Here is a 70,322-nt window from a genome sequence, read left to right on the forward strand (position 1 = left end):
GATTTGCCTTGGGAAGGCCAGGGGTCACCAAGTGCTCTGCTCTGGCCACGAGCTCACCTGCAGGAGTAATACCTTGGGAAAGCTCTGGGTCAGCAAGGAACGAGTGGCTGTGCGAGGGCTCCTCACAGCACCGCTCTCTCGCGTCCTCTCTCGTCGTGTGCACCGAGCACTGTGGAGTGTAACTGTAACTTGTAACTGCCAACACCTCTGCCAGAGCGTGTCACCAAGGGCCCTTGGAATCCCTGTCCCGTTCCATTCCATGGTGACCATGCTGCACGGTGTCACCGAGGGCCCTTGGAATCCCTGTCCCGTTCCATTCCACGGTGACCATGCTGCACCCTGTCACCAAGGGCCCTTGCACGCACTGCCACCTGCCCTGGGGCCACCCCGTGCCCACCCAAAGTGGCCCAGGTTGGAAGGAATCCCTGGCCCCAAGTGTCTGAGACAGCCCGACGGGATCTTTAGGAATGACTCAGACCATCAGCCAACGCTGCCCTGCTCTGCAGGCTCAGGGCAGCAGAAGGAGCCCCCACGGGCTCTGCAGGAGCTGGCAGAGGCTGCCCAGCAGGGAGGCCATGGGGCACAGAGCCCCAAGGCTGCCCAGGGCCCCACGGCACAGGGGCCGTTCCCAGCCCCAATGCTCCTGGCCTGGCCTGGGCTGCACAGGGGCTGTGGCACCATGGCTGGGCCAGCACAGGGCCACAAAGGGGCCCCGCAGCCGCTGCCGGGGCTGGCAGCAAGTCCGGGCACAGACAAGGAATTGCTGAGCATGGCCTGCGCTGGCCAGGGCTGACTGTGCCAAAGGCAGAGCTCAGCTGCTCTTGATGCCTGCAGGAAAAGTCAAGAGGCCAAAGAGCCTCCATGGCTGTGCTGGGGACAGAGGCTGGAGGAGGGAAATGCAGGGAAGCTGTGGCATGGGGAGGACATGCAATTCCAGCAGACACCTCAGCCTGCAAGGTGCTCTGCTCTACCTCAGCTCCTCTCTTAGATATGCCAATCCCAGCTCAGCACCTCAGGGTACTGGGGCCCAACAAGTAGAACATGCCTGTTCATGGAAAGGGGAGCAGGTTTCAATATCTCTCTGTTCCATAACATACAAGCAAATCTTTATTATCTGCCTCACTGGAGAACTTTGAAGAAATGGTAATGTTTTCCCACCCAGAACAGCAATTTCCTGGCTCTACTGCTTTCTTCTACTGATGGCAGGAGAAGAAATACTCATCTTCCCCTCTACCTCTGCCACCAACATTCAGTATAATATTTCATGACGCGCTTCCTTTGGGTGTTTCCAGGACTCCTGGTTAAATGGCCCTATCTAAGGACATCTCTTCATTTAGAGCAGCTGCATGTATGTCCTTCCCATTGCTCCCAGATTTCCTCCTGCAGCTGTTCTCTGGTCATTCCAATGCATCTCCTTTAAATGGCTTCATGCTTTGAGCTTTTGGGAGTTTCCCAATTTTTCAGAAGTTTAAATAACTCCTTACTCAGCATCTTATTGTAAGTTTTACCTATCACCTCTTCTTATGCCTTTGTCTAAAATCCTGCCTTTATGGCAATGCCTTGTAGATGGTGGACATGTCAGATGCTGCTGGGATGTCACAAGGAGCAGAGGGAAGGGTTTTGCTTGATTCAATTTATCATATTCACATTTTTTGATGTTGGCCATGAAGAGAAAGTTTTCAGTACCCTCCTACCCCTGCCTCTGTGCGAACTGGCCAAGGAGAGACCGGGCGGGGGCGGCAAAAGTCTGCAGGCGGTGCCAGGGAGTCTGATGAGGCAGGGCGGGGCGCTCCCAACCATGGCTGGGCGGGGGCCGCGACAGACAGGGGCAGGGGCAGGGGCAGGGGCAGGGGCAGGGGCAGGGGCAGGGGCAGGGGCGGGGAGAGAGGGGATGCGAGAGTGTGCGGCCGTGCGAGCGGGAGCGGCGGGGGCGGCGGGGGCGGTGGTGTCTGAGGAGCCGGGCGTGTGTCCCTGTGTCTGTCTCTCTCTCGGTGTCAACGAGGCCCGAGGGCGGGCGGCTTCGTGCCGGCCCCGGGCGCCTCGGCACCGAGCCCCCGCGGCCCCCCAGGCTCCTTCCGAGCACCGAAGACCTCTGCGGGCCCTGAAGGAACCGGCCCCAAAGCGGCCGCCCGCTTGCCGGCGGTGCTGCCGGCGGCGGGGCGGGCCGGGCCGAGTCGCACCGGGGCCGGCGGCTGCGAGCTGATTTCCGCCGCACGGACGGGCTTCTCTTCCCCGCTGGCCCCGCTGACATTCTCTTCTGCGGGGCAGGGCTGTGTCGGCTCCCGGACGGGGGGCGGGGGGCACTGGGGACGCCGTTTCCACAGTTCTGCACCTCAGGAGACCCGAGCACAGGGCACGGGCTGCCCGTCGGCTCGCCTGCGGGTGCTCTGCATAATAAAGGAAACTGAACAAAATCTGCCAAGAAAATTTCTTTTTCGGCTAAGTTTCTCATACCAGGCAAATAGAAGAGCCATTCTTTCAAGAAAGGAGAAAATGGGGGGGAATAAAACCCTAAAGACAAACTGAATAAAACCCCAAACCAAAAAAATCTCAAAACAAAACACAAAACCCAAAGGAAAAAAACCCAAAAAATCCAAAACAAAACCAGAAAACCCAAAACAAAAGCCCTGCACCTCACCTGCCCTCCAAAAAACCACCCCAAAAAACGAAATACAACCCAGAAAAATAGAAAAATATGTGTTGGTCTTGAAAGTGGGCGGTTTATGGGCTGGGATGGGGCTGCTAGAGCTGTCCGGCTCTGGGCTGTAAGGAGGCTGTGAGCTTCCCATGGCTCCAGAGCCGCCGGTGCTGGGTCGGCACCCTTGCGGCAAGCGTTGTCAGGGGGCAGCAGGTCTACTCTTGCTCCAGGCAAGCCTGGGGCAATCAGGTCTACCCGTCTCCGGAGCCATCAGGTCTACCAGGATCTGGGGACTCCCGGCTCTTGGCGGTGCCCGTGCCACGGGCAGTGACGGGTGACATCAGGTCATCCCCAACTCCGCGCCGGCCCAGGGTTATCAGGTCTACCCAGCTCCAGGGTCACCTGCTTCGTGGCAGGACCTTCATGGCCAGGGTCAACAGGTCTACCCCGATGCTGAGTGACCGTAAGGTGTTGTGGCCAGGACAACAGGTCTACCCTGGCTCCGGGGCTGCTGGGTTCATTGCAGTGCCCTGGATGTGAGCGGTGGCGGGGGACAAAAGGTCTACCCTGGCTCCGGGCCGGCCCGGGGCCATCAGGACTACCCCTCTCCACGGCCGCCGTGCTCGTGGTTGCGCTCAAGCTGCGGGTGGGATTGACAGCTAGCAGAACAGAATGGTTGGAAAAAGATCTGCCACCACCAGACACCAGACCACACCCAACAGGGTCACCCACCTCCTCTTGTCTATGGACGGTAATTAGGGGACCTGAAGACTTAAAACTAAATTTAAAAAACTTGCTAGAAGCTGATATACAGTAAGGTAGTAATAACCATTTCTGAGTTAAAGTACCACGGTAAAAGTTTAAACACTTTGTAATTCTTTAATAAGTGTCCTTTAGCCAAGCAGGTCAACTGAAGAAAGTTTTAGTTAGAATATTATTAAGTCTCACTTAGTTGCTAGGAATTAAGAGAATTACCCAAAGAAGCTAACCCTCAAAAGCCAGAGACTGTAAGTTGATGCGGGCTTAAGCCCGATCAAAGAAATAGTGGAGGGATTTCTTATGAACAAAACAGCCTTGCTGAGACATTTCGGTTTGGGCTAAGTACTGACATTGAAATATTAATTAGCGAATTGCTCCTGGGAATCACCTACACCCCCACCCACACTACCATTCTAGGACTGGGATGCAAAATAGAGAGACCTGTGGAATCACGGGAGGGGGTTTTGGGGATGAAAACACCCCTAAGTGGAAGGCTGGGCACAGTGGAGGGGGCTGGATGGGTGCGCTGCTTGAGGAAAAGGGAACCACATCCCTGGTCTGTGTCTGACCTGTCACCATAGCCTGCAGGGGACCAGACTGGACTGGGCTGTGGGAAGCAGGAACAAAGGAACAACTCTTCCTGGTGTTCCCAGGAGGGAAGGACAGGGGACAGCTGCTGCTGCACTTTGGCAGCATGCTCTGCACATGCCCTCACCCTTCGGCTACCAGGACTTCAGACACAGACTGCACACCTCTTCACCTCCGGCTACCAGTGTGCCACGGAGACTCCAGGGACAGACTCTGCATCCTTCTCACCCTTTGGCTACTGGGAAAAAGCTACAACAGCGGGGGTGAGCTCTGTATTGAGCTCCCTTGCTCTGCTGATCTTTTGAATAAAGAGCTGAACATTAATAAAGGCACGAGCCCTGTTTACTACATGAAGGCCCCCAAAATTCCACTAAAAAGCCCCAAAATCCCCTAAAAATCACTGCTGTTGTGCCCCCGTCCCCCGAATCCCCCATACCCCATTCAGGGTGAGCCTGGGACTGCCTGGGACCCCCAGATCTCCATAGGACCCCCTCCAGGAACCCCAAATCTTCCCCAGAGCCCCCCGCCAAAGTTGGCCCAGGACCCCCTGAGAGCCCCCAGACCCCAATTGCACCCAGCCCAGGATGCCCCCTGAGACCCCCCCAGACCCTTCCCAAGACCCCACCCAGGACCCTTCCAGGACCCTCCAGACCCCGCCCCAAACCCAACTCTGGACCCCCCAGCCTCTCCCCAGATCCCTCCAGGACCTCTCCCAAAAACCCCCAACCCCCCCCAGACCCTCTCTGGGACCCTTCCAGATCCCCCAAAGCCCCTCCCCAAAACCTCCAAAACCTCCTAGGACGCCACCAGGACCCCCCAAACCGCTCCCCAAACTCCGCCCAGACCCTCCCAAGACCCCCCCTCCAGGCCCCTCTCAGGACCCATCCCCACCCCCCAGGTCCCCCCACAATGCTCCAAGACCCCTCCCCAGACTCTCCCTGACACCTCCAGGACCCCTCAGGATCCCCCACCCAAGAGCCCTCCAGGACGCCCAGACTGCCCCGAGGACTCCTCCATGAGCCATCCAGGACCCCCCAGAGCCCTCCCTAAACTCCCCCCGGCTCCCTCCCCAAAGGCCCCCGATCCCCCCAGGACCCCTCCCCAGCCCCCCCAGCCCCTCCCAGCCCCCGGCCCCTGTGCGGAGCCCCCTCCCCAGCGTTGCGGCCCCCGCGGCTCCCGCGGCTCCCGCCTCTCCCAGCGCCTCCCCCGCTCTGGCAGCGCCGCCCGCAGGGCCCGCCCGAGCCCGGGGGGCGGGGCCGCCGGGGGAGGGGCGCCGCTCCCGGCTCCCTCTGATTGGCTGCAGCCGCGCGCTGATTGGTTGGTTCGGCACGGGGCGCGCCGCTATTGGCTGGAGGAGCCCGCGCGCGCGGTGCAGGCGGGAAATTGTCAGGGGAGCGCGGCTGAGGAGGGGCTGAGGTGGGGCCGGGGAAACTGAACGGGGGGTTTGGGGCGGCTCGGGGAGAAATTGGGGATTTCTGGGGAACTGACAGGAAATAGGCGTGTGTCTGCTGGGTTTGGGGGAATGAGGGGGCTTTAGGGAGCTTTGGGGGGAGCTTGAGAGCTTCTGGAGCGTTCTCCGTTGGGTTTAGGGGGATCTGAGGGTAATTGCGGGGGTCCGAGGGGACTTTGGCGGAGTTGTGAGAGGAACTGGGGGGATCTGGGGGTTCTGAGGTGGCTCTGGGGTCAATTTTGGGGTAAAGTGGGGGGATCTGAGGGTAATTTGGGGGCTTTAGGTGGGTCTGGGGTGGATTTGGGGCTCTGGGGACACCTAAAGGGGTGCCAGGGGGTGAAGGGGTCGCAGCCCCCCAGACGCCCCCTGAAGCCCCCCTGTCCCCACAGAGGGGTCCCGGCCCTGGCGGTGCAGGACCCCCGGCCCCAGCCCAGCATCTCCATCAACCACCTGAACCGGGACACCAAGGAGGACGGGGATGGCTGGGGGGTCCTGGGGGCTCTGAGAGTGTCCGTGCCTGTCCCCAGGGGCTCAGGCTGTCCCCTGGGTGTCCCCGAGCTGGAGAAGTCCCTCTGCGCCGTTTCCTCGCCGTTTGGGCAGATTTTGGACATTTTGGTGCGGCGCAGTCTCGGCCTGCGGGGCCAGGCCTTCCTCACCTTCAGGGAGATGAGCAGCGCCACCAACGCCCTGCGCTCCCTGCAGGGCTTCCCCTCCTGCGGCCAACCCGTGGGGAGACAGCGGCTGGGGGAGTTCTGGCACTGGGGAAAGAACTGCAATGCTGGGGAAAAACCGCCAAACTCTGGCCTCAGATACCCCCAAAGTCCAACTTGGAATCCCACCAAACTCATTCACCCTGAACACTCCAAAGCTTCCCTTTCTATGACAAGCCCATGGTAAGACAGAAATGCTGGGTGAAATCCTGGAATTCTCATGGAAAAAACCCAAAATCCTGAGGAAAAAAAACAAACCCAACCAGGATTCCCCCCAAAATCCCATCAAGAATCCCTGAAATTGAGTTGGAAACACCCCTAAATCCAACCAGGACCCCCCCAAAGCTTCCCCTTCTATGACAAGTCCATGGTGAGACCCAAATCCTTGGGAAAATCCTGACATTTTGGGAAAAAATCCTGAAATTCTGGGAGAAATCCTGAATTCCTGGGGGAAAAACTCAAAATGCAGCCTCAAATATCCCCAAAATCCAACCAGGAACGGCCCCAAAGCTTCCCCTTCTACCAAATGTCCATGGTAAGAGACAAATCAGAGTAGAAGTCCTGGGATTTTGGGAACAATCCTGAAATTCTGGGAAAAACTCCAAAATCCTTGGGAAAAAACCCAAATCCAGCCTCAGTTATCCCTAAAATTCACCCTAACGCCCCTCCCCCCCCCCCCCCTCACCCGCCAAAGCTTCCCCTTCCGGGACAAACCAGTGGTAATAGCAGAATCTTCAGGCAAATACCCAAATTTTGGGAAAAATCCTGAAATTCTGGGACAAAAGCACAAAATTCAATTGGGAACCCACCCAAAATCCATCCAGGAGCCCCCAAGAATTCACCCTGAATCTCCTAAACCTTCCCCTTCTACCCCACAGTGAGACCCAAATTCAGGGAAAAATCCACAGATTCTTGAAAAAACAGGAAATCTTGGGAAAAAGCCTGAAATCTGGGGAAGAAACGGAAATCTCACCAGAAATCCACCCCCCAATCCCCTGGGAATGACCCCAAATCCCTGCTGGAACCTCCCCAATTCCTCTGAATTACCCCAAAATCCTGCTGAAATTCCCTGAATTCCTTCTAGGACTTGCCAAAATCCCTCAAAAACGTCCCTGATTGCTTCTGGAACTGCCCCAGATCCATTCTGGAGCATCCCCAAATCCCTCCGAACTTCTGAAAATCCCTTGGAAGACCCCAAAATCCCTCTTGAAACTCTCCCAGATCCCCTCTGAATTCCCCCAGATCCCTCAGAAAGCCCCAGATCCCCTCTGGAGCCTCTTCCAGATCCCCCCAAAATCCTCGGGAACAACCCCAAACCCCCCGAGCCGTCCCCAGCTCCCCCCGGAGTGATCCCAAATCCCCCCGGAGCCAGCCCAGGTCCCCTCTGGAAGCTCCCCGAGTCCCTCGGGAAGCCGCAGATCCCCGGGAGCCGCCGGGCAGCGCCGGGAAAGCCCAAAGCCCCGCGGCAGTGCCGCATCCCGGCCGGAGCTGCCCCGGGAGCCCCGCGGGGCCGGGGCCGGGGCCGGGATGCGCCGTCCCAGCGGATCCAGCGCGCCCGGCCGGGCTCGGCCAGCGCGGCCCAGGGCAGGGAGCGCTGGTGGGGCGGGAGCGGGAGCGGAGCGCGAACGGGACCAGCGCAGAGCCAAGGGGGGAGAGGCCCCGGCCCCACAGAGAGCGGGGCCGGAGCGCGGGGCCGGGCGGGGATGGCTCGGCGATTGTTCCGGGCGATTCGGGCACTCGCAGCGATCTCTGCGGGATTCTTGGGCTGCTCCTGGGAGGTTTGGCTGGGATTTTGAGGGAAGTTTTCGTGGGGATTTTTGGGGTGGATTTCCTCGCACTTCGGGTGGGATGTGATAGGACTTGGGGGCATTTTTTGGGGAATTTGAGAGGGGTTTGGTGGGATTTCGGCGCGGATTTTTTGAGTGTATTTGGTGTGGATTTTGCGGGGGTTTAGGGAAATTTTGGTCGGATATTTTGGGTGATTTGGTGGGATTTTTGGTGTGGATTTTGTGTGATTGGGGGATTTTTGGCTGCATTTTTGTACAAATTTTTCTCTGTGGATTCTGTGGGATTTTCATGGGGATTTAGTGGGACTTTTTGTGGGATTTTTGTGTGGCATTTAAGAGGATTTTGGGGGCGATTTTTATGGGGATTTTGAGGGATTTCTGTGAGCCTTGGGGTGATTTTTTGTGGATTTTTTTGGGTGAGTTTTGTGGGCTTTTGGGTGGAATTTTTGTGGAGATTTACCTGGGATTTTGTGTGGTTTTTCTGGCATTTTCAAGGAATCTACAGTGGAATTTTTGTGGGAATTTTATGGTATTTTTGGTGGGATTTTTTGTGAGGATTTTGAGTCGATTTCTATTGGATTTTGGGGAGTTTTGGGGGATTTTTTAGGAAGATTTTAGTTGGGTTTTGGGTGTTTTGGGGGGGATTTTTATGGGATTTTGATGATATTTTTGTGAGGACTTTTGGTGATATTTTTGTGAGGGTGAGTGGTGCCTTTGGTTCCAACCAACTTTCCTCCCCGAGCCAACGTTACCCACTCCCTCACACGTCCCCCCCGTGCCTTCCCACTGCCTTGTCCTGTCTGGGCTTCCACAGCCCCTCATCCCTTCGTGGCCCCGTCCCCTCAGGGTCTCCCCCAGCCTGGCCAACCTGCCCCATCAAGAGGCACCTGGGAGCCCTCAGCATTCCAGGCAGCAACACACGGGCAGGAGGACACGGATGGCGCTTCCTGCCTGGGACAGGGCTTGTGGCCATCTCCAGGCACCGCTCTCACAGAGATCCCCACAGCTCCAGCCCCTGCCCATCTGCTCTGTGGGCAGCACAAAGGCTTCAGCAGAACCACCAAAGGCCAAGGGGCTTCTGGCCATTTTCCCTGCAACCCTGCATGCCTGGGCAGCTTGCTGAGCCCAGGAACCCTTTTCTCCCTCTTCCCCTAGGCCCTGCAGAGCCTGGGCAGCAAAAGAAAGATCCTGGGAGTCTGTCTATTACAACACATCCTATATTTCTATGCTAAAGAAAAACAAAAAGAAGAAAAGAACAATCCTAAAGAAACGAAACATTCCTGCTGGCTCGAGTGGCCCCAGCAGACAGAGCCTCTGGGATCAGCTCTCTGCAGAGCTGCAGCAGCGCAGCCAGCCGAGCCCCGACAGACGAGGCCGTCTCCTCCATGCCCTGCAGAGCCGATCATGCAGGCTGTGGAAGCGGGAATATCGAGCTCTCTCTATTCCCTGGAGGACAGACAACGTTTGAACTGCCAGGCTCGCAACGGCGACACTGATGTCATTGGCCGTGTCTTCTAGGGCTGAAAGAGAGAGGAACAGCGCCATGGTCAGTTCCCGCATCTGAGGGGACCCGAGGAGATCCCTGTGCCAGGGCCATCCCAGCCGGCTCTGGCTATGGCCAGCAGGGAGCAGGGACCAGCTGGATCAGCCCAAAGCTGCTGGCCACGAATCCCGCAGGTGCCCTGAAAGCTCTGTGTGCTCTGTCCACGCCGCCCCTGGTCTGCACAGGGAGCAGAGCCCTCCACAGCCGGGGCAGGGCTCGCAGCTCCCCCGCCAGCCCTCGCTGGCAGCCCGCTGCCCTCACTCACCCTCACAGATGAGATGGAGCTCTTCCTTCCTCCCCCTCAGGTACCGCCCGGCCGTCCCTGGGAACACAGAGCCTGTCAGGCCCAGCGGCACAGCTCCCTGCCAGCGGCTCTGCCAGCCCTGTGCCCACACGCCCTCCTGGCCCGGCTCGTGGCTCACCCATGAACCTGACGGCCGCCTCTCGCAGGGGCTCCTGTGGGCTCTGCAGGTAGGGCAGGGCCCGGCGCAGGTGCTCGGCCACGCTGCTGCTGTCCTCTGCCAGCTGGAGAGAGCGACAGGAGGGAAGGGTTGGCCCCGCAGCCCCCCGGGCCGGGGCTCCATGGGCACCCGGCTCGGGCCGCAGGAGCCTGGAGCAGAGCCCGCGTGGCCTCGGGCTGCAGCAGCGGGCAGGGGCACAGCTGCCAGCCCGCACACCGAGCACCGCGCTCAGGGGCTGCTCCAGGCTGGGGCTGCAGCTTCCCGGCCCTCCTTACCAGGATCTCAATGAACCTCCACAGTTTCTCCTTCTTTACAGGCTTTTCAAGATCTCTCCTGTTCAGGAATTTGGCCACACAAAGCAGGGTTTCCCAAGAAGCCTGGAGAGCAGTAGAGACACGGAAATGGCCCCACAGCCCAGGATCAGCATCCCTGTGCCAGGGCCAGGAGGAGGATGCAGCCTGCCAGGCGCCAGGGCAGGAGGCAGCCAAGCCCCCTCCCAGGGCGACAGCAGCAGCCCGTGAGTCCTCACCTCTGCCACACTCTGATTCTCATCATGGCAGTGGAAGAAGAGTGGGAGCAGGCTGTGACACACTTGTGTCATCAGGAGCTTTTTCTCTTCTTCCACTACAGTAGACAGCAAGGCTCGAAATACAAACATGGAGATCCACTGCACATGCCAGTCATCCTGTGTAACAGGAAGGAAACAAGACCTTGGCATCAGCTGATTCTGGCCCACCTTGGCGCAGGCCTGCATCTCCACAGGGCACCAAGTGTCTGGGCAGCAGCCAGTGGCCGTGGCTGAGGGCACAGAGCCTTACGTGTTCAAAGAGTGGCAGGAGCACCTTAGCCAGCTGCAGGGCGATGGGGCTGGGTATTGGGGTGTCATTATCCAAGAAGAAATCACTAAGTAGAACAATGCTCATCCTGACCACATCACTATCATTTTCCTGCAGGAGCTCCCCGAGGCTTTCGGTCAGGCTCCGCATTCTTTTGGCCTGTGCGGAACAAAAGTGTGTGAAAGGCCACCCTGCTGCCACAGGGCCCAGAGGCCAAAGGCCTGTCCCGCAGCCCTCAGGCAGCTGAAGTGGGAGGCAGGAGAGCTGGGAGCAGCTGACCCAGTGCCTGAAGACCAGCAACTGTGTTCCCCAGCACCACGCTGCCTGCACGGCTTCAGCTGCTGCCCCCTCCTTACCATCGAGGGATTATCCCTGACCAAGAGGAGGGCTCTCAGAACCTGGCGGCGCATCTCCGTGTGCTCACTCAGCAAGTGCCTCGACAAGAGATCCATGATGCTGTCACTGCATGCACTCAAGTCCAGGCAATGCAGGACCTGAAAGGCACAGGGCAGTGACAGGGGACCCGGCCGGCAGGAGCCCAGAACCGCACAGGGCGGGGACCAGGCAGCAGCGCAGGGCGTGGGCACCATCCCAGGCAGCTGCGGCTACGAGAGGGCAGAGAGCTGGGAGGCAGCGCCGGCCTTCAGACTCACCTCCACAAGGAATGCCAGGGCAGGGAAGTGCCAGTATGGCATCTCTTTGTGGAGCAACTGAAGGAGATAGTCTAAGATGCTTTTACACTCATCAATGGATTCTTTGCCCATCTCCCTGGAAGGCAGAAAATGGCACTAAGATGTGGCAGCAGCTCTCTGGCCTCAGAGAGAAACAAACAACTTTCCCAGGCATCGCCTGAGAAAGTCTGAGAAGATCAGAGGAAAGAATGAAAAAACATTCTTATCTTAACATGCTGCACCTGGCATTGTGAACATTCGGAATATGTTACAGAGATTTGTCTACCAAAATGTGCTTTCTTAAGTAACTAATGGTATAGTGTTTAGACTAGAAAACACATTAAATCAACCTATATCATAACTATCTATAAGAACAATGGGTTTCTTAATAATAATTATTATTGATCGGACCTCTGAAATACATGGAGTCAGTGATAATTACTGGCCGGAGGCCCGCTCCTACGACACTAAGACCCTGAGTCGGGGGGGGAAGCCCCTCCCAGGACAGACTGATGCAGTTCTTGTCTTTACCCCCCACCCTGCAGGGGGACCTGGGCCCTTTGAGATGTGGCTGCTGCTGGGCACCCTCCTCTCCCAGCCTTTCCCAGTCTGCTTGGCTGTCCCTCGTCCCTCTGGCCCATGGCCATGGGGACTGAGTGGGATATCCCAGCCACAGAGCACAAATGCCGGGAGCAATGGGGAGAAGGGGGTCTCACCTGGCCAGCAGACCCACGGCATAAATGTGGGTGTCAGCACAGAGCAGCGTGTCCCAGCCACGCTTGCGCTCCATTGACAACACCACATCCTCATAGTCCATTTGGCACAGCAGGGACTTCAGGGTCCTCACTGCAAACCTGAGTGCAGAGCAAAGCCCGGGTCACACTGGGAGCACTGGCTCCTGCCCTGGCCATGTGGCAGGGACAGAAGGATTGGGATAGAGCACCTGTTGGGGCTGCTGGCAAGGCCATGTTCTTCCTGGCATCCCTTCCAGAAGGTATCCACCTCCTCTGGCATCTCTTTGGTGCTGAAGAACACTTGGAAGAGCAGATGCACAAATAACTGCGGGAAATGCTCATCCACTATATCTGGGACACAGCGCTCCTGAAGGATCTTCCACATCACCACAGTTGCCTGCAAAGGACGAAGCCCCCCGAGGCAGCGTTCAGTGCCAAGGTGTCCGTGGGACAGGGCCCGAGCGTGGCAGGGAGAGGCCCAGAGAGCCACAGGGGGAGCAGCGGGCCTGGTGGCCCTGCAGCTGTCCCTAGGCCAGCTTTCAGGCCAGTGCCTGAGGCAGGGAGATGCAGTGGGGAAAGGAGGATGGAGAGCTGCTGGACAGGTGGCCTTGGGGCCAGCAAAGTCCACTGGCAGAAACTCACAGCCAGGGCAAAGACAGTCATTCTGTTCCCATCGCAGGTGCTCATGCTGTGCTCTGGCCAGCTCCCCAGCACATCCAGGAGTATCTGCTGTGCCAGCTCTGCAGTCCAGGGTGTGCACATGATGGTCTTCCACATGGCCATGGCAGCTCTGCAGGGTTAGAGCTCTGTCTCAGGGCATCTCAGACACAGCACCGTGGTCTGGGCATCTCTAGAGGCCCGGGTTGACTGCCGGCTCTGCCTTTGCCCACTGCCCCTCTCCAGCAGCAGCCAGGCAGCCCAGCCCTGTGGGGACAGGCCCCTGTGGGACAACGAGGGAGCATGGCAGCAGGCTTGGGGCTGACATGCCAGGGCCTGGAAAGGGAGCAGCCAGAGGGCCCTGGAACTCTCTGTTGGTCAGAAACCTGGCCCAGGCTGTACAGGGCGATGGGTTGGGGTGAGCCCTGAGCCCTCTGGGCAGATGGGCCCCATACCTGTCACAGGATGGGGCCACACGCAGGAGTGTCATTACTGCCTCATTTGGCTGCGCTTCTGTGAGATACAGCAGGGCGTTGTCCAGCCTGTGCTCAGCAGAATCATTGGCCATGAGCCACTGGTGGATGTATCTCACCATGCCGGGCACCTGGAGAAGGCACAGGGAGACTTGGAAAGCTGCCAGAGGGATCAGCGTTCCCAGGGTCCCCAGAGAAGTGCTTCCCTTCCCGCCGCACTGCGATGGCCTCAAAGGCTCACAGGGGCCAGCACTAGTGGCTTGGAAAGCCATGTGACTCATGGGGCAATTGAAGCCTGGCCACATCTGCTTACTTGCTCTGCTCTGGGAACACCACTCTGCACAAGCAAATCCAGCAGGGCGGCACTGGTCTCATGTCCGAGGAGCTCTGAGTATGCTCTGAGCCCAGGGCTCATGACACTGGTCTCTTCCTGCCGAATTCTCTTGATGAATTTGCAAACGAGCTGTAGGAGAAGAGCAAGAAGCCATGGGGTGCTGCAGGTGTGCTGCTGGGCTGAGCAGTGACAGCAGGCCCAGCCCAGGTGGGGATGGCTGCAGGTACCTGTGCTGTTCTGTGGAAGCGGCCATGGGCGGGTTCCTGCTCTTGTCTCTGGTCCAGGGCTGCATCTGGGAAAGAGCGAGCGCAGCCCGAGCTGAGGGGCTGCTGGAGAGGCCGGAGAACACAGCCCAGCCCTGCGCTGCCCAGGCAGGGACAGCCCCGTGACGGCCCAGGGCATGGAGCACGGCTGTGGGGTGTCTGCCCGGCCCCTATTCCATCCTGACCATGGGCATGGCCCCAGGGGATGGGATGGCATGGCATGGCATGGCATGGCACGGCATGGCATGGCATGGCATGGCATGGCATGGCATGGCATGGCATGGCATGGCATGGGGCCAACTGGCTGCAGGCACCATCCCTGCGGCCCAGCTCTGCCACTCACCCTTCTGCCGTGGCTGGAACTGCTCCAGCTCTTCAGGCTGCTGTGCTGGGGCAGCTCCAGGGCCTTCTTTCTCCTCCTTCCCCCAGGCCAGCTTGGGCACGCTCGCAGGTCTGTGCTCTACGACACTGCCTGGATTCATGGCTGCTTGCAGAAGGTGAAAAGGAAAAGGTCCAAGTCAGCAAGTGCTGCAGTCGTGCCTTGAGGGCACCTGCAAGTGTGAAGACTTGGCAAGGCTACAGGACAGCAAGTCCTGCACTCTGCTCTTGGGGCTCCAGCCACAAGGACAGGAGACTCCTGTCAAGGACAGTGAAAAGCAAATGCCACAGTCTGCCCTCGAGGGCAGCTGCAGAAGATTTGCCTTGGGAAGGCCAGGGGTCACCAAGTGCTCTGCTCTGGCCACGAGCTCACCTGCAGGAGTAATACCTCGGGAAAGCTCTGGGTCAGCAAGGAACGAGTGGCTGTGCGAGGGCTCCTCACAGCACCGCTCTCTCGCGTCCTCTCTCGTGTGCACCGAGCACTGTGGAGTGTAACTGTAACTTGTAACTGCCAACACCTCTGCCAGAGCGTGTCACCAAGGGCCCTTGGAATCCCTGTCCCGTTCCATTCCATGGTGACCATGCTGCACGGTGTCACCAAGGGCCCTTGGAATCCCTGTCCCGTTCCATTCCATAGTGACCATGCTGCACCCTGTCACCAAGGGCCCTTGCACGCACTGCCACCTGCCCTGGGGCCACCCCGTGCCCACCCAAAGTGGCCCAGGTTGGAAGGAATCCCTGGCCCCAAGTGTCTGAGACAGCCCGACGGGATCTTTAGGAATGACTCAGACCATCAGCCAACGCTGCCCTGCTCTGCGGGCTCAGGGCAGCAGAAGGAGCCCCCACGGGCTCTGCAGGAGCTGGCAGAGGCTGCCCAGCAGGGAGGCCATGGGGCACAGAGCCCCAAGGCTGCCCAGGGCCCCACGGCACAGGGGCCGTTCCCAGCCCCAATGCTCCTGGCCTGGCCTGGGCTGCACAGGGGCTGTGGCACCATGGCTGGGCCAGCACAGAGCCACAAAGGGGCCCCGCAGCCGCTGCCGGGGCTGGCAGCAAGTCCGGGCACAGACAAGGAATTGCTGAGCATGGCCTGCGCTGGCCAGGGCTGACTGTGCCAAAGGCAGAGCTCAGCTGCTCTTGATGCCTGCAGGAAAAGTCAAGAGGCCAAAGAGCCTCCATGGCTGTGCTGGGGACAGAGGCTGGAGGAGGGAAATGCAGGGAAGCTGTGGCATGGGGAGGACATGCAATTCCAGCAGACACCTCAGCCTGCAAGGTGCTCTGCTCTACCTCAGCTCCTCTCTTAGATATGCCAATCCCAGCTCAGCACCTCAGGGTACTGGGGCCCAACAAGTAGAACATGCCTGTTCATGGAAAGGGGAGCAGGTTTCAATATCTCTCTGTTCCATAACATACAAGCAAATCTTTATTATCTGGCTCACTGGAGAACTTTGAAGAAATGGTAATGTTTTCCCACCCAGAACAGGAATTTCCTGGCTCTACTGCTTTCTTCTACTGATGGCAGGAGAAGAAATACTCATCTTCCCCTCTACCTCTGCCACCAACATTCAGTATAATATTTCATGACGCGCTTCCTTTGGGTGTTTCCAGGACTCCTGGTTAAATGGCCCTATCTAAGGACATCTCTTCATTTAGAGCAGCTGCATGTATGTCCTTCCCATTGCTCCCAGATTTCCTCCTGCAGCTGTTCTCTGGTCATTCCAATGCATCTCCTTTAAATGGCTTCATGCTTTGAGCTTTTGGGAGTTTCCCAATTTTTCAGAAGTTTAAATAACTCCTTACTCAGCATCTTATTGTAAGTTTTACCTATCACCTCTTCTTATGCCTTTGTCTAAAATCCTGCCTTTATGGCAATGCCTTGTAGATGGTGGACATGTCAGATGCTGCTGGGATGTCACAAGGAGCAGAGGGAAGGGTTTTGCTTGATTCAATTTATCATATTCACATTTTTTGATGTTGGCCATGAAGAGAAAGTTTTCAGTACCCTCCTACCCCTGCCTCTGTGCGAACTGGCCAAGGAGAGACCGGGCGGGGGCGGCAAAAGTCTGCAGGCGGTGCCAGGGAGTCTGATGGGGCAGGGCGGGGCGCTCCCAACCATGGCTGGGCGGGGGCCGCGACAGACAGGGGCAGGGGCAGGGGCAGGGGCAGGGGCAGGGGCAGGGGCAGGGCAGGGGCAGGGCAGGGGCGGGGAGAGAGGGGATGCGAGAGTGTGCGGCCGTGCGAGCGGGAGCGGCGGGGGCGGTGGGGAGCGGTGGTGTCTGAGGAGCCGGGCGTGTGTCCCTGTGTCTGTCTCTCTCTCTGTGTCAACGAGGCCCGAGGGCGGGCGGCTTCGTGCCGGCCCCGGGCGCCTCGGCACCGAGCCCCCGCGGCCCCCCAGGCTCCTTCCGAGCACCGAAGACCTCTGCGGGCCCTGAAGGAACCGGCCCCAAAGCGGCCGCCCGCTTGCCGGCGGTGCTGCCGGCGGCGGGGCGGGCCGGGCCGAGTCGCACCGGGGCCGGCGGCTGCGAGCTGATTTCCGCCGCACGGACGGGCTTCTCTTCCCCGCTGGCCCCGCTGACATTCTCTTCTGCGGGGCAGGGCTGTGTCGGCTCCCGGACGGGCGGCGGGGGGCACTGGGGACGCCGTTTCCACAGTTCTGCACCTCAGGAGACCCGAGCACAGGGCACGGGCTGCCCGTCGGCTCGCCTGCGGGTGCTCTGCATAATAAAGGAAACTGAACAAAATCTGCCAAGAAAATTTCTTTTTCGGCTAAGTTTCTCATACCAGGCAAATAGAAGAGCCATTCTTTCAAGAAAGGAGAAAATGGGGGGGAATAAAACCCTAAAGACAAACTGAATAAAACCCCAAACCAAAAAAATCTCAAAACAAAACACAAAACCCAAAGGAAAAAAACCCAAAAAATCCAAAACAAAACCAGAAAACCCAAAACAAAAGCCCTGCACCTCACCTGCCCTCCAAAAAACCACCCCAAAAAACGAAATACAACCCAGAAAAATACAAAAATATGTGTTGGTCTTGAAAGTGGGCGGTTTATGGGCTGGGATGGGGCTGCTAGAGCTGTCCGGCTCTGGGCTGTAAGGAGGCTGTGAGCTTCCCCTGGCTCCAGGGCCGCCGGTGCTGGGTCGGCACCCTTGCGGCAAGCGTTGTCAGGGGGCAGCAGGTCTACTCTTGCTCCAGGCAAGCCTGGGGCAATCAGGTCTACCCGTCTCCGGAGCCATCAGGTCTACCAGGATCTGGGGACTCCCGGCTCTTGGCGGTGCCCGTGCCACGGGCAGTGACGGGTGACATCAGGTCATCCCCAACTCCGCGCCGGCCCAGGGTTATCAGGTCTACCCAGCTCCAGGGTCACCTGGTTCGTGGCAGGACCTTCATGGCCAGGGTCAACAGGTCTACCCCGATGCTGAGTGACCGTAAGGTGTTGTGGCCAGGACAACAGGTCTACCCTGGCTCCGGGGCTGCTGGGTTCATTGCAGTGCCCTGGATGTGAGCGGTGGCGGGGGACAAAAGGTCTACCCTGGCTCCGGGCCGGCCCGGGGCCATCAGGACTACCCCTCTCCACGGCCGCCGTGCTCGTGGTTGCGCTCAAGCTGCGGGTGGGATTGACAGCTAGCAGAACAGAATGGTTGGAAAAAGATCTGCCACCACCAGACACCAGACCACACCCAACAGGGTCACCCACCTCCTCTTGTCTATGGACGGTAATTAGGGGACCTGAAGACTTAAAACTAAATTTAAAAAACTTGCTAGAAGCTGATATACAGTAAGGTAGTAATAACCATTTCTGAGTTAAAGTACCACGGTAAAAGTTTAAACACTTTGTAATTCTTTAATAAGTGTCCTTTAGCCAAGCAGGTCAACTGAAGAAAGTTTTAGTTAGAATATTATTAAGTCTCACTTAGTTGCTAGGAATTAAGAGAATTACCCAAAGAAGCTAACCCTCAAAAGCCAGAGACTGTAAGTTGATGCGGGCTTAAGCCCGATCAAAGAAATAGTGGAGGGATTTATTATGAACAAAACAGCCTTGCTGAGACATTTCGGTTTGGGCTAAGTACTGACATTGAAATATTAATTAGCGAATTGCTCCTGGGAATCACCTACACCCCCACCCACACTACCATTCTAGGACTGGGATGCAAAATAGAGAGACCAGTGGAATCACGGGAGGGGGTTTTGGGGATGAAAACACCCCTAAGTGGAAGGCTGGGCACAGTGGAGGGGGCTGGATGGGTGCGCTGCTTGGGGAAAAGGGAACCACATCCCTGGTCTGTGTCTGACCTGTCACCATAGCCTGCAGGGGACCAGACTGGACTGGGCTGTGGGAAGCAGGAACAAAGGAACAACTCTTCCTGGTGTTCCCAGGAGGGAAGGACAGGGGACAGCTGCTGCTGCACTTTGGCAGCATGCTCTGCACATGCCCTCACCCTTCAGCTACCAGGACTTCAGACACAGACTGCACACCTCTTCACCTCCGGCTACCAGTGTGCCACGGAGACTCCAGGGACAGACTCTGCAGCCTTCTCGCCCTTTGGCTACTGGGAAAAAGCTACAACAGCGGGGGTGAGCTCTGTATTGAGCTCCCTTGCTCTGCTGATCTTTTGAATAAAGAGCTGAACATTAATAAAGGCACGAGCCCTGTTTACTACATGAAGGCCCCCAAAATTCCACTAAAAAGCCCCAAAATCCCCTAAAAATCACCGCTGTTGTGCCCCCGTCCCCCGAATCCCCCATACCCCATTCAGGGTGAGCCTGGGACTGCCTGGGACCCCCAGATCTCCATAGGACCCCCTCCAGGAACCCCAAATCTTCCCCAGAGCCCCCCCCCCAAAGTTGGCCCAGGACCCCCTGGGAGCCCCCAGACCCCAATTGCACCCAGCCCAGGATGCCCCCTGAGACCCCCTGAGACCCTTCCTAAGACCCCACCCAGGACCCTTCCAGGACCCTCCAGACCCCGCCCCAAACCCAACTCTGGACCCCCCAGCCTCTCCCCAGATCCCTCCAGGACCTCTCCCAAAAACCCCCAACCCCCCCCAGACCCTCTCTGGGACCCTTCCAGATCCCCCAAAGCCCCTCCCCAAAACCTCCAAAACCTCCTAGGACGCCACCAGGACCCCCCAAACCGCTCCCCCAACTCCGCCCAGACCCTCCCAAGACCCCCCCTCCAGGCCCCTCTCAGGACCCATCCCCACCCCCCAGGTCCCCCCACAATGCTCCAAGACCCCTCCCCAGACTCTCCCTGACACCTCCAGGACCCCTCAGGATCCCCCACCCAAGAGCCCTCCAGGACGCCCAGACTGCCCCGAGGACTCCTCCATGAGCCATCCAGGACCCCCCAGAGCCCTCCCTAAACTCCCCCCGGATCCCTCCCCAAAGGCCCCCGATCCCCCCAGGACCCCTCCCCAGCCCCCCCAGCCCCTCCCAGCCCCCGGCCCCTGTGCGGAGCCCCCTCCCCAGCGTTGCGGCCCCCGCGGCTCCCGCGGCTCCCGCCTCTCCCAGCGCCTCCCCCGCTCTGGCAGCGCCGCCCGCAGGGCCCGCCCGAGCCCGGGGGGCGGGGCCGCCGGGGGAGGGGCGCCGCTCCCGGCTCCCTCTGATTGGCTGCAGCCGCGCGCCGATTGGTTGGTTCGGCACGGGGCGCGCCGCTATTGGCTGGAGGAGCCCGCGCGCGCGGTGCAGGCGGGAAATTGTCAGGGGAGCGCGGCTGAGGAGGGGCTGAGGTGGGGCCGGGGAAACTGAACGGGGGGTTTGGGGCGGCTCGGGGAGAAACTGGGGATTTCTGGGGGAACTGACAGGAAATAGGCGTGTGTCTGCTGGGTTTGGCGGAATGAGGGGGCTTTAGGGAGCTTTGGGGGGAGCTTGAGAGCTTCTGGAGCGTTCTCCGTTGGGTTTAGGGGGATCTGAGGGTAATTGCGGGGGTCCGAGGCGACTTTGGCGGAGTTGTGAGAGGAACTGGGGGGATCTGGGGGTTCTGAGGTGGCTCTGGGGTCAATTTTGGGGTAAAGTGGGGGGATCTGAGGGTAATTTGGGGGCTTTAGGTGGGTCTGGGGTGGATTTGGGGCTCTGGGGACACCTAAAGGGGTGCCAGGGGGTGAAGGGGTCGCAGCCCCCCAGACGCCCCCTGAAGCCCCCCTGTCCCCACAGAGGGGTCCCGGCCCTGGCGGTGCAGGACCCCCGGCCCCAGCCCAGCATCTCCATCAACCACCTGAACCGGGACACCAAGGAGGACGGGGATGGCTGGGGGGTCCTGGGGGCTCTGAGAGTGTCCGTGCCTGTCCCCAGGGACTCAGGCTGTCCCCTGGGTGTTCCCGAGCTGGAGAAGTCCCTCTGCGCCGTTTCCTCGCCGTTTGGGCAGATTTTGGACATTTTGGTGCGGCGCAGTCTCGGCCTGCGGGGCCAGGCCTTCCTCACCTTCAGGGAGATGAGCAGCGCCACCAACGCCCTGCGCTCCCTGCAGGGCTTCCCCTCCTGCGGCCAACCCGTGGGGAGACAGCGACTGGGGGAGTTCTGGCACTGGGGAAAGAACTGCAATGCTGGGGAAAAACCGCCAAACTCTGGCCTCAGATACCCCCAAAGTCCAACTTGGAATCCCACCAAATTCATTCACCCTGAGCACCCCAAAGCTTCCCTTTCTATGACAAGCCCATGGTAAGACAGAAATGCTGGGTGAAATCCTGGAATTCTCATGGAAAAAACCCAAAATCCTGAGGAAAAAAAACAAACCCAACCAGGATTCCCCCCAAAATCCCATCAAGAATCCCTGAAATTGAGTTGGAAACACCCCTAAATCCAACCAGGAACCCCCCAAAGCTTCCCCTTCTATGACAAGTCCATGGTGAGACCCAAATCCTTGGGAAAATCCTGACATTTTGGGAAAAAATCCTGAAATTCTGGGAGAAATCCTGAATTCCTGGGGGAAAAACTCAAAATGCAGCCTCAAATATCCCCAAAATCCAACCAGGAACCGCCCCAAAGCTTCCCCTTCTACCAAATGTCCATGGTAAGAGACAAATCAGAGTAGAAGTCCTGGGATTTTGGGAACAATCCTGAAATTCTGGGAAAAACTCCAAAATCCTTGGGAAAAAACCCAAATCCAGCCTCAGTTATCCCTAAAATTCACCCTAACGCCCCCCCCCCCCCCCCCCCCACCCGCCAAAGCTTCCCCTTCCGGGTCAAACCAGTGGTAATAGCAGAATCTTCAGGCAAATACCCAAATTTTGGGAAAAATCCTGTAATTCTGGGACAAAAGCACAAAATTCAATTGGGAACCCACCCAAAATCCGTCCAGGAGCCCCCAAGGAGATTCACCCTGAATCTCCTAAACCTTCCCCTTCTACCCCACAGTGAGACCCAAATTCAGGGAAAAATCCACAGATTCTTGAAAAAACAGGAAATCTTGGGAAAAAGCCTGAAATCTGGGGAAGAAACGGAAATCTCACCAGAAATCCACCCCCCAATCCCCTGGGAATGACCCCAAATCCCTGCTGGAACCTCCCCAATTCCTCTGAATTACCCCAAAATCCTGCTGAAATTCCCCGAATTCCTTCTAGGACTTGCCAAAATCCCTCAAAAACGTCCCTGATTGCTTCTGGAACTGCCCCAGATCCATTCTGGAGCATCCCCAAATCCCTCAGAACTTCTGAAAATCCCGTGGAAGACCCCAGAATCCCTCTTGAAGCCCTCCCAAATCCCTCAGAATTCCCCCAGATCCCTCAGAAAGCCCCAGATCCCCTCTGGAGCCTCTTCCAGATCCCCCCAAAATCCTCGGGAACAACCCCAAACCCCCCGAGCCGTCCCCAGCTCCCCCCGGAGTGATCCCAAATCCCCCCGGAGCCAGCCCAGGTCCCCTCTGGAAGCTCCCCGAGTCCCTCGGGAAGCCGCAGATCCCCGGGAGCCGCCGGGCAGCGCCGGGAAAGCCCAAAGCCCCGCGGCAGTGCCGCATCCCGGCCGGAGCTGCCCCGGGAGCCCCGCGGGGCCGGGGCCGGGGCCGGGATGCGCCGTCCCAGCGGATCCAGCGCGCCCGGCCGGGCTCGGCCAGCGCGGCCCAGGGCAGGGAGCGCTGGTGGGGCGGGAGCGGGAGCGGAGCGCGAACGGGACCAGCGCAGAGCCAAGGGGGGAGAGGCCCCGGCCCCACAGAGAGCGGGGCCGGAGCGCGGGGCCGGGCGGGGATGGCTCGGGGATTGTCCCGGGCGATTCGGGCACTCGCAGCGATCTCTGCGGGATTCTTGGGCTGCTCCTGGGAGGTTTGGCTGGGATTTTGAGGGAAGTTTTCGTGGGGATTTTTTGGGTGGATTTCCTCGCACTTCGGGTGGGATGTGATAGGACTTGGGGGCATTTTTTGGGGAATTTGAGAGCGGTTTGGTGGGATTTCGGCGCGGATTTTTTGAGTGTATTTGGTGTGGATTTTGGGGGGGTTTAGGGAAATTTTGGTCGGATATTTTGGGTGATTTGGTGGGATTTTTTGTGTGGATTTTGTGTGATTGGGGGATTTTTGGCTGCATTTTTGTACAAATTTTTCTCTGTGGATTCTGTGGGATTTTCATGGGGATTTAGTGGGACTTTTTGTGGGATTTTTGTGTGGCATTTAAGGGGATTTTGGGGGCGATTTTTATGGGGATTTTGAGGGATTTCTGTGAGCCTTGGGGTGATTTTTTGTGGATTTTTTTGGGTGAGTTTTGTGGGCTTGTGGGTGGAATTTTTGTGGAGATTTACCTGGGATTTTGTGTGGTTTTTCTGGCATTTTCAAGGAATCTACAGTGGAATTTTTGTGGGAATTTTACGGTATTTTTGGTGGGATTTTTTGTGAGGATTTTGAGTCGATTTCTATTGGATTTTGGGGAGTTTTGGGGGATTTTTTAGGAAGATTTTAGTTGGGTTTTGGGTGTTTTGGGGGGGATTTTTATGGGATTTTGATGATATTTTTGTGAGGACTTTTGGTGATATTTTTGTGAGGGTGAGTGGTGCCTTTGGTTCCAACCCACTTTCCTCCCCGAGCCAACGTTACCCACTCCCTCACACGTCCCCCCCGTGCCTTCCCACTGCCTTGTCCTGTCAGGGTTTCCACAGCCCCTCATCCCTTCGTGGCCCCGTCCCCTCAGGGTCTCCCCCAGCCTGGCCAACCTGCCCCATCAAGAGGCACCTGGGAGCCCTCAGCATTCCAGGCAGCAACACACGGGCAGGAGGACACGGATGGCGCTTCCTGCCTGGGACAGGGCTTGTGGCCATCTCCAGGCACCGCTCTCACAGAGATCCCCACAGCTCCAGCCCCTGCCCATCTGCTCTGTGGGCAGCACAAAGGCTTCAGCAGAACCACCAAAGGCCAAGGGGCTTCTGGCCATTTTCCCTGCAACCCTGCATGCCTGGGCAGCTTGCTGAGCCCAGGAACCCTTTTCTCCCTCTTCCCCTAGGCCCTGCAGAGCCTGGGCAGCAAAAGAAAGATCCTGGGAGTCTGTCTATTACAACACATCCTATATTTCTATGCTAAAGAAAAACAAAAAGAAGAAAAGAACAATCCTAAAGAAACGAAACATTCCTGCTGGCTCGAGTGGCCCCAGCAGACAGAGCCTCTGGGATCAGCTCTCTGCAGAGCTGCAGCAGCGCAGCCAGCCGAGCCCCGACAGACGAGGCCGTCTCCTCCATGCCCTGCAGAGCCGATCATGCAGGCTGTGGAAGCGGGAATATCGAGCTCTCTCTATTCCCTGGAGGACAGACAATGTTTGAACTGCCAGGCTCGCAACGGCGACACTGATGTCATTGGCCGTGTCTTCTAGGGCTGAAAGAGAGAGGAACAGCGCCATGGTCAGTTCCCGCATCTGAGGGGACCGGAGGAGATCCCTGTGCCAGGGCCATCCCAGCCGGCTCTGGCTATGGCCAGCAGGGAGCAGGGACCAGCGGATCAGCCCAAAGCTGCTGGCCACGAATCCCCCAGGTGCCCTGAAAGCTCTGTGTGCTCTGTCCACGCCGCCCCTGGTCTGCACAGGGAGCAGAGCCCTCCGCAGCCGGGGCAGGGCTCGCAGCTCCCCCGCCAGCCCTCGCTGGCAGCCCGCTGCCCTCACTCACCCTCACAGATGAGATGGAGCTCTTCCTTCCTCCCCCTCAGGTACCGCCCGGCCGTCCCTGGGAACACAGAGCCTGTCAGGCCCAGCGGCACAGCTCCCTGCCAGCGGCGCCGCCAGCCCTGTGCCCACACGCCCTCCTGGCCCGGCTCGTGGCTCACCCATGAACCTGACGGCCGCCTCTCGCAGGGGCTCCTGTGGGCTCTGCAGGTAGGGCAGGGCCCGGCGCAGGTGCTTGGCCACGCTGCTGCTGTCCTCTGCCAGCTGGAGAGAGCGACAGGAGGGAAGGGTTGGCCCCGCAGCCCCCCGGGCCGGGGCTCCATGGGCACCCGGCTCGGGCCGCAGGAGCCTGGAGCAGAGCCCGCGCGGCCTCGGGCTGCAGCAGCGGGCAGGGGCACAGCTGCCAGCCCGCACACCGAGCACCGCGCTCAGGGGCTGCTCCAGGCTGGGGCTGCGGCTTCCCGGCCCTCCTTACCAGGATCTCAATGAACCTCCACAGTTTCTCCTTCTTTACAGGTTTTTCAAGATCTCTCCTGTTTAAGAATTTGGCCACACAAAGCAGGGTTTCCCAAGAAGCCTGGAGAGCAGTAGAGACACGGAAATGGCCCCACAGCCCAGGATCAGCATCCCTGTGCCAGGGCCAGGAGGAGGATGCAGCCTGCCAGGCGCCAGGGCAGGAGGCAGCCAAGCCCCCTCCCAGGGCGACAGCAGCAGCCCGTGAGTCCTCACCTCTGCCACACTCTGATTCTCATCATGGCAGTGGAAGAAGAGTGGGAGCAGGCTGTGACACACTTGTGTCATCAGGAGCTTTTTCTCTTCTTCCACTACAGTAGACAGCAAGGCTCGAAATACAAACATGGAGATCCACTGCACATGCCAGTCATCCTGTGTAACAGGAAGGAAACAAGACCTTGGCATCAGCTGATTCTGGCCCACCTTGGCGCAGGCCTGCATCTCCACAGGGCACCAAGTGTGTGGGCAGCAGCCAGTGGCCGTGGCTGAGGGCACAGAGCCTTACGTGTTCAAAGAGTGGCAGGAGCACCTTAGCCAGCTGCAGGGCGATGGGGCTGGGTATTGGGGTGTCATTATCCAAGAAGAAATCACTAAGTAGAACAATGCTCATCCTGACCACATCACTATCATTTTCCTGCAGGAGCTCCCCGAGGCTTTCGGTCAGGCTCCGCATTCTTTTGGCCTGTGCGGAACAAAAGTGTGTGAAAGGCCACCCTGCTGCCACAGGGCCCAGAGGCCAAAGGCCTGTCCCGCAGCCCTCGGGCAGCTGAAGTGGGAGGCAGGAGAGCTGGGAGCAGCTGACCCAGTGCCTGAAGACCAGCAACTGTGTTCCCCAGCACCACGCTGCCTGCACGGCTTCAGCTGCTGCCCCCTCCTTACCAGCGAGGGATTATCCCTGACCAAGAGGAGGGCTCTCAGAACCTGGCGGCGCATCTCTGTGTGCTCACTCAGCAAGTGCCTCGACAAGAGATCCATGATGCTGTCACTGCATGCACTCAAGTCCAGGCAATGCAGGACCTGAAAGGCACAGGGCAGTGACAGGGGACCCGGCCGGCAGGAGCCCAGAACCGCACAGGGCGGGGACCAGGCAGCAGCGCAGGGCGTGGGCACCATCCCAGGCAGCTGCGGCTACGAGAGGGCAGAGAGCTGGGAGGCAGCGCCGGCCTTCAGACTCACCTCCACAAGGAATGCCAGGGCAGGGAAGTGCCAGTATGGCATCTCTTTGCGGAGCAACTGAAGGAGACAGTCTGAGATGCTTTTACACTCATCGATGGATTCTTTGCCCATCTCCCTGGAAGGCAGAAAATGGCACTAAGATGTGGCAGCAGCTCTCTGGCCTCAGAGAGAAACAAACAACTTTCCCAGGCATCGCCTGAGAAAGTCTGAGAAGATCAGAGGAAAGAATGAAAAAACATTCTTATCTTAACATGCTGCACCTGGCATTGTGAACATTCGGAATATGTTACAGAGATTTGTCTACCAAAGGGTGCTTTCTTAAGTAACTAATGGTATAGTGTTTAGACTAGAAAACACATTAAATCAACCTATATCATAACTATCTATAAGAACAATGGGTTTCTTAATAATAATTATTATTGATCGGACCTCTGAAATACATGGAGTCAGTGATAATTACTGGCCGGGGGCCCGCTCCTACGACACTAAGACCCTGAGTCGGGGGGGGAAGCCCCTCCCAGGACAGACTGATGCAGTTCTTGTCTTTACCCCCCACCCTGCAGGGGGACCTGGGCCCTTTGAGATGTGGCTGCTGCTGGGCACCCTCCTCTCCCAGCCTTTCCCAGTCTGCTTGGCTGTCCCTCGTCCCTCTGGCCCATGGCCATGGGGACTGAGTGGGATATCCCAGCCACAGAGCACAAATGCCGGGAGCAATGGGGAGAAGGGGGTCTCACCTGGCCAGCAGACCCACGGCATAAATGTGGGTGTCAGCACAGAGCAGCGTGTCCCAGCCACGCTTGCGCTCCATTGACAACACCACATCCTCATAGTCCATTTGGCACAGCAGGGACTTCAGGGTCCTCACTGCAAACCTGAGTGCAGAGCAAAGCCCGGGTCACACTGGGAGCACTGGCTCCTGCCCTGGCCATGTGGCAGGGACAGAAGGATTGGGATAGAGCACCTGTTGGGGCTGCTGGCAAGGCCATGTTCTTCCTGGCATCCCTTCCAGAAGGTATCCACCTCCTCTGGCATCTCTTTGGTGCTGAAGAACACTTGGAAGAGCAGATGCACAAATAACTGCGGGAAATGCTCATCCACTATATCTGGGACACAGCGCTCCTGAAGGATCTTCCATATCACCACAGTTGCCTGCAAAGGACGAAGCCCCCCGAGGCAGCGTTCAGTGCCAAGGTGTCCGTGGGACAGGGCCCGAGCGTGGCAGGGAGAGGCCCAGAGAGACACAGGGGGAGCAGCGGGCCTGGTGGCCCTGCAGCTGTCCCTAGGCCAGCTTTCAGGCCAGTGCCTGAGGCAGGGAGATGCAGTGGGGAAAGGAGGATGGAGAGCTGCTGGACAGGTGGCCTTGGGGCCAGCAAAGTCCACTGGCAGAAACTCACAGCCAGGGCAAAGACAGTCATTCTGTTCCCATCGCAGGTGCTCATGCTGTGCTCTGGCCAGCTCCCCAGCACATCCAGGAGTATCTGCTGTGCCAGCTCTGCAGTCCAGGGTGTGCACATGATGGTCTTCCACATGGCCATGGCAGCTCTGCGGGGTTAGAGCTCTGTCTCAGGGCATCTCAGACACAGCACCGTGGTCTGGGCATCTCTAGAGGCCCGGGTTGACTGCCGGCTCTGCCTTTGCCCACTGCCCCTCTCCAGCAGCAGCCAGGCAGCCCAGCCCTGTGGGGACAGGCCCCTGTGGGACAACGAGGGAGCATGGCAGCAGGCTTGGGGCTGACATGCCAGGGCCTGGAAAGGGAGCAGCCAGAGGGCCCTGGGACTCTCTGTTGGTCAGAAACCTGGCCCAGGCTGTACAGGGCGATGGGTTGGGGTGAGCCCTGAGCCCTCTGGGCAGATGGGCCCCATACCTGTCACAGGATGGGGCCACACGCAGGAGTGTCATTACTGCCTCATTTGGCTGCGCTTCTGTGAGATACAGCAGGGCGTTGTCCAGCCTGTGCTCAGCAGAATCATTGGCCATGAGCCACTGGTGGATGTATCTCACCATGCCGGGCACCTGGAGAAGGCACAGGGAGACTTGGAAAGCTGCCAGAGGGATCAGCGTTCCCAGGGTCCCCAGAGAAGTGCTTCCCTTCCCGCCGCACTGCGATGGCCTCAAAGGCTCACAGGGGCCAGCACTAGTGGCTTGGAAAGCCATGTGACTCATGGGGCAATTGAAGCCTGGCCACATCTGCTTACTTGCTCTGCTCTGGGAACACCACTCTGCACAAGCAAATCCAGCAGGGCGGCACTGGTCTCATGTCCGAGGAGCTCTGAGTATGCTCTGAGCCCAGGGCTCATGACACTGGTCTCTTCCTGCCGAATTCTCTTGATGAATTTGCAAACGAGCTGTAGGAGAAGAGCAAGAAGCCATGGGGTGCTGCAGGTGTGCTGCTGGGCTGAGCAGTGACAGCAGGCCCAGCCCAGGTGGGGATGGCTGCAGGTACCTGTGCTGTTCTGTGGAAGCGGCCATGGGCGGGTTCCTGCTCTTGTGTCTGGTCCAGGGCTGCATCTGGGAAAGTGCGAGCGCACCCCGAGCTGAGGGGCTGCCGGAGAGGCCGGAGAACACAGCCCAGCCCTGCGCTGCCCAGGCAGGGACAGCCCCGTGACGGCCCAGAGCATGGAGCACGGCTGTGGGGTGTCTGCCCGGCCCCTATTCCATCCTGACCATGGGCATGGCCCCAGGGGATGGGATGGGATGGGATGGCATGGCATGGCATGGCATGGCATGGCATGGCATGGCATGGGGCCAAGCTGGCTGCAGGCACCAGCCCTGTGGCCCAGCTCTGCCACTCACCCTTCTGCCGTGGCTGGAACTGCTCCAGCTCTTCAGGCTGCTGTGCTGGGGCAGTTCCAGGGCCTTCTTTCTCCTCCTTCCCCCAGGCCAGCTTGGGCACGCTCGCAGGTCTGTGCTCTACGACACTGCCTGGATTCATGGCTGCCTGCAGAAGGTGAAAAGGAAAAGGTCCAAGTCAGCAAGTGCTGCAGTCGTGCCTTGAGGGCACCTGCAAGTGTGAAGACTTGGCAAGGCTACAGGACAGCAAGTCCTGCACTCTGCTCTTGGGGCTCCAGCCACAAGGACAGGAGACTCCTGTCAAGGACAGTGAAAAGCAAATGCCACAGTCTGCCCTCGAGGGCAGCTGCAGAAGATTTGCCTTGGGAAGGCCAGGGGTCACCAAGTGCTCTGCTCTGGCCACGAGCTCACCTGCAGGAGTAATACCTCGGGAAAGCTCTGGGTCAGCAAGGAACGAGTGGCTGTGCGAGGGCTCCTCACAGCACCGCTCTCTCGCGTCCTCTCTCGTCGTGTGCACCGAGCACTGTGGAGTGTAACTGTAACTTGTAACTGCCAACACCTCTGCCAGAGCGTGTCACCAAGGGCCCTTGGAATCCCTGTCCCGTTCCATTCCATGGTGACCATGCTGCACGGTGTCACCAAGGGCCCTTGGAATCCCTGTCCCGTTCCATTCCATAGTGACCATGCTGCACCCTGTCACCAAGGGCCCTTGCACGCACTGCCACCTGCCCTGGGGCCACCCCGTGCCCACCCAAAGTGGCCCAGGTTGGAAGGAATCCCTGGCCCCAAGTGTCTGAGACAGCCCGACGGGATCTTTAGGAATGACTCAGACCATCAGCCAACGCTGCCCTGCTCTGCGGGCTCAGGGCAGCAGAAGGAGCCCCCACGGGCTCTGCAGGAGCTGGCAGAGGCTGCCCAGCAGGGAGGCCATGGGGCACAGAGCCCCAGGGCTGCCCAGGGCCCCACGGCACAGGGGCCGTTCCCAGCCCCAATGCTCCTGGCCTGGCCTGGGCTGCACAGGGGCTGTGGCACCATGGCTGGGCCAGCACAGGGCCACAAAGGGGCCCCGCAGCCGCTGCCGGGGCTGGCAGCAAGTCCGGGCACAGACAAGGAATTGCTGAGCATGGCCTGCGCTGGCCAGGGCTGACTGTGCCAAAGGCAGAGCTCAGCTGCTCTTGATGCCTGCAGGAAAAGTCAAGAGGCCAAAGAGCCTCCATGGCTGTGCTGGGGACAGAGGCTGGAGGAGGGAAATGCAGGGAAGCTGTGGCATGGGGAGGACATGCAATTCCAGCAGACACCTCAGCCTGCAAGGTGCTCTGCTCTACCTCAGCTCCTCTCTTAGATATGCCAATCCCAGCTCAGCACCTCAGGGTACTGGGGCCCAACAAGTAGAACATGCCTGTTCATGGAAAGGGGAGCAGGTTTCAATATCTCTCTGTTCCATAACATACAAGCAAATCTTTATTATCTGGCTCACTGGAGAACTTTGAAGAAATGGTAATGTTTTCCCACCCAGAACAGGAATTTCCTGGCTCTACTGCTTTCTTCTACTGATGGCAGGAGAAGAAATACTCATCTTCCCCTCTACCTCTGCCACCAACATTCAGTATAATATTTCATGACGCGCTTCCTTTGGGTGTTTCCAGGACTCCTGGTTAAATGGCCCTATCTAAGGATATCTCTTCATTTAGAGCAGCTGCATGTATGTCCTTCCCATTGCTCCCAGATTTCCTCCTGCAGCTGTTCTCTGGTCATTCCAATGCATCTCCTTTAAATGGCTTCATGCTTTGAGCTTTTGGGAGTTTCCCAATTTTTCAGAAGTTTAAATAACTCCTTACTCAGCATCTTATTGTAAGTTTTACCTATCACCTCTTCTTATGCCTTTGTCTAAAATCCTGCCTTTATGGCAATGCCTTGTAGATGGTGGACATGTCAGATGCTGCTGGGATGTCACAAGGAGCAGAGGGAAGGGTTTTGCTTGATTCAATTTATCATATTCACATTTTTTGATGTTGGCCATGAAGAGAAAGTTTTCAGTACCCTCCTACCCCTGCCTCTGTGCGAACTGGCCAAGGAGAGACCGGGCGGGGGCGGCAAAAGTCTGCAGGCGGTGCCAGGGAGTCTGATGGGGCAGGGCGGGGCGCTCCCAACCATGGCTGGGCGGGGGCCGCGACAGACAGGGGCAGGGGCAGGGGCAGGGGCAGGGGCAGGGGCAGGGGCAGGGGCAGGGGCAGGGGCAGGGCAGGGGCAGGGCAGGGGCGGGGAGAGAGGGGATGCGAGAGTGTGCGGCCGTGCGAGCGGGAGCGGCGGGGGCGGTGGGGAGCGGTGGTGTCTGAGGAGCCGGGCGTGTGTCCCTGTGTCTGTCTCTCTCTCTGTGTCAACGAGGCCCGAGGGCGGGCGGCTTCGTGCCGGCCCCGGGCGCCTCGGCACCGAGCCCCCGCGGCCCCCCAGGCTCCTTCCGAGCACCGAAGACCTCTGCGGGCCCTGAAGGAACCGGCCCCAAAGCGGCCGCCCGCTTGCCGGCGGTGCTGCCGGCGGCGGGGCGGGCCGGGCCGAGTCGCACCGGGGCCGGCGGCTGCGAGCTGATTTCCGCCGCACGGACGGGCTTCTCTTCCCCGCTGGCCCCGCTGACATTCTCTTCTGCGGGGCAGGGCTGTGTCGGCTCCCGGACGGGCGGCGGGGGGCACTGGGGACGCCGTTTCCACAGTTCTGCACCTCAGGAGACCCGAGCACAGGGCACGGGCTGCCCGTCGGCTCGCCTGCGGGTGCTCTGCATAATAAAGGAAACTGAACAAAATCTGCCAAGAAAATTTCTTTTTCGGCTAAGTTTCTCATACCAGGCAAATAGAAGAGCCATTCTTTCAAGAAAGGAGAAAATGGGGGGGAATAAAACCCTAAAGACAAACTGAATAAAACCCCAAACCAAAAAAATCTCAAAACAAAACACAAAACCCAAAGGAAAAAAACCCAAAAAATCCAAAACAAAACCAGAAAACCCAAAACAAAAGCCCTGCACCTCACCTGCCCTCCAAAAAACCACCCCAAAAAACGAAATACAACCCAGAAAAATACAAAAATATGTGTTGGTCTTGAAAGTGGGCGGTTTATGGGCTGGGATGGGGCTGCTAGAGCTGTCCGGCTCTGGGCTGTAAGGAGGCTGTGAGCTTCCCCTGGCTCCAGGGCCGCCGGTGCTGGGTCGGCACCCTTGCGGCAAGCGTTGTCAGGGGGCAGCAGGTCTACTCTTGCTCCAGGCAAGCCTGGGGCAATCAGGTCTACCCGTCTCCGGAGCCATCAGGTCTACCAGGATCTGGGGACTCCCGGCTCTTGGCGGTGCCCGTGCCACGGGCAGTGACGGGTGACATCAGGTCATCCCCAACTCCGCGCCGGCCCAGGGTTATCAGGTCTACCCAGCTCCAGGGTCACCTGGTTCGTGGCAGGACCTTCATGGCCAGGGTCAACAGGTCTACCCCGATGCTGAGTGACCGTAAGGTGTTGTGGCCAGGACAACAGGTCTACCCTGGCTCCGGGGCTGCTGGGTTCATTGCAGTGCCCTGGATGTGAGCGGTGGCGGGGGACAAAAGGTCTACCCTGGCTCCGGGCCGGCCCGGGGCCATCAGGACTACCCCTCTCCACGGCCGCCGTGCTCGTGGTTGCGCTCAAGCTGCGGGTGGGATTGACAGCTAGCAGAACAGAATGGTTGGAAAAAGATCTGCCACCACCAGACACCAGACCACACCCAACAGGGTCACCCACCTCCTCTTGTCTATGGACGGTAATTAGGGGACCTGAAGACTTAAAACTAAATTTAAAAAACTTGCTAGAAGCTGATATACAGTAAGGTAGTAATAACCATTTCTGAGTTAAAGTACCACGGTAAAAGTTTAAACACTTTGTAATTCTTTAATAAGTGTCCTTTAGCCAAGCAGGTCAACTGAAGAAAGTTTTAGTTAGAATATTATTAAGTCTCACTTAGTTGCTAGGAATTAAGAGAATTACCCAAAGAAGCTAACCCTCAAAAGCCAGAGACTGTAAGTTGATGCGGGCTTAAGCCCGATCAAAGAAATAGTGGAGGGATTTATTATGAACAAAACAGCCTTGCTGAGACATTTCGGTTTGGGCTAAGTACTGACATTGAAATATTAATTAGCGAATTGCTCCTGGGAATCACCTACACCCCCACCCACACTACCATTCTAGGACTGGGATGCAAAATAGAGAGACCAGTGGAATCACGGGAGGGGGTTTTGGGGATGAAAACACCCCTAAGTGGAAGGCTGGGCACAGTGGAGGGGGCTGGATGGGTGCGCTGCTTGGGGAAAAGGGAACCACATCCCTGGTCTGTGTCTGACCTGTCACCATAGCCTGCAGGGGACCAGACTGGACTGGGCTGTGGGAAGCAGGAACAAAGGAACAACTCTTCCTGGTGTTCCCAGGAGGGAAGGACAGGGGACAGCTGCTGCTGCACTTTGGCAGCATGCTCTGCACATGCCCTCACCCTTCAGCTACCAGGACTTCAGACACAGACTGCACACCTCTTCACCTCCGGCTACCAGTGTGCCACGGAGACTCCAGGGACAGACTCTGCAGCCTTCTCGCCCTTTGGCTACTGGGAAAAAGCTACAACAGCGGGGGTGAGCTCTGTATTGAGCTCCCTTGCTCTGCTGATCTTTTGAATAAAGAGCTGAACATTAATAAAGGCACGAGCCCTGTTTACTACATGAAGGCCCCCAAAATTCCACTAAAAAGCCCCAAAATCCCCTAAAAATCACCGCTGTTGTGCCCCCGTCCCCCGAATCCCCCATACCCCATTCAGGGTGAGCCTGGGACTGCCTGGGACCCCCAGATCTCCATAGGACCCCCTCCAGGAACCCCAAATCTTCCCCAGAGCCCCCCCCCCAAAGTTGGCCCAGGACCCCCTGAGAGCCCCCAGACCCCAATTGCACCCAGCCCAGGATGCCCCCTGAGACCCCCTGAGACCCTTCCTAAGACCCCACCCAGGACCCTTCCAGGACCCTCCAGACCCCGCCCCAAACCCAACTCTGGACCCCCCAGCCTCTCCCCAGATCCCTCCAGGACCTCTCCCAAAAACCCCCAACCCCCCCCAGACCCTCTCTGGGACCCTTCCAGATCCCCCAAAGCCCCTCCCCAAAACCTCCAAAACCTCCTAGGACGCCACCAGGACCCCCCAAACCGCTCCCCCAACTCCGCCCAGACCCTCCCAAGACCCCCCCTCCAGGCCCCTCTCAGGACCCATCCCCACCCCCCAGGTCCCCCCACAATGCTCCAAGACCCCTCCCCAGACTCTCCCTGACACCTCCAGGACCCCTCAGGATCCCCCACCCAAGAGCCCTCCAGGACGCCCAGACTGCCCCGAGGACTCCTCCATGAGCCATCCAGGACCCCCCAGAGCCCTCCCTAAACTCCCCCCGGATCCCTCCCCAAAGGCCCCCGATCCCCCCAGGACCCCTCCCCAGCCCCCCCAGCCCCTCCCAGCCCCCGGCCCCTGTGCGGAGCCCCCTCCCCAGCGTTGCGGCCCCCGCGGCTCCCGCGGCTCCCGCCTCTCCCAGCGCCTCCCCCGCTCTGGCAGCGCCGCCCGCAGGGCCCGCCCGAGCCCGGGGGGCGGGGCCGCCGGGGGAGGGGCGCCGCTCCCGGCTCCCTCTGATTGGCTGCAGCCGCGCGCCGATTGGTTGGTTCGGCACGGGGCGCGCCGCTATTGGCTGGAGGAGCCCGCGCGCGCGGTGCAGGCGGGAAATTGTCAGGGGAGCGCGGCTGAGGAGGGGCTGAGGTGGGGCCGGGGAAACTGAACGGGGGGTTTGGGGCGGCTCGGGGAGAAACTGGGGATTTCTGGGGGAACTGACAGGAAATAGGCGTGTGTCTGCTGGGTTTGGCGGAATGAGGGGGCTTTAGGGAGCTTTGGGGGGAGCTTGAGAGCTTCTGGAGCGTTCTCCGTTGGGTTTAGGGGGATCTGAGGGTAATTGCGGGGGTCCGAGGCGACTTTGGCGGAGTTGTGAGAGGAACTGGGGGGATCTGGGGGTTCTGAGGTGGCTCTGGGGTCAATTTTGGGGTAAAGTGGGGGGATCTGAGGGTAATTTGGGGGCTTTAGGTGGGTCTGGGGTGGATTTGGGGCTCTGGGGACACCTAAAGGGGTGCCAGGGGGTGAAGGGGTCGCAGCCCCCCAGACGCCCCCTGAAGCCCCCCTGTCCCCACAGAGGGGTCCCGGCCCTGGCGGTGCAGGACCCCCGGCCCCAGCCCAGCATCTCCATCAACCACCTGAACCGGGACACCAAGGAGGACGGGGATGGCTGGGGGGTCCTGGGGGCTCTGAGAGTGTCCGTGCCTGTCCCCAGGGACTCAGGCTGTCCCCTGGGTGTTCCCGAGCTGGAGAAGTCCCTCTGCGCCGTTTCCTCGCCGTTTGGGCAGATTTTGGACATTTTGGTGCGGCGCAGTCTCGGCCTGCGGGGCCAGGCCTTCCTCACCTTCAGGGAGATGAGCAGCGCCACCAACGCCCTGCGCTCCCTGCAGGGCTTCCCCTCCTGCGGCCAACCCGTGGGGAGACAGCGACTGGGGGAGTTCTGGCACTGGGGAAAGAACTGCAATGCTGGGGAAAAACCGCCAAACTCTGGCCTCAGATACCCCCAAAGTCCAACTTGGAATCCCACCAAATTCATTCACCCTGAGCACCCCAAAGCTTCCCTTTCTATGACAAGCCCATGGTAAGACAGAAATGCTGGGTGAAATCCTGGAATTCTCATGGAAAAAACCCAAAATCCTGAGGAAAAAAAACAAACCCAACCAGGATTCCCCCCAAAATCCCATCAAGAATCCCTGAAATTGAGTTGGAAACACCCCTAAATCCAACCAGGAACCCCCCAAAGCTTCCCCTTCTATGACAAGTCCATGGTGAGACCCAAATCCTTGGGAAAATCCTGACATTTTGGGAAAAAATCCTGAAATTCTGGGAGAAATCCTGAATTCCTGGGGGAAAAACTCAAAATGCAGCCTCAAATATCCCCAAAATCCAACCAGGAACCGCCCCAAAGCTTCCCCTTCTACCAAATGTCCATGGTAAGAGACAAATCAGAGTAGAAGTCCTGGGATTTTGGGAACAATCCTGAAATTCTGGGAAAAACTCCAAAATCCTTGGGAAAAAACCCAAATCCAGCCTCAGTTATCCCTAAAATTCACCCTAACGCCCCCCCCCCCCCCCCCCCACCCGCCAAAGCTTCCCCTTCCGGGACAAACCAGTGGTAATAGCAGAATCTTCAGGCAAATACCCAAATTTTGGGAAAAATCCTGTAATTCTGGGACAAAAGCACAAAATTCAATTGGGAACCCACCCAAAATCCGTCCAGGAGCCCCCAAGGAGATTCACCCTGAATCTCCTAAACCTTCCCCTTCTACCCCACAGTGAGACCCAAATTCAGGGAAAAATCCACAGATTCTTGAAAAAACAGGAAATCTTGGGAAAAAGCCTGAAATCTGGGGAAGAAACGGAAATCTCACCAGAAATCCACCCCCCAATCCCCTGGGAATGACCCCAAATCCCTGCTGGAACCTCCCCAATTCCTCTGAATTACCCCAAAATCCTGCTGAAATTCCCCGAATTCCTTCTAGGACTTGCCAAAATCCCTCAAAAACGTCCCTGATTGCTTCTGGAACTGCCCCAGATCCATTCTGGAGCATCCCCAAATCCCTCAGAACTTCTGAAAATCCCGTGGAAGACCCCAGAATCCCTCTTGAAGCCCTCCCAAATCCCTCAGAATTCCCCCAGATCCCTCAGAAAGCCCCAGATCCCCTCTGGAGCCTCTTCCAGATCCCCCCAAAATCCTCGGGAACAACCCCAAACCCCCCGAGCCGTCCCCAGCTCCCCCCGGAGTGATCCCAAATCCCCCCGGAGCCAGCCCAGGTCCCCTCTGGAAGCTCCCCGAGTCCCTCGGGAAGCCGCAGATCCCCGGGAGCCGCCGGGCAGCGCCGGGAAAGCCCAAAGCCCCGCGGCAGTGCCGCATCCCGGCCGGAGCTGCCCCGGGAGCCCCGCGGGGCCGGGGCCGGGGCCGGGATGCGCCGTCCCAGCGGATCCAGCGCGCCCGGCCGGGCTCGGCCAGCGCGGCCCAGGGCAGGGAGCGCTGGTGGGGCGGGAGCGGGAGCGGAGCGCGAACGGGACCAGCGCAGAGCCAAGGGGGGAGAGGCCCCGGCCCCACAGAGAGCGGGGCCGGAGCGCGGGGCCGGGCGGGGATGGCTCGGCGATTGTTCCGGGCGATTCGGGCACTCGCAGCGATCTCTGCGGGATTCTTGGGCTGCTCCTGGGAGGTTTGGCTGGGATTTTGAGGGAAGTTTTCGTGGGGATTTTTTGGGTGGATTTCCTCGCACTTCGGGTGGGATGTGATAGGACTTGGGGGCATTTTTTGGGGAATTTGAGAGCGGTTTGGTGGGATTTCGGCGCGGATTTTTTGAGTGTATTTGGTGTGGATTTTGGGGGGGTTTAGGGAAATTTTGGTCGGATATTTTGGGTGATTTGGTGGGATTTTTTGTGTGGATTTTGTGTGATTGGGGGATTTTTGGCTGCATTTTTGTACAAATTTTTCTCTGTGGATTCTGTGGGATTTTCATGGGGATTTAGTGGGACTTTTTGTGGGATTTTTGTGTGGCATTTAAGGGGATTTTGGGGGCGATTTTTATGGGGATTTTGAGGGATTTCTGTGAGCCTTGGGGTGATTTTTTGTGGATTTTTTTGGGTGAGTTTTGTGGGCTTGTGGGTGGAATTTTTGTGGAGATTTACCTGGGATTTTGTGTGGTTTTTCTGGCATTTTCAAGGAATCTACAGTGGAATTTTTGTGGGAATTTTACGGTATTTTTGGTGGGATTTTTTGTGAGGATTTTGAGTCGATTTCTATTGGATTTTGGGGAGTTTTGGGGGATTTTTTAGGAAGATTTTAGTTGGGTTTTGGGTGTTTTGGGGGGGATTTTTATGGGATTTTGATGATATTTTTGTGAGGACTTTTGGTGATATTTTTGTGAGGGTGAGTGGTGCCTTTGGTTCCAACCCACTTTCCTCCCCGAGCCAACGTTACCCACTCCCTCACACGTCCCCCCCGTGCCTTCCCACTGCCTTGTCCTGTCAGGGCTTCCACAGCCCCTCATCCCTTCGTGGCCCCGTCCCCTCAGGGTCTCCCCCAGCCTGGCCAACCTGCCCCATCAAGAGGCACCTGGGAGCCCTCAGCATTCCAGGCAGCAACACACGGGCAGGAGGACACGGATGGCGCTTCCTGCCTGGGACAGGGCTTGTGGCCATCTCCAGGCACCGCTCTCACAGAGATCCCCACAGCTCCAGCCCCTGCCCATCTGCTCTGTGGGCAGCACAAAGGCTTCAGCAGAACCACCAAAGGCCAAGGGGCTTCTGGCCATTTTCCCTGCAACCCTGCATGCCTGGGCAGCTTGCTGAGCCCAGGAACCCTTTTCTCCCTCTTCCCCTAGGCCCTGCAGAGCCTGGGCAGCAAAAGAAAGATCCTGGGAGTCTGTCTATTACAACACATCCTATATTTCTATGCTAAAGAAAAACAAAAAGAAGAAAAGAACAATCCTAAAGAAACGAAACATTCCTGCTGGCTCGAGTGGCCCCAGCAGACAGAGCCTCTGGGATCAGCTCTCTGCAGAGCTGCAGCAGCGCAGCCAGCCGAGCCCCGACAGACGAGGCCGTCTCCTCCATGCCCTGCAGAGCCGATCATGCAGGCTGTGGAAGCGGGAATATCGAGCTCTCTCTATTCCCTGGAGGACAGACAATGTTTGAACTGCCAGGCTCGCAACGGCGACACTGATGTCATTGGCCGTGTCTTCTAGGGCTGAAAGAGAGAGGAACAGCGCCATGGTCAGTTCCCGCATCTGAGGGGACCGGAGGAGATCCCTGTGCCAGGGCCATCCCAGCCGGCTCTGGCTATGGCCAGCAGGGAGCAGGGACCAGCCGGATCAGCCCAAAGCTGCTGGCCACGAATCCCCCAGGTGCCCTGAAAGCTCTGTGTGCTCTGTCCACGCCGCCCCTGGTCTGCACAGGGAGCAGAGCCCTCCACAGCCGGGGCAGGGCTCGCAGCTCCCCCGCCAGCCCTCGCTGGCAGCCCGCTGCCCTCACTCACCCTCACAGATGAGATGGAGCTCTTCCTTCCTCCCCCTCAGGTACCGCCCGGCCGTCCCTGGGAACACAGAGCCTGTCAGGCCCAGCGGCACAGCTCCCTGCCAGCGGCGCCGCCAGCCCTGTGCCCACACGCCCTCCTGGCCCGGCTCGTGGCTCACCCATGAACCTGACGGCCGCCTCTCGCAGGGGCTCCTGTGGGCTCTGCAGGTAGGGCAGGGCCCGGCGCAGGTGCTCGGCCACGCTGCTGCTGTCCTCTGCCAGCTGGAGAGAGCGACAGGAGGGAAGGGTTGGCCCCGCAGCCCCCCGGGCCGGGGCTCCATGGGCACCCGGCTCGGGCCGCAGGAGCCTGGAGCAGAGCCCGCGCGGCCTCGGGCTGCAGCAGCGGGCAGGGGCACAGCTGCCAGCCCGCACACCGAGCACCGCGCTCAGGGGCTGCTCCAGGCTGGGGCTGCGGCTTCCCGGCCCTCCTTACCAGGATCTCAATGAACCTCCACAGTTTCTCCTTCTTTACAGGTTTTTCAAGATCTCTCCTGTTTAAGAATTTGGCCACACAAAGCAGGGTTTCCCAAGAAGCCTGGAGAGCAGTAGAGACACGGAAATGGCCCCACAGCCCAGGATCAGCATCCCTGTGCCAGGGCCAGGAGGAGGATGCAGCCTGCCAGGCGCCAGGGCAGGAGGCAGCCAAGCCCCCTCCCAGGGCGACAGCAGCAGCCCGTGAGTCCTCACCTCTGCCACACTCTGATTCTCATCATGGCAGTGGAAGAAGAGTGGGAGCAGGCTGTGACACACTTGTGTCATCAGGAGCTTTTTCTCTTCTTCCACTACAGTAGACAGCAAGGCTCGAAATACAAACATGGAGATCCACTGCACATGCCAGTCATCCTGTGTAACAGGAAGGAAACAAGACCTTGGCATCAGCTGATTCTGGCCCACCTTGGCGCAGGCCTGCATCTCCACAGGGCACCAAGTGTGTGGGCAGCAGCCAGTGGCCGTGGCTGAGGGCACAGAGCCTTACGTGTTCAAAGAGTGGCAGGAGCACCTTAGCCAGCTGCAGGGCGATGGGGCTGGGTATTGGGGTGTCATTATCCAAGAAGAAATCACTAAGTAGAACAATGCTCATCCTGACCACATCACTATCATTTTCCTGCAGGAGCTCCCCGAGGCTTTCGGTCAGGCTCCGCATTCTTTTGGCCTGTGCGGAACAAAAGTGTGTGAAAGGCCACCCTGCTGCCACAGGGCCCAGAGGCCAAAGGCCTGTCCCGCAGCCCTCGGGCAGCTGAAGTGGGAGGCAGGAGAGCTGGGAGCAGCTGACCCAGTGCCTGAAGACCAGCAACTGTGTTCCCCAGCACCACGCTGCCTGCACGGCTTCAGCTGCTGCCCCCTCCTTACCAGCGAGGGATTATCCCTGACCAAGAGGAGGGCTCTCAGAACCTGGCGGCGCATCTCTGTGTGCTCACTCAGCAAGTGCCTCGACAAGAGATCCATGATGCTGTCACTGCATGCACTCAAGTCCAGGCAATGCAGGACCTGAAAGGCACAGGGCAGTGACAGGGGACCCGGCCGGCAGGAGCCCAGAACCGCACAGGGCGGGGACCAGGCAGCAGCGCAGGGCGTGGGCACCATCCCAGGCAGCTGCGGCTACGAGAGGGCAGAGAGCTGGGAGGCAGCGCCGGCCTTCAGACTCACCTCCACAAGGAATGCCAGGGCAGGGAAGTGCCAGTATGGCATCTCTTTGCGGAGCAACTGAAGGAGACAGTCTGAGATGCTTTTACACTCATCGATGGATTCTTTGCCCATCTCCCTGGAAGGCAGAAAATGGCACTAAGATGTGGCAGCAGCTCTCTGGCCTCAGAGAGAAACAAACAACTTTCCCAGGCATCGCCTGAGAAAGTCTGAGAAGATCAGAGGAAAGAATGAAAAAACATTCTTATCTTAACATGCTGCACCTGGCATTGTGAACATTCGGAATATGTTACAGAGATTTGTCTACCAAAGGGTGCTTTCTTAAGTAACTAATGGTATAGTGTTTAGACTAGAAAACACATTAAATCAACCTATATCATAACTATCTATAAGAACAATGGGTTTCTTAATAATAATTATTATTGATCGGACCTCTGAAATACATGGAGTCAGTGATAATTACTGGCCGGGGGCCCGCTCCTACGACACTAAGACCCTGAGTCGGGGGGGGAAGCCCCTCCCAGGACAGACTGATGCAGTTCTTGTCTTTACCCCCCACCCTGCAGGGGGACCTGGGCCCTTTGAGATGTGGCTGCTGCTGGGCACCCTCCTCTCCCAGCCTTTCCCAGTCTGCTTGGCTGTCCCTCGTCCCTCTGGCCCATGGCCATGGGGACTGAGTGGGATATCCCAGCCACAGAGCACAAATGCCGGGAGCAATGGGGAGAAGGGGGTCTCACCTGGCCAGCAGACCCACGGCATAAATGTGGGTGTCAGCACAGAGCAGCGTGTCCCAGCCACGCTTGCGCTCCATTGACAACACCACATCCTCATAGTCCATTTGGCACAGCAGGGACTTCAGGGTCCTCACTGCAAACCTGAGTGCAGAGCAAAGCCCGGGTCACACTGGGAGCACTGGCTCCTGCCCTGGCCATGTGGCAGGGACAGAAGGATTGGGATAGAGCACCTGTTGGGGCTGCTGGCAAGGCCATGTTCTTCCTGGCATCCCTTCCAGAAGGTATCCACCTCCTCTGGCATCTCTTTGGTGCTGAAGAACACTTGGAAGAGCAGATGCACAAATAACTGCGGGAAATGCTCATCCACTATATCTGGGACACAGCGCTCCTGAAGGATCTTCCATATCACCACAGTTGCCTGCAAAGGACGAAGCCCCCCGAGGCAGCGTTCAGTGCCAAGGTGTCCGTGTGACAGGGCCCGAGCGTGGCAGGGAGAGGCCCAGAGAGACACAGGGGGAGCAGCGGGCCTGGTGGCCCTGCAGCTGTCCCTAGGCCAGCTTTCAGGCCAGTGCCTGAGGCAGGGAGATGCAGTGGGGAAAGGAGGATGGAGAGCTGCTGGACAGGTGGCCTTGGGGCCAGCAAAGTCCACTGGCAGAAACTCACAGCCAGGGCAAAGACAGTCATTCTGTTCCCATCGCAGGTGCTCATGCTGTGCTCTGGCCAGCTCCCCAGCACATCCAGGAGTATCTGCTGTGCCAGCTCTGCAGTCCAGGGTGTGCACATGATGGTCTTCCACATGGCCATGGCAGCTCTGCGGGGTTAGAGCTCTGTCTCAGGGCATCTCAGACACAGCACCGTGGTCTGGGCATCTCTAGAGGCCCGGGTTGACTGCCGGCTCTGCCTTTGCCCACTGCCCCTCTCCAGCAGCAGCCAGGCAGCCCAGCCCTGTGGGGACAGGCCCCTGTGGGACAACGAGGGAGCATGGCAGCAGGCTTGGGGCTGACATGCCAGGGCCTGGAAAGGGAGCAGCCAGAGGGCCCTGGGACTCTCTGTTGGTCAGAAACCTGGCCCAGGCTGTACAGGGCGATGGGTTGGGGTGAGCCCTGAGCCCTCTGGGCAGATGGGCCCCATACCTGTCACAGGATGGGGCCACACGCAGGAGTGTCATTACTGCCTCATTTGGCTGCGCTTCTGTGAGATACAGCAGGGCGTTGTCCAGCCTGTGCTCAGCAGAATCATTGGCCATGAGCCACTGGTGGATGTATCTCACCATGCCGGGCACCTGGAGAAGGCACAGGGAGACTTGGAAAGCTGCCAGAGGGATCAGCGTTCCCAGGGTCCCCAGAGAAGTGCTTCCCTTCCCGCCGCACTGCGATGGCCTCAAAGGCTCACAGGGGCCAGCACTAGTGGCTTGGAAAGCCATGTGACTCATGGGGCAATTGAAGCCTGGCCACATCTGCTTACTTGCTCTGCTCTGGGAACACCACTCTGCACAAGCAAATCCAGCAGGGCGGCACTGGTCTCATGTCCGAGGAGCTCTGAGTATGCTCTGAGCCCAGGGCTCATGACACTGGTCTCTTCCTGCCGAATTCTCTTGATGAATTTGCAAACGAGCTGTAGGAGAAGAGCAAGAAGCCATGGGGTGCTGCAGGTGTGCTGCTGGGCTGAGCAGTGACAGCAGGCCCAGCCCAGGTGGGGATGGCTGCAGGTACCTGTGCTGTTCTGTGGAAGCGGCCATGGGCGGGTTCCTGCTCTTGTGTCTGGTCCAGGGCTGCATCTGGGAAAGAGCGAGCGCACCCCGAGCTGAGGGGCTGCCGGAGAGGCCGGAGAACACAGCCCAGCCCTGCGCTGCCCAGGCAGGGACAGCCCCGTGACGGCCCAGAGCATGGAGCACGGCTGTGGGGTGTCTGCCCGGCCCCTATTCCATCCTGACCATGGGCATGGCCCCAGGGGATGGGATGGGATGGGATGGCATGGCATGGCATGGCATGGCATGGCATGGCATGGCATGGCATGGGGCCAAGCTGGCTGCAGGCACCAGCCCTGTGGCCCAGCTCTGCCACTCACCCTTCTGCCGTGGCTGGAACTGCTCCAGCTCTTCAGGCTGCTGTGCTGGGGCAGTTCCAGGGCCTTCTTTCTCCTCCTTCCCCCAGGCCAGCTTGGGCACGCTCGCAGGTCTGTGCTCTACGACACTGCCTGGATTCATGGCTGCCTGCAGAAGGTGAAAAGGAAAAGGTCCAAGTCAGCAAGTGCTGCAGTCGTGCCTTGAGGGCACCTGCAAGTGTGAAGACTTGGCAAGGCTACAGGACAGCAAGTCCTGCACTCTGCTCTTGGGGCTCCAGCCACAAGGACAGGAGACTCCTGTCAAGGACAGTGAAAAGCAAATGCCACAGTCTGCCCTCGAGGGCAGCTGCAGAAGATTTGCCTTGGGAAGGCCAGGGGTCACCAAGTGCTCTGCTCTGGCCACGAGCTCACCTGCAGGAGTAATACCTCGGGAAAGCTCTGGGTCAGCAAGGAACGAGTGGCTGTGCGAGGGCTCCTCACAGCACCGCTCTCTCGCGTCCTCTCTCGTCGTGTGCACCGAGCACTGTGGAGTGTAACTGTAACTTGTAACTGCCAACACCTCTGCCAGAGCGTGTCACCAAGGGCCCTTGGAATCCCTGTCCCGTTCCATTCCATGGTGACCATGCTGCACGGTGTCACCAAGGGCCCTTGGAATCCCTGTCCCGTTCCATTCCATAGTGACCATGCTGCACCCTGTCACCAAGGGCCCTTGCACGCACTGCCACCTGCCCTGGGGCCACCCCGTGCCCACCCAAAGTGGCCCAGGTTGGAAGGAATCCCTGGCCCCAAGTGTCTGAGACAGCCCGACGGGATCTTTAGGAATGACTCAGACCATCAGCCAACGCTGCCCTGCTCTGCGGGCTCAGGGCAGCAGAAGGAGCCCCCACGGGCTCTGCAGGAGCTGGCAGAGGCTGCCCAGCAGGGAGGCCATGGGGCACAGAGCCCCAGGGCTGCCCAGGGCCCCACGGCACAGGGGCCGTTCCCAGCCCCAATGCTCCTGGCCTGGCCTGGGCTGCACAGGGGCTGTGGCACCATGGCTGGGCCAGCACAGGGCCACAAAGGGGCCCCGCAGCCGCTGCCGGGGCTGGCAGCAAGTCCGGGCACAGACAAGGAATTGCTGAGCATGGCCTGCGCTGGCCAGGGCTGACTGTGCCAAAGGCAGAGCTCAGCTGCTCTTGATGCCTGCAGGAAAAGTCAAGAGGCCAAAGAGCCTCCATGGCTGTGCTGGGGACAGAGGCTGGAGGAGGGAAATGCAGGGAAGCTGTGGCATGGGGAGGACATGCAATTCCAGCAGACACCTCAGCCTGCAAGGTGCTCTGCTCTACCTCAGCTCCTCTCTTAGATATGCCAATCCCAGCTCAGCACCTCAGGGTACTGGGGCCCAACAAGTAGAACATGCCTGTTCATGGAAAGGGGAGCAGGTTTCAATATCTCTCTGTTCCATAACATACAAGCAAATCTTTATTATCTGGCTCACTGGAGAACTTTGAAGAAATGGTAATGTTTTCCCACCCAGAACAGGAATTTCCTGGCTCTACTGCTTTCTTCTACTGATGGCAGGAGAAGAAATACTCATCTTCCCCTCTACCTCTGCCACCAACATTCAGTATAATATTTCATGACGCGCTTCCTTTGGGTGTTTCCAGGACTCCTGGTTAAATGGCCCTATCTAAGGATATCTCTTCATTTAGAGCAGCTGCATGTATGTCCTTCCCATTGCTCCCAGATTTCCTCCTGCAGCTGTTCTCTGGTCATTCCAATGCATCTCCTTTAAATGGCTTCATGCTTTGAGCTTTTGGGAGTTTCCCAATTTTTCAGAAGTTTAAATAACTCCTTACTCAGCATCTTATTGTAAGTTTTACCTATCACCTCTTCTTATGCCTTTGTCTAAAATCCTGCCTTTATGGCAATGCCTTGTAGATGGTGGACATGTCAGATGCTGCTGGGATGTCACAAGGAGCAGAGGGAAGGGTTTTGCTTGATTCAATTTATCATATTCACATTTTTTGATGTTGGCCATGAAGAGAAAGTTTTCAGTACCCTCCTACCCCTGCCTCTGTGCGAACTGGCCAAGGAGAGACCGGGCGGGGGCGGCAAAAGTCTGCAGGCGGTGCCAGGGAGTCTGATGGGGCAGGGCGGGGCGCTCCCAACCATGGCTGGGCGGGGGCCGCGACAGACAGGGGCAGGGGCAGGGGCAGGGGCAGGGGCAGGGGCAGGGGCAGGGGCAGGGGCAGGGCAGGGGCGGGGAGAGAGGGGATGCGAGAGTGTGCGGCCGTGCGAGCGGGAGCGGCGGGGGCGGTGGGGGGCGGTGGTGTCTGAGGAGCCGGGCGTGTGTCCCTGTGTCTGTCTCTCTGTGTCAACGAGGCCCGAGGGCGGGCGGCTTCGTGCCGGCCCCGGGCGCCTCGGCACCGAGCCCCCGCGGCCCCCCAGGCTCCTTCCGAGGACCGAAGACCTCTGCGGGCCCTGAAGGAACCGGCCCCAAAGCGGCCGCCCGCTTGCCGGCGGTGCTGCCGGCGGCGGGGCGGGCCGGGCCGAGTCGCACCGGGGCCGGCGGCTGCGAGCTGATTTCCGCCGCACGGACGGGCTTCTCTTCCCCGCTGGCCCCGCTGACATTCTCTTCTGCGGGGCAGGGCTGTGTCGGCTCCCGGACGGGGGGCGGGGGGCACTGGGGACGCCGTTTCCACAGTTCTGCACCTCAGGAGACCCCAGCACAGGGCACGGGCTGCCCGTCGGCTCGCCTGCGAGTGCTCTGCATAATAAAGGAAACTGAACAAAATCTGCCAAGAAAATTTCTTTTTCGGCTAAGTTTCTCATACCAGGCAAATAGAAGAGCCATTCTTTCAAGAAAGGAGAAAATGGGGGGGGAATAAAACCCTAAAGACAAACTGAATAAAACCCCAAACCAAAAAAAATCAAAACAAAACAAAAAACCCAAAGGAAAAAAACCCCAAAAATCCAAAACAAAACCAGAAAACCCAAAACAAAAGCCCTGCACCTCACCTGCCTTCCAAAAAACCACCCCAAAAAACGAAATACAACCCAGAAAAAAATACAAAAATATGTGTTGGTCTTGAAAGTGGGTGGTTTATGGGCTGGGATGGGGCTGCTAGAGCTGTCCGGCTCTGGGCTGTAAGGAGGCTGTGAGCTTGCCCTGGCTCCAGGGCCGCCGGTGCTGGGTCGGCACCCTTGCGGCAAGCGTTGTCAGGGGGCAGCAGGTCTACTCTTGCTCCAGGCAAGCCTGGGGCAATCAGGTCTACCCGTCTCCGGAGCCATCAGGTCTACCAGGATCTGGGGACTCCCAGCTCTTGGCGGTGCCCGTGCCACGGGCAGTGACGGGTGACATCAGGTCATCCCCAACTCCGCGCCGGCCCAGGGTTATCAGGTCTACCCAGCTCCAGGGTCACCTGCTTCGTGGCAGGACCTTCATGGCCAGGGTCAACAGGTCTACCCCGATGCTGAGTGACCGTAAGGTATTGTGGCCAGGACAACAGGTCTACCCTGGCTCCGGGGCTGCTGGGTTCATTGCAGTGCCCTGGATGTGAGCGGTGGCGGGGGACAAAAGGTCTACCCTGGCTCCGGGCCGGCCCGGGGCCATCAGGACTACCCCTCTCCACGGCCGCCGTGCTCGTGGTTGCGCTCAAGCTGCGGGTGGGATTGACAGCTAGCAGAACAGAATGGTTGGAAAAAGATCTGCCACCACCAGACACCAGACCACACCCAACAGGGTCACCCACCTCCTCTTGTATATGGACGGTAATTAGGGGACCCGAAGACTTAAAACTAATTTAAAAAAACTTGCTAGAAGCTGATATACAGTAAGGTAGTAATAACCATTTCTGAGTTAAAGTACCACAGTAAAAGTTTAAACACTTTGTAATTCTTTAATAAGTGTCCTTTAGCCAAGGAAGTCAACTGAAGAAAGTTTTAGTTAGAATATTATTAAGTCTCACTTAGTTGCTAGGAATTAAGAGAATTACCCAAAGAAGCTAACCCTCAAAAGCCAGAGACTGTAAGTTGATGCGGGCTTAAGCCCGATCAAAGAAATAGTGGAGGGATTTCTTATGAACAAAACAGCCTTGCTGAGACATTTCGGTTTGGGCTAAGTACTGACATTGAAATATTAATTAGCGAATTGCTCCTGGGAATCACCTACACCCCCACCCACACTACCATTCTAGGACTGGGATGCAAAATAGAGAGACCAGTGGAATCACGGGAGGGGGTTTTGGGGATGAAAACACCCCTAAGTGGAAGGCTGGGCACAGTGGAGGGGGCTGGATGGGTGCGCTGCTTGGGGAAAAGGGAACCACATCCCTGGTCTGTGTCTGACCTGTCACCATAGCCTGCAGGGGACCAGACTGGACTGGGCTGTGGGAAGCAGGAACAAAGGAACAACTCTTCCTGGTGTTCCCAGGAGGGAAGGACAGGGGACAGCTGCTGCTGCACTTTGGCAGCAGGCTCTGCACATGCCCTCACCCTTCGGCTACCAGGACTTCAGACACAGACTGCACACCTCTTCACCTCCGGCTACCAGTGTGCCACGGAGACTCCAGGGACAGACTCTGCAGCCTTCTCGCCCTTTGGCTACTGGGAAAAAGCTACAACAGCGGGGGTGAGCTCTGTATTGAGCTCCCTTGCTCTGCTGATCTTTTGAATAAAGAGCTGAACATTAATAAAGGCACGAGCCCTGTTTACTACATGAAGGCCCCCAAAATTCCACTAAAAAGCCCCAAAATCCCCTAAAAATCACCGCTGTTGTGCCCCCGTCCCCCGAATCCCCCATACCCCATTCAGGGTGAGCCTGGGACTGCCTGGGACCCCCAGATCTCCATAGGACCCCCTCCAGGAACCCCAAATCTTCCCCAGAGCCCCCCCCCAAAGTTGGCCCAGGACCCCCTGAGAGCCCCCAGACCCCAATTGCACCCAGCCCAGGATGCCCCCTGAGACCCCCTGAGACCCTTCCCAAGACCCCACCCAGGACCCTTCCAGGACCCTCCAGACCCCGCCCCAAACCCAACTCTGGACCCCCCAGCCTCTCCCCAGATCCCTCCAGGACCTCTCCCAAAAACCCCCAACCCCCCCCAGACCCTCTCTGGGACCCTTCCAGATCCCCCAAAGCCCTTCCCCAAAACCTCCAAAACCTCCTAGGACGCCACCAGGACCCCCCAAACCGCTCCCCCAACTCCGCCCAGACCCTCCCAAGACCCCCCCTCCAGGCCCCTCTCAGGACCCATCCCCACCCCCCAGGTCCCCCCACAATGCTCCAAGACCCCTCCCCAGACTCTCCCTGACACCTCCAGGACCCCTCAGGATCCCCCACCCAAGAGCCCTCCAGGACGCCCAGACTCCCCCGAGGACCCCTCCATGAGCCATCCAGGACCCCCCAGAGCCCTCCCTAAACTCCCCCCGGATCCCTCCCCAAAGGCCCCCGATCCCCCCAGGACCCCTCCCCAGCCCCCCCAGCCCCTCCCAGCCCCCGGCCCCTGTGCGGAGCCCCCTCCCCAGCGTTGCGGCCCCCGCGGCTCCCGCGGCTCCCGCCTCTCCCAGCGCCTCCCCCGCTCTGGCAGCGCCGCCCGCAGGGCCCGCCCGAGCCCGGGGGGCGGGGCCGCCGGGGGAGGGGCGCCGCTCCCGGCTCCCTCTGATTGGCTGCAGCCGCGCGCCGATTGGTTGGTTCGGCACGGGGCGCGCCGCTATTGGCTGGAGGAGCCCGCGCGCGCGGTGCAGGCGGGAAATTGTCAGGGGAGCGCGGCTGAGGAGGGGCTGAGGTGGGGCCGGGGAAACTGAACGGGGGGTTTGGGGCGGCTCGGGGAGAAATTGGGGATTTCTGGGGAACTGACAGGAAATAGGCGTGTGTCTGCTGGGTTTGGGGGAATGAGGGGGCTTTAGGGAGCTTTGGGGGGAGCTTGAGAGCTTCTGGAGCGTTCTCCGTTGTGTTTAGGGGGATCTGAGGGTAATTGCGGGGGTCCGAGGCGACTTTGGCGGAGTTGTGAGAGGAACTGGGGGGATCTGGGGGTTCTGAGGTGGCTCTGGGGTCAATTTTGGGGTAAAGTGGGGGGATCTGAGGGTAATTTGGGGGCTTTAGGTGGGTTTGGGGTGGATTTGGGGCTCTGGGGACACCTAAAGGGGTGCCAGGGGGTGAAGGGGTCGCAGCCCCCCAGACGCCCCCTGAAGCCCCCCTGTCCCCACAGAGGGGTCCCGGCCCTGGCGGTGCAGGACCCCCGGCCCCAGCCCAGCATCTCCATCAACCACCTGAACCGGGACACCAAGGAGGACGGGGATGGCTGGGGGGTCCTGGGGGCTCTGAGAGTGTCCGTGCCTGTCCCCAGGGGCTCAGGCTGTCCCCTGGGTGTCCCCGAGCTGGAGAAGTCCCTCTGCGCCGTTTCCTCGCCGTTTGGGCAGATTTTGGACATTTTGGTGCGGCGCAGTCTCGGCCTGCGGGGCCAGGCCTTCCTCACCTTCAGGGAGATGAGCAGCGTCACCAACGCCCTGCGCTCCCTGCAGGGCTTCCCCTCCTGCGGCCAACCCGTGGGGAGACAGCGACTGGGGGAGTTCTGGCACTGGGGAAAGAACTGCAATGCTGGGGAAAAACCGCCAAACTCTGGCCTCAGATACCCCCAAAGTCCAACTTGGAATCCCACCAAATTCATTCACCCTGAGCACCCCAAAGCTTCCCTTTCTATGACAAGCCCATGGTAAGACAGAAATGCTGGGTGAAATCCTGGAATTCTCATGGAAAAAACCCAAAATCCTGAGGAAAAAAAAACAAACCCAACCAGGATTCCCCCCAAAATCCCATCAAGAATCCCTGAAATTGAGTTGGAAACACCCCTAAATCCAACCAGGAACCCCCCAAAGCTTCCCCTTCTATGACAAGTCCATGGTGAGACCCAAATCCTTGGGAAAATCCTGACATTTTGGGAAAAAATCCTGAAATTCTGGGAGAAATCCTGAATTCCTGGGGGAAAAACTCAAAATGCAGCCTCAAATATCCCCAAAATCCAACCAGGAACCGCCCCAAAGCTTCCCCTTCTACCAAATGTCCATGGTAAGAGACAAATCAGAGTAGAAGTCCTGGGATTTTGGGAACAATCCTGAAATTCTGGGAAAAACTCCAAAATCCTTGGGAAAAAACCCAAATCCAGCCTCAGTTATCCCTAAAATTCACCCTAACGCCCCCCCCCCCCCCCACCCGCCAAAGCTTCCCCTTCCAGGACAAACCAGTGGTAATAGCAGAATCTTCAGGCAAATACCCAAATTTTGGGAAAAATCCTGTAATTCTGGGACAAAAGCACAAAATTCAATTGGGAACCCACCCAAAATCCGTCCAGGAGCCCCCAAGGAGATTCACCCTGAATCTCCTAAACCTTCCCCTTCTACCCCACAGTGAGACCCAAATTCAGGGAAAAATCCACAGATTCTTGAAAAAACAGGAAATCTTGGGAAAAAGCCTGAAATCTGGGGAAGAAACGGAAATCTCACCAGAAATCCACCCCCCAATCCGCTGGGAATGACCCCAAATCCCTGCTGGAACCTCCCCAATTCCTCTGAATTACCCCAAAATCCTGCTGAAATTCCCTGAATTCCTTCTAGGACTTGCCAAAATCCCTCAAAAACGTCCCTGATTGCTTCTGGAACTGCCCCAGATCCATTCTGGAGCATCCCCAAATCCCTCAGAACTTCTGAAAATCCCGTGGAAGACCCCAGAATCCCTCTTGAAGCCCTCCCAAATCCCTCAGAATTCCCCCAGATCCCTCAGAAAGCCCCAGATCCCCTCTGGAGCCTCTTCCAGATCCCCCCAAAATCCTCGGGAACAACCCCAAACCCCCCGAGCCGTCCCCAGCTCCCCCCGGAGTGATCCCAAATCCCCCCGGAGCCAGCCCAGGTCCCCTCTGGAAGCTCCCCGAGTCCCTCGGGAAGCCGCAGATCCCCGGGAGCCGCCGGGCAGCGCCGGGAAAGCCCAAAGCCCCGCGGCAGTGCCGCATCCCGGCCGGAGCTGCCCCGGGAGCCCCGCGGGGCCGGGGCCGGGGCCGGGATGCGCCGTCCCAGCGGATCCAGCGCGCCCGGCCGGGCTCGGCCAGCGCGGCCCAGGGCAGGGAGCGCTGGTGGGGCGGGAGCGGGAGCGGAGCGCGAACGGGACCAGCGCAGAGCCAAGGGGGGAGAGGCCCCGGCCCCACAGAGAGCGGGGCCGGAGCGCGGGGCCGGGCGGGGATGGCTCGGGGATTGTTCCGGGCGATTCGGGCACTCGCAGCGATCTCTGCGGGATTCTTGGGCTGCTCCTGGGAGGTTTGGCTGGGATTTTGAGGGAAGTTTTCGTGGGGATTTTTTGGGTGGATTTCCTCGCACTTCGGGTGGGATGTGATAGGACTTGGGGGCATTTTTTGGGGAATTTGAGAGCGGTTTGGTGGGATTTCGGCGCGGATTTTTTGAGTGTATTTGGTGTGGATTTTGGGGGGGTTTAGGGAAATTTTGGTCGGATATTTTGGGTGATTTGGTGGGATTTTTTGTGTGGATTTTGTGTGATTGGGGGATTTTTGGCTGCATTTTTGTACAAATTTTTCTCTGTGGATTCTGTGGGATTTTCATGGGGATTTAGTGGGACTTTTTGTGGGATTTTTGTGTGGCATTTAAGGGGATTTTGGGGGCGATTTTTATGGGGATTTTGAGGGATTTCTGTGAGCCTTGGGGTGATTTTTTGTGGATTTTTTTGGGTGAGTTTTGTGGGCTTGTGGGTGGAATTTTTGTGGAGATTTACCTGGGATTTTGTGTGGTTTTTCTGGCATTTTCAAGGAATCTACAGTGGAATTTTTGTGGGAATTTTACGGTATTTTTGGTGGGATTTTTTGTGAGGATTTTGAGTCGATTTCTATTGGATTTTGGGGAGTTTTGGGGGATTTTTTAGGAAGATTTTAGTTGGGTTTTGGGTGTTTTGGGGGGGATTTTTATGGGATTTTGATGATATTTTTGTGAGGACTTTTGGTGATATTTTTGTGAGGGTGAGTGGTGCCTTTGGTTCCAACCCACTTTCCTCCCCGAGCCAACGTTACCCACTCCCTCACACGTCCCCCCCGTGCCTTCCCACTGCCTTGTCCTGTCAGGGTTTCCACAGCCCCTCATCCCTTCGTGGCCCCGTCCCCTCAGGGTCTCCCCCAGCCTGGCCAACCTGCCCCATCAAGAGGCACCTGGGAGCCCTCAGCATTCCAGGCAGCAACACACGGGCAGGAGGACACGGATGGCGCTTCCTGCCTGGGACAGGGCTTGTGGCCATCTCCAGGCACCGCTCTCACAGAGATCCCCACAGCTCCAGCCCCTGCCCATCTGCTCTGTGGGCAGCACAAAGGCTTCAGCAGAACCACCAAAGGCCAAGGGGCTTCTGGCCATTTTCCCTGCAACCCTGCATGCCTGGGCAGCTTGCTGAGCCCAGGAACCCTTTTCTCCCTCTTCTCCTAGGCCCTGCAGAGCCTGGGCAGCAAAAGAAAGATCCTGGGAGTCTGTCTATTACAACACATCCTATATTTCTATGCTAAAGAAAAACAAAAAGAAGAAAAGAACAATCCTAAAGAAACGAAACATTCCTGCTGGCTCGAGTGACCCCAGCAGACAGAGCCTCTGGGATCAGCTCTCTGCAGAGCTGCAGCAGCGCAGCCAGCCGAGCCCCGACAGACGAGGCCGTCTCCTCCATGCCCTGCAGAGCCGATCATGCAGGCTGTGGAAGCGGGAATATCGAGCTCTCTCTATTCCCTGGAGGACAGACAATGTTTGAACTGCCAGGCTCGCAACGGCGACACTGATGTCATTGGCCGTGTCTTCTAGGGCTGAAAGAGAGAGGAACAGCGCCATGGTCAGTTCCCACATCTGAGGGGACCGGAGGAGATCCCTGTGCCAGGGCCATCCCAGCCGGCTCTGGCTATGGCCAGCAGGGAGCAGGGACCAGCCGGATCAGCCCAAAGCTGCTGGCCACGAATCCCGCAGGTGCCCTGAAAGCTCTGTGTGCTCTGTCCACGCCGCCCCTGGTCTGCACAGGGAGCAGAGCCCTCCACAGCCGGGGCAGGGCTCGCAGCTCCCCCGCCAGCCCTCGCTGGCAGCCCGCTGCCCTCACTCACCCTCACAGATGAGATGGAGCTCTTCCTTCCTCCCCCTCAGGTACCGCCCAGCCGTCCCTGGGAACACAGAGCCTGTCAGGCCCAGCGGCACAGCTCCCTGCCAGCGGCTCTGCCAGCCCTGTGCCCACACGCCCTCCTGGCCCGGCTCGTGGCTCACCCATGAACCTGACGGCCGCCTCTCGCAGGGGCTCCTGTGGGCTCTGCAGGTAGGGCAGGGCCCGGCGCAGGTGCTCGGCCACGCTGCTGCTGTCCTCTGCCAGCTGGAGAGAGCGACAGGAGGGAAGGGTTGGCCCCGCAGCCCCCCGGGCCGGGGCTCCATGGGCACCCGGCTCGGGCCGCAGGAGCCTGGAGCAGAGCCCGCGCGGCCTCGGGCTGCAGCAGCGGGCAGGGGCACAGCTGCCAGCCCGCACACCGAGCACCGCGCTCAGGGGCTGCTCCAGGCTGGGGCTGCGGCTTCCCGGCCCTCCTTACCAGGATCTCAATGAACCTCCACAGTTTCTCCTTCTTTACAGGTTTTTCAAGATCTCTCCTGTTTAAGAATTTGGCCACACAAAGCAGGGTTTCCCAAGAAGCCTGGAGAGCAGTAGAGACACGGAAATGGCCCCACAGCCCAGGATCAGCATCCCTGTGCCAGGGCCAGGAGGAGGATGCAGCCTGCCAGGCGCCAGGGCAGGAGGCAGCCAAGCCCCCTCCCAGGGCGACAGCAGCAGCCCGTGAGTCCTCACCTCTGCCACACTCTGATTCTCATCATGGCAGTGGAAGAAGAGTGGGAGCAGGCTGTGACACACTTGTGTCATCAGGAGCTTTTTCTCTTCTTCCACTACAGTAGACAGCAAGGCTCGAAATACAAACATGGAGATCCACTGCACATGCCAGTCATCCTGTGTAACAGGAAGGAAACAAGACCTTGGCATCAGCTGATTCTGGCCCACCTTGGCGCAGGCCTGCATCTCCACAGGGCACCAAGTGTGTGGGCAGCAGCCAGTGGCCGTGGCTGAGGGCACAGAGCCTTACGTGTTCAAAGAGTGGCAGGAGCACCTTAGCCAGCTGCAGGGCGATGGGGCTGGGTATTGGGGTGTCATTATCCAAGAAGAAATCACTAAGTAGAACAATGCTCATCCTGACCACATCACTATCATTTTCCTGCAGGAGCTCCCCGAGGCTTTCGGTCAGGCTCCGCATTCTTTTGGCCTGTGCGGAACAAAAGTGTGTGAAAGGCCACCCTGCTGCCACAGGGCCCAGAGGCCAAAGGCCTGTCCCGCAGCCCTCGGGCAGCTGAAGTGGGAGGCAGGAGAGCTGGGAGCAGCTGACCCAGTGCCTGAAGACCAGCAACTGTGTTCCCCAGCACCACGCTGCCTGCACGGCTTCAGCTGCTGCCCCCTCCTTACCAGCGAGGGATTATCCCTGAGCAAGAGGAGGGCTCTCAGAACCTGGCGGCGCATCTCCGTGTGCTCACTCAGCAAGTGCCTCGACAAGAGATCCATGATGCTGTCACTGCATGCACTCAAGTCCAGGCAATGCAGGACCTGAAAGGCACAGGGCAGTGACAGGGGACCCGGCCGGCAGGAGCCCAGAACCGCACAGGGCGGGGACCAGGCAGCAGCGCAGGGCGTGGGCACCATCCCAGGCAGCTGCGGCTACGAGAGGGCAGAGAGCTGGGAGGCAGCGCCGGCCTTCAGACTCACCTCCACAAGGAATGCCAGGGCAGGGAAGTGCCAGTATGGCATCTCTTTGCGGAGCAACTGAAGGAGATAGTCTAAGATGCTTTTACACTCATCGATGGATTCTTTGCCCATCTCCCTGGAAGGCAGAAAATGGCACTAAGATGTGGCAGCAGCTCTCTGGCCTCAGAGAGAAACAAACAACTTTCCCAGGCATCGCCTGAGAAAGTCTGAGAAGATCAGAGGAAAGAATGAAAAAACATTCTTATCTTAACATGCTGCACCTGGCATTGTGAACATTCGGAATATGTTACAGAGATTTGTCTACCAAAATGTGCTTTCTTAAGTAACTAATGGTATAGTGTTTAGACTAGAAAACACATTAAATCAACCTATATCATAACTATCTATAAGAACAATGGGTTTCTTAATAATAATTATTATTGATCGGACCTCTGAAATACATGGAGTCAGTGATAATTACTGGCCGGGGGCCCGCTCCTACGACACTAAGACCCTGAGTCGGGGGGGGAAGCCCCTCCCAGGACAGACTGATGCAGTTCTTGTCTTTACCCCCCACCCTGCAGGGGGACCTGGGCCCTTTGAGATGTGGCTGCTGCTGGGCACCCTCCTCTCCCAGCCTTTCCCAGTCTGCTTGGCTGTCCCTCGTGCCTCTGGCCCATGGCCATGGGGACTGAGTGGGATATCCCAGCCACAGAGCACAAATGCCGGGAGCAATGGGGAGAAGGGGGTCTCACCTGGCCAGCAGACCCACGGCATAAATGTGGGTGTCAGCACAGAGCAGCGTGTCCCAGCCACGCTTGCGCTCCATTGACAACACCACATCCTCATAGTCCATTTGGCACAGTAGGGACTTCAGGGTCCTCACTGCAAACCTGAGTGCAGAGCAAAGCCCGGGTCACACTGGGAGCACTGGCTCCTGCCCTGGCCATGTGGCAGGGACAGAAGGATTGGGATAGAGCACCTGTTGGGGCTGCTGGCAAGGCCATGTTCTTCCTGGCATCCCTTCCAGAAGGTATCCACCTCCTCTGGCATCTCTTTGGTGCTGAAGAACACTTGGAAGAGCAGATGCACAAATAACTGCGGGAAATGCTCATCCACTATATCTGGGACACAGCGCTCCTGAAGGATCTTCCATATCACCACAGTTGCCTGCAAAGGACGAAGCCCCCCGAGGCAGCGTTCAGTGCCAAGGTGTCCGTGGGACAGGGCCCGAGCGTGGCAGGGAGAGGCCCAGAGAGACACAGGGGGAGCAGCGGGCCTGGTGGCCCTGCAGCTGTCCCTAGGCCAGCTTTCAGGCCAGTGCCTGAGGCAGGGAGATGCAGTGGGGAAAGGAGGATGGAGAGCTGCTGGACAGGTGGCCTTGGGGCCAGCAAAGTCCACTGGCAGAAACTCACAGCCAGGGCAAAGACAGTCATTCTGTTCCCATCGCAGGTGCTCATGCTGTGCTCTGGCCAGCTCCCCAGCACATCCAGGAGTTTCTGCTGTGCCAGCTCTGCAGTCCAGGGTGTGCACATGATGGTCTTCCACATGGCCATGGCAGCTCTGCGGGGTTAGAGCTCTGTCTCAGGGCATCTCAGACACAGCACCGTGGTCTGGGCATCTCTAGAGGCCCGGGTTGACTGCCGGCTCTGCCTTTGCCCACTGCCCCTCTCCAGCAGCAGCCAGGCAGCCCAGCCCTGTGGGGACAGGCCCCTGTGGGACAACGAGGGAGCATGGCAGCAGGCTTGGGGCTGACATGCCAGGGCCTGGAAAGGGAGCAGCCAGAGGGCCCTGGGACTCTCTGTTGGTCAGAAACCTGGCCCAGGCTGTACAGGGCGATGGGTTGGGGTGAGCCCTGAGCCCTCTGGGCAGATGGGCCCCATACCTGTCACAGGATGGGGCCACACGCAGGAGTGTCATTACTGCCTCATTTGGCTGTGCTTCTGTGAGATACAGCAGGGCGTTGTCCAGCCTGTGCTCAGCAGAATCATTGGCCATGAGCCACTGGTGGATGTATCTCACCATGCCGGGCACCTGGAGAAGGCACAGGGAGACTTGGAAAGCTGCCAGAGGGATCAGCGTTCCCAGGGTCCCCAGAGAAGTGCTTCCCTTCCCGCCGCACTGCGATGGCCTCAAAGGCTCACAGGGGCCAGCACTAGTGGCTTGGAAAGCCATGTGACTCATGGGGCAATTGAAGCCTGGCCACATCTGCTTACTTGCTCTGCTCTGGGAACACCACTCTGCACAAGCAAATCCAGCAGGGCGGCACTGGTCTCATGTCCGAGGAGCTCTGAGTATGCTCTGAGCCCAGGGCTCATGACACTGGTCTCTTCCTGCCGAATTCTCTTGATGAATTTGCAAACGAGCTGTAGGAGAAGAGCAAGAAGCCATGGGGTGCTGCAGGTGTGCTGCTGGGCTGAGCAGTGACAGCAGGCCCAGCCCAGGTGGGGATGGCTGCAGGTACCTGTGCTGTTCTGTGGAAGCGGCCATGGGCGGGTTCCTGCTCTTGTGTCTGGTCCAGGGCTGCATCTGGGAAAGAGCGAGCGCACCCCGAGCTGAGGGGCTGCCGGAGAGGCCGGAGAACACAGCCCAGCCCTGCGCTGCCCAGGCAGGGACAGCCCCGTGACGGCCCAGAGCATGGAGCACGGCTGTGGGGTGTCTGCCCGGCCCCTATTCCATCCTGACCATGGGCATGGCCCCAGGGGATGGGATGGCATGGCATGGCATGGCATGGCATGGCAGGGCATGGCATGGCATGGCATGGCATGGGGCCAAGCTGGCTGCAGGCACCAGCCCTGTGGCCCAGCTCTGCCACTCACCCTTCTGCCGTGGCTGGAACTGCTCCAGCTCTTCAGGCTGCTGTGCTGGGGCAGTTCCAGGGCCTTCTTTCTCCTCCTTCCCCCAGGCCAGCTTGGGCACGCTCGCAGGTCTGTGCTCTACGACACTGCCTGGATTCATGGCTGCCTGCAGAAGGTGAAAAGGAAAAGGTCCAAGTCAGCAAGTGCTGCAGTCGTGCCTTGAGGGCACCTGCAAGTGTGAAGACTTGGCAAGGCTACAGGACAGCAAGTCCTGCACTCTGCTCTTGGGGCTCCAGCCACAAGGACAGGAGACTCCTGTCAAGGACAGTGAAAAGCAAATGCCACAGTCTGCCCTCGAGGGCAGCTGCAGAAGATTTGCCTTGGGAAGGCCAGGGGTCACCAAGTGCTCTGCTCTGGCCACGAGCTCACCTGCAGGAGTAATACCTCGGGAAAGCTCTGGGTCAGCAAGGAACGAGTGGCTGTGCGAGGGCTCCTCACAGCACCGCTCTCTCGTGTCCTCTCTCGTCGTGTGCACCGAGCACTGTGGAGTGTAACTGTAACTTGTAACTGCCAACACCTCTGCCAGAGCGTGTCACCAAGGGCCCTTGGAATCCCTGTCCCGTTCCATTCCATGGTGACCATGCTGCACGGTGTCACCAAGGGCCCTTGGAATCCCTGTCCCGTTCCATTCCATAGTGACCATGCTGCACCCTGTCACCAAGGGCCCTTGCACGCACTGCCACCTGCCCTGGGGCCACCCCGTGCCCACCCAAAGTGGCCCAGGTTGGAAGGAATCCCTGGCCCCAAGTGTCTGAGACAGCCCGACGGGATCTTTAGGAATGACTCAGACCATCAGCCAACGCTGCCCTGCTCTGCGGGCTCAGGGCAGCAGAAGGAGCCCCCACGGGCTCTGCAGGAGCTGGCAGAGGCTGCCCAGCAGGGAGGCCATGGGGCACAGAGCCCCAGGGCTGCCCAGGGCCCCACGGCACAGGGGCCGTTCCCAGCCCCAATGCTCCTGGCCTGGCCTGGGCTGCACAGGGGCTGTGGCACCATGGCTGGGCCAGCACAGGGCCACAAAGGGGCCCCGCAGCCGCTGCCGGGGCTGGCAGCAAGTCCGGGCACAGACAAGGAATTGCTGAGCATGGCCGCTGGCCAGGGCTGACTGTGCCAAAGGCAGAGCTCAGCTGCTCTTGATGCCTGCAGGAAAAGTCAAGAGGCCAAAGAGCCTCCATGGCTGTGCTGGGGACAGAGGCTGGAGGAGGGAAATGCAGGGAAGCTGTGGCATGGGGAGGACATGCAATTCCAGCAGACACCTCAGCCTGCAAGGTGCTCTGCTCTACCTCAGCTCCTCTCTTAGATATGCCAATCCCAGCTCAGCACCTCAGGGTACTGGGGCCCAACAAGTAGAACATGCCTGTTCATGGAAAGGGGAGCAGGTTTCAATATCTCTCTGTTCCATAACATACAAGCAAATCTTTATTATCTGCCTCACTGGAGAACTTTGAAGAAATGGTAATGTTTTCCCACCCAGAACAGCAATTTCCTGGCTCTACTGCTTTCTTCTACTGATGGCAGGAGAAGAAATACTCATCTTCCCCTCTACCTCTGCCACCAACATTCAGTATAATATTTCATGACGCGCTTCCTTTGGGTGTTTCCAGGACTCCTGGTTAAATGGCCCTATCTAAGGACATCTCTTCATTTAGAGCAGCTGCATGTATGTCCTTCCCATTGCTCCCAGATTTCCTCCTGCAGCTGTTCTCTGGTCATTCCAATGCATCTCCTTTAAATGGCTTCATGCTTTGAGCTTTTGGGAGTTTCCCAATTTTTCAGAAGTTTAAATAACTCCTTACTCAGCATCTTATTGTAAGTTTTACCTATCACCTCTTCTTATGCCTTTGTCTAAAATCCTGCCTTTATGGCAATGCCTTGTAGATGGTGGACATGTCAGATGCTGCTGGGATGTCACAAGGAGCAGAGGGAAGGGTTTTGCTTGATTCAATTTATCATATTCACATTTTTTGATGTTGGCCATGAAGAGAAAGTTTTCAGTACCCTCCTACCCCTGCCTCTGTGCGAACTGGCCAAGGAGAGACCGGGCGGGGGCGGCAAAAGTCTGCAGGCGGTGCCAGGGAGTCTGATGGGGCAGGGCGGGGCGCTCCCAACCATGGCTGGGCGGGGGCCGCGACAGACAGGGGCAGGGGCAGGGGCGGGGGCAGGGGCAGGGGCAGGGGCAGGGCAGGGGCGGGGAGAGAGGGGATGCGAGAGTGTGCGGCCGTGCGAGCGGGAGCGGCGGGGGCGGTGGGGGGCGGTGGTGTCTGAGGAGCCGGGCGTGTGTCCCTGTGTCTGTCTCTCTGTGTCAACGAGGCCCGAGGGCGGGCGGCTTCGTGCCGGCCCCGGGCGCCTCGGCACCGAGCCCCCGCGGCCCCCCAGGCTCCTTCCGAGGACCGAAGACCTCTGCGGGCCCTGAAGGAACCGGCCCCAAAGCGGCCGCCCGCTTGCCGGCGGTGCTGCCGGCGGCGGGGCGGGCCGGGCCGAGTCGCACCGGGGCCGGCGGCTGCGAGCTGATTTCCGCCGCACGGACGGGCTTCTCTTCCCCGCTGGCCCCGCTGACATTCTCTTCTGCGGGGCAGGGCTGTGTCGGCTCCCGGACGGGGGGCGGGGGGCACTGGGGACGCCGTTTCCACAGTTCTGCACCTCAGGAGACCCGAGCACAGGGCACGGGCTGCCCGTCGGCTCGCCTGCGGGTGCTCTGCATAATAAAGGAAACTGAACAAAATCTGCCAAGAAAATTTCTTTTTCGGCTAAGTTTCTCATACCAGGCAAATAGAAGAGCCATTCTTTCAAGAAAGGAGAAAATGGGGGGGAATAAAACCCTAAAGACAAACTGAATAAAACCCCAAACCAAAAAAATCTCAAAACAAAACACAAAACCCAAAGGAAAAAAACCCAAAAAATCCAAAACAAAACCAGAAAACCCAAAACAAAAGCCCTGCACCTCACCTGCCCTCCAAAAAACCACCCCAAAAAACGAAATACAACCCAGAAAAATACAAAAATATGTGTTGGTCTTGAAAGTGGGCGGTTTATGGGCTGGGATGGGGCTGCTAGAGCTGTCCGGCTCTGGGCTGTAAGGAGGCTGTGAGCTTCCCCTGGCTCCAGGGCCGCCGGTGCTGGGTCGGCACCCTTGCGGCAAGCGTTGTCAGGGGGCAGCAGGTCTACTCTTGCTCCAGGCAAGCCTGGGGCAATCAGGTCTACCCGTCTCCGGAGCCATCAGGTCTACCAGGATCTGGGGACTCCCGGCTCTTGGCGGTGCCCGTGCCACGGGCAGTGACGGGTGACATCAGGTCATCCCCAACTCCGCGCCGGCCCAGGGTTATCAGGTCTACCCAGCTCCAGGGTCACCTGCTTCGTGGCAGGACCTTCATGGCCAGGGTCAACAGGTCTACCCCGATGCTGAGTGACCGTAAGGTGTTGTGGCCAGGACAACAGGTCTACCCTGGCTCCGGGGCTGCTGGGTTCATTGCAGTGCCCTGGATGTGAGCGGTGGCGGGGGACAAAAGGTCTACCCTGGCTCCGGGCCGGCCCGGGGCCATCAGGACTACCCCTCTCCACGGCCGCCGTGCTCGTGGTTGCGCTCAAGCTGCGGGTGGGATTGACAGCTAGCAGAACAGAATGGTTGGAAAAAGATCTGCCACCACCAGACACCAGACCACACCCAACAGGGTCACCCACCTCCTCTTGTATATGGACGGTAATTAGGGGACCCGAAGACTTAAAACTAATTTAAAAAAACTTGCTAGAAGCTGATATACAGTAAGGTAGTAATAACCATTTCTGAGTTAAAGTACCACAGTAAAAGTTTAAACACTTTGTAATTCTTTAATAAGTGTCCTTTAGCCAAGGAAGTCAACTGAAGAAAGTTTTAGTTAGAATATTATTAAGTCTCACTTAGTTGCTAGGAATTAAGAGAATTACCCAAAGAAGCTAACCCTCAAAAGCCAGAGACTGTAAGTTGATGCGGGCTTAAGCCCGATCAAAGAAATAGTGGAGGGATTTCTTATGAACAAAACAGCCTTGCTGAGACATTTCGGTTTGGGCTAAGTACTGACATTGAAATATTAATTAGCGAATTGCTCCTGGGAATCACCTACACCCCCACCCACACTACCATTCTAGGACTGGGATGCAAAATAGAGAGACCAGTGGAATCACGGGAGGGGGTTTTGGGGATGAAAACACCCCTAAGTGGAAGGCTGGGCACAGTGGAGGGGGCTGGATGGGTGCGCTGCTTGGGGAAAAGGGAACCACATCCCTGGTCTGTGTCTGACCTGTCACCATAGCCTGCAGGGGACCAGACTGGACTGGGCTGTGGGAAGCAGGAACAAAGGAACAACTCTTCCTGGTGTTCCCAGGAGGGAAGGACAGGGGACAGCTGCTGCTGCACTTTGGCAGCAGGCTCTGCACATGCCCTCACCCTTCGGCTACCAGGACTTCAGACACAGACTGCACACCTCTTCACCTCCGGCTACCAGTGTGCCACGGAGACTCCAGGGACAGACTCTGCAGCCTTCTCGCCCTTTGGCTACTGGGAAAAAGCTACAACAGCGGGGGTGAGCTCTGTATTGAGCTCCCTTGCTCTGCTGATCTTTTGAATAAAGAGCTGAACATTAATAAAGGCACGAGCCCTGTTTACTACATGAAGGCCCCCAAAATTCCACTAAAAAGCCCCAAAATCCCCTAAAAATCACCGCTGTTGTGCCCCCGTCCCCCGAATCCCCCATACCCCATTCAGGGTGAGCCTGGGACTGCCTGGGACCCCCAGATCTCCATAGGACCCCCTCCAGGAACCCCAAATCTTCCCCAGAGCCCCCCGCCAAAGTTGGCCCAGGACCCCCTGAGAGCCCCCAGACCCCAATTGCACCCAGCCCAGGATGCCCCCTGAGACCCCCTGAGACCCTTCCCAAGACCCCACCCAGGACCCTTCCAGGACCCTCCAGACCCCGCCCCAAACCCAACTCTGGACCCCCCAGCCTCTCCCCAGATCCCTCCAGGACCTCTCCCAAAAACCCCCAACCCCCCCCAGACCCTCTCTGGGACCCTTCCAGATCCCCCAAAGCCCCTCCCCAAAACCTCCAAAACCTCCTAGGACGCCACCAGGACCCCCCAAACCGCTCCCCCAACTCCGCCCAGACCCTCCCAAGACCCCCCCTCCAGGCCCCTCTCAGGACCCATCCCCACCCCCCAGGTCCCCCCACAATGCTCCAAGACCCCTCCCCAGACTCTCCCTGACACCTCCAGGACCCCTCAGGATCCCCCACCCAAGAGCCCTCCAGGACGCCCAGACTGCCCCGAGGACTCCTCCATGAGCCATCCAGGACCCCCCCAGAGCCCTCCCTAAACTCCCCCCGGATCCATCCCCAAAGGCCCCCGATCCCCCCAGGACCCCTCCCCAGCCCCCCCAGCCCCTCCCAGCCCCCGGCCCCTGTGCGGAGCCCCCTCCCCAGCGTTGCGGCCCCCGCGGCTCCCGCGGCTCCCGCCTCTCCCAGCGCCTCCCCCGCTCTGGCAGCGCCGCCCGCAGGGCCCGCCCGAGCCCGGGGGGCGGGGCCGCCGGGGGAGGGGCGCCGCTCCCGGCTCCCTCTGATTGGCTGCAGCCGCGCGCTGATTGGTTGGTTCGGCACGGGGCGCGCCGCTATTGGCTGGAGGAGCCCGCGCGCGCGGGGCAGGCGGGAAATTGTCAGGGGAGCGCGGCTGAGGAGGGGCTGAGGTGGGGCCGGGGAAACTGAACGGGGGGTTTGGGGCGGCTCGGGGAGAAATTGGGGATTTCTGGGGAACTGACAGGAAATAGGCGTGTGTCTGCTGGGTTTGGGGGAATGAGGGGGCTTTAGGGAGCTTTGGGGGGAGCTTGAGAGCTTCTGGAGCGTTCTCCGTTGGGTTTAGGGGGATCTGAGGGTAATTGCGGGGGTCCGAGGGGACTTTGGCGGAGTTGTGAGAGGAACTGGAGGGATCTGGGGGTTCTGAGGTGGCTCTGGGGTCAATTTTGGGGTAAAGTGGGGGGATCTGAGGGTAATTTGGGGGCTTTAGGTGGGTCTGGGGTGGATTTGGGGCTCTGGGGACACCTAAAGGGGTGCCAGGGGGTGAAGGGGTCGCAGCCCCCCAGACGCCCCCTGAAGCCCCCCTGTCCCCACAGAGGGGTCCCGGCCCTGGCGGTGCAGGACCCCCGGCCCCAGCCCAGCATCTCCATCAACCACCTGAACCGGGACACCAAGGAGGACGGGGATGGCTGGGGGGTCCTGGGGGCTCTGAGAGTGTCCGTGCCTGTCCCCAGGGGCTCAGGCTGTCCCCTGGGTGTCCCCGAGCTGGAGAAGTCCCTCTGCGCCGTTTCCTCGCCGTTTGGGCAGATTTTGGACATTTTGGTGCGGCGCAGTCTCGGCCTGCGGGGCCAGGCCTTCCTCACCTTCAGGGAGATGAGCAGCGCCACCAACGCCCTGCGCTCCCTGCAGGGCTTCCCCTCCTGCGGCCAACCCGTGCGGAGACAGCGACTGGGGGAGTTCTGGCACTGGGGAAAGAACTGCAATGCTGGGGAAAAACCGCCAAACTCTGGCCTCAGATACCCCCAAAGTCCAACTTGGAATCCCACCAAACTCATTCACCCTGAACACCCCAAAGCTTCCCTTTCTATGACAAGCCCATGGTAAGACAGAAATGCTGGGTGAAATACTGGAATTCTCATGGAAAAAACCCAAAATCCTGAGGAAAAAAAACAAACCCAACCAGGATTCCCCCCAAAATCCCATCAAGAATCCCTGAAATTGAGTTGGAAACACCCCTAAATCCAACCAGGAACCCCCCAAAGCTTCCCCTTCTATGACAAGTCCATGGTGAGACCCAAATCCTTGGGAAAATCCTGACATTTTGGGAAAAAATCCTGAAATTCTGGGAGAAATCCTGAATTCCTGGGGGAAAAACTCAAAATGCAGCCTCAAATATCCCCAAAATCCAACCAGGAACCGCCCCAAAGCTTCCCCTTCTACCAAATGTCCATGGTAAGAGACAAATCAGAGTAGAAGTCCTGGGATTTTGGGAACAATCCTGAAATTCTGGGAAAAACTCCAAAATCCTTGGGAAAAAACCCAAATCCAGCCTCAGTTATCCCTAAAATTCACCCTAACGCCCCCCCCCCCCCCCCTCACCCGCCAAAGCTTCCCCTTCCGGGACAAACCTGTGGTAATAGCAGAATCTTCAGGCAAATACCCAAATTTTGGGAAAAATCCTGTAATTCTGGGACAAAAGCACAAAATTCAATTGGGAACCCACCCAAAATCCGTCCAGGAGCCCCCAAGAATTCACCCTGAATCTCCTAAACCTTCCCCTTCTACCCCACAGTGAGACCCAAATTCAGGGAAAAATCCACAGATTCTTGAAAAAACAGGAAATCTTGGGAAAAAGCCTGAAATCTGGGGAAGAAACGGAAATCTCACCAGAAATCCACCCCCCAATCCCCTGGGAATGACCCCAAATCCCTGCTGGAACCTCCCCAATTCCTCTGAATTACCCCAAAATCCTGCTGAAATTCCCTGAATTCCTTCTAGGACTTGCCAAAATCCCTCAAAAACGTCCCTGATTGCTTCTGGAACTGCCCCAGATCCATTCTGGAGCATCCCCAAATCCCTCCGAACTTCTGAAAATCCCTTGGAAGACCCCAAAATCCCTCTTGAAACTCTCCCAGATCCCCTCTGAATTCCCCCAGATCCCTCAGAAAGCCCCAGATCCCCTCTGGAGCCTCTTCCAGATGCCCCCAAAATCCTCGGGAACAACCCCAAACCCCCCGAGCCGTCCCCAGCTCCCCCCGGACTGATCCCAAATCCCCCCGGAGCCAGCCCAGGTCCCCTCTGGAAGCTCCCCGAGTCCCTCGGGAAGCCGCAGATCCCCGGGAGCCGCCGGGCAGCGCCGGGAAAGCCCAAAGCCCCGCGGCAGTGCCGCATCCCGGCCGGAGCTGCCCCGGGAGCCCCGCGGGGCCGGGGCCGGGGCCGGGATGCGCCGTCCCAGCGGATCCAGCGCGCCCGGCCGGGCTCGGCCAGCGCGGCCCAGGGCAGGGAGCGCTGGTGGGGCGGGAGCGGGAGCGGAGCGCGAACGGGACCAGCGCAGAGCCAAGGGGGGAGAGGCCCCGGCCCCACAGAGAGCGGGGCCGGAGCGCGGGGCCGGGCGGGGATGGCTCGGGGATTGTCCCGGGCGATTCGGGCACTCGCAGCGATCTCTGCGGGATTCTTGGGCTGCTCCTGGGAGGTTTGGCTGGGATTTTGAGGGAAGTTTTCGTGGGGATTTTTGGGGTGGATTTCCTCGCACTTCGGGTGGGATGTGATAGGACTTGGGGGCATTTTTTGGGGAATTTGAGAGGGGTTTGGTGGGATTTCGGCGCGGATTTTTTGAGTGTATTTGGTGTGGATTTTGCGGGGGTTTAGGGAAATTTTGGTCGGATATTTTGGGTGATTTGGTGGGATTTTTTGTGTGGATTTTGTGTGATTGGGGGATTTTTGGCTGCATTTTTGTACAAATTTTTCTCTGTGGATTCTGTGGGATTTTCATGGGGATTTAGTGGGACTTTTTGTGGGATTTTTGTGTGGCATTTAAGGGGATTTTGGGGGCGATTTTTATGGGGATTTTGAGGGATTTCTGTGAGCCTTGGGGTGATTTTTTGTGGATTTTTTTGGGTGAGTTTTGTGGGCTTTTGGGTGGAATTTTTGTGGAGATTTACCTGGGATTTTGTGTGGTTTTTCTGGCATTTTCAAGGAATCTACAGTGGAATTTTTGTGGGAATTTTATGGTATTTTTGGTGGGATTTTTTGTGAGGATTTTGAGTCGATTTCTATTGGATTTTGGGGAGTTTTGGGGGATTTTTTAGGAAGATTTTAGTTGGGTTTTGGGTGTTTTGGGGGGGATTTTTATGGGATTTTGATGATATTTTTGTGAGGACTTTTGGTGATATTTTTGTGAGGGTGAGTGGTGCCTTTGGTTCCAACCAACTTTCCTCCCCGAGCCAACGTTACCCACTCCCTCACACGTCCCCCCGTGCCTTCCCACTGCCTTGTCCTGTCTGGGCTTCCACAGCCCCTCATCCCTTCGTGGCCCCGTCCCCTCAGGGTCTCCCCCAGCCTGGCCAACCTGCCCCATCAAGAGGCACCTGGGAGCCCTCAGCATTCCAGGCAGCAACACACGGGCAGGAGGACACGGATGGCGCTTCCTGCCTGGGACAGGGCTTGTGGCCATCTCCAGGCACCGCTCTCACAGAGATCCCCACAGCTCCAGCCCCTGCCCATCTGCTCTGTGGGCAGCACAAAGGCTTCAGCAGAACCACCAAAGGCCAAGGGGCTTCTGGCCATTTTCCCTGCAACCCTGCATGCCTGGGCAGCTTGCTGAGCCCAGGAACCCTTTTCTCCCTCTTCCCCTAGGCCCTGCAGAGCCTGGGCAGCAAAAGAAAGATCCTGGGAGTCTGTCTATTACAACACATCCTATATTTCTATGCTAAAGAAAAACAAAAAGAAGAAAAGAACAATCCTAAAGAAACGAAACATTCCTGCTGGCTCGAGTGGCCCCAGCAGACAGAGCCTCTGGGATCAGCTCTCTGCAGAGCTGCAGCAGCGCAGCCAGCCGAGCCCCGACAGACGAGGCCGTCTCCTCCATGCCCTGCAGAGCCGATCATGCAGGCTGTGGAAGCGGGAATATCGAGCTCTCTCTATTCCCTGGAGGACAGACAATGTTTGAACTGCCAGGCTCGCAACGGCGACACTGATGTCATTGGCCGTGTCTTCTAGGGCTGAAAGAGAGAGGAACAGCGCCATGGTCAGTTCCCGCATCTGAGGGGACCCGAGGAGATCCCTGTGCCAGGGCCATCCCAGCCGGCTCTGGCTATGGCCAGCAGGGAGCAGGGACCAGCTGGATCAGCCCAAAGCTGCTGGCCACGAATCCCGCAGGTGCCCTGAAAGCTCTGTGTGCTCTGTCCACGCTGCCCCTGGTCTGCACAGGGAGCAGAGCCCTCCACAGCCGGGGCAGGGCTCGCAGCTCCCCCGCCAGCCCTCGCGTGCAGCCCGCTGCCCTCACTCACCCTCACAGATGAGATGGAGCTCTTCCTTCCTCCCCCTCAGGTACCGCCCGGCCGTCCCTGGGAACACAGAGCCTGTCAGGCCCAGGGCACAGCTCCCTGCCAGCGGCGCCGCCAGCCCTGTGCCCACACGCCCTCCTGGCCCGGCTCGTGGCTCACCCATGAACCTGACGGCCGCCTCTCGCAGGGGCTCCTGTGGGCTCTGCAGGTAGGGCAGGGCCTGGCGCAGGTGCTCGGCCACGCTGCTGCTGTCCTCTGCCAGCTGGAGAGAGCGACAGGAGGGAAGGGTTGGCCCCGCAGCCCCCCGGGCCGGGGCTCCATGGGCACCCGGCTCGGGCCGCAGGAGCCTGGAGCAGAGCCCGCGCGGCCTCGGGCTGCAGCAGCGGGCAGGGGCACAGCTGCCAGCCCGCACACCGAGCACCGCGCTCAGGGGCTGCTCCAGGCTGGGGCTGCGGCTTCCCGGCCCTCCTTACCAGGATCTCAATGAACCTCCACAGTTTCTCCTTCTTCACAGGTTTTTCAAGAACTCTGCTGTTCAGGAATTTGGCCACACAAAGCAGGGTTTCCCAAGAAGCCTGGAGAGCAGTAGAGACACGGAAATGGCCCCGCAGCCCAGGATCAGCATCCCTGTGCCAGGGCCAGGAGGAGGATGCAGCCTGCCAGGCGCCAGGGCAGGAGGCAGCCAAGCCCCCTCCCAGGGCGACAGCAGCAGCCCGTGAGTCCTCACCTCTGCCACACTCTGATTCTCATCATGGCAGTGGAAGAAGAGTGGGAGCAGGCTGTGACACACTTGTGTCATCAGGAGCTTTTTCTCTTCTTCCACTACAGTAGACAGCAAGGCTCGAAATACAAACATGGAGATCCACTGCACATGCCAGTCATCCTGTGTAAGAGGAAGGAAACAAGACCTTGGCATCAGCTGATTCTGGCCCACCTTGGCGCAGGCCTGCATCTCCACAGGGCACCAAGTGTCTGGGCAGCAGCCAGTGGCCGTGGCTGAGGGCACAGAGCCTTACGTGTTCAAAGAGTGGCAGGAGCACCTTAGCCAGCTGCAGGGCAATGGGGCTGGGTATTGGGGTGTCATTATCCAAGAAGAAATCACTAAGTAGAACAATGCTCATCCTGACCACATCACTATCATTTTCCTGCAGGAGCTCCCCGAGGCTTTCGGTCAGGCTCCGCATTCTTTTGGCCTGTGCGGAACAAAAGTGTGTGAAAGGCCACCCTGCTGCCACAGGGCCCAGAGGCCAAAGGCCTGTCCCGCAGCCCTCGGGCAGCTGAAGTGGGAGGCAGGAGAGCTGGGAGCAGCTGACCCAGTGCCTGAAGACCAGCAACTGTGTTCCCCAGCACCACGCTGCCTGCACGGCTTCAGCTGCTGCCCCCTCCTTACCAGCGAGGGATTATCCCTGAGCAAGAGGAGGGCTCTCAGAACCTGGCGGCGCATCTCTGTGTGCTCACTCAGCAAGTGCCTCGACAAGAGATCCATGATGCTGTCACTGCATGCACTCAAGTCCAGGCAATGCAGGACCTGAAAGGCACAGGGCAGTGACAGGGGACCCGGCCGGCAGGAGCCCAGAACCGCACAGGGCGGGGACCAGGCAGCAGCGCAGGGCGTGGGCACCATCCCAGGCAGCTGCGGCTACGAGAGGGCAGAGAGCTGGGAGGCAGCGCCGGCCTTCAGACTCACCTCCACAAGGAATGCCAGGGCAGGGAAGTGCCAGTATGGCATCTCTTTGCGGAGCAACTGAAGGAGATAGTCTAAGATGCTTTTACACTCATCGATGGATTCTTTGCCCATCTCCCTGGAAGGCAGAAAATGGCACTAAGATGTGGCAGCAGCTCTCTGGCCTCAGAGAGAAACAAACAACTTTCCCAGGCATTGCCTGAGAAAGTCTGAGAAGATCAGAGGAAAGAATGAAAAAACATTCTTATCTTAACATGCTGCACCTGGCATTGTGAACATTCGGAATATGTTACAGAGATTTGTCTACCAAAATGTGCTTTCTTAAGTAACTAATGGTATAGTGTTTAGACTAGAAAACACATTAAATCAACCTATATCATAACTATCTATAAGAACAATGGGTTTCTTAATAATAATTATTATTGATCGGACCTCTGAAATACATGGAGTCAGTGATAATTACTGGCCGGGGGCCCGCTCCTACGACACTAAGACCCTGAGTCGGGGGGGGAAGCCCCTCCCAGGACAGACTGATGCAGTTCTTGTCTTTA

The sequence above is a fragment of the Lonchura striata genome, chromosome 37, assembly GCF_050655825.1.
Source record: "Lonchura striata isolate lonStrDom1 chromosome 37, ASM5065582v1, whole genome shotgun sequence".
Classification (NCBI taxonomy): domain Eukaryota; kingdom Metazoa; phylum Chordata; class Aves; order Passeriformes; family Estrildidae; genus Lonchura; species Lonchura striata.